Source organism: Gigantopelta aegis, chromosome 9 (genome assembly GCF_016097555.1).
Source record: "Gigantopelta aegis isolate Gae_Host chromosome 9, Gae_host_genome, whole genome shotgun sequence".
Lineage (NCBI taxonomy): Eukaryota > Metazoa > Mollusca > Gastropoda > Neomphalida > Peltospiridae > Gigantopelta > Gigantopelta aegis.
In genome coordinates, this window is record NC_054707.1 from 755,898 (window position 1) to 827,986 (window position 72,089).

Consider the following 72,089-nt stretch of genomic DNA (forward strand, 5'->3'; position numbering starts at 1 on the left):
CCACTAAAGGAAAGGAATGTATGTATTTGTACCACTAAAGGAAAGGAATGTATGTATTTGTACCACTCCACTGGCAGTACCACTAAAGGAAAGGAATACATGTATTTGTACCACTCCACTGGCAGTACCACTAGGAAAGGAAAGGAATGTATGTATTTGTACCACTCCACTGGCAGTACCACTAAAGGAAAGGAATGTATGTATTTGTACCACTAAAGGAAAGGAATGTATGTATTTGTACCACTCCACTGGCAGTACCACTAAAGGAAAGGAATACATGTATTTGTACCACTCCACTGGCAGTACCACTAGGAAAGGAAAGGAATGTATGTATTTGTACCACTCCACTGGCAGTACCACTAAAGGAAAGGAATACATGTATTTGTACCACTCCACTGGCAGTACCACTAAAGGAAAGGAATGTATGTATTTGTACCACTAAAGGAAAGGAATGTATGTATTTGTACCACTCCACTGGCGTACCACTAAAGGAAAGGAATGTATGTATTTGTACCACTCTACTGGCAGTACCACTAAAGGAAAGGAATACATGTATTTGTACCACTCCACTGGCAGTACCACTAGGAAAGGAAAGGAATGTATGTATTTGTACCACTCCACTGGCAGTACCACTAAAGGAAAGGAATGTATGTATTTGTACCACTCCACTGGCAGTACCACTAAAGGAAAGGAATACATGTATTTGTACCACTCCACTGGCAGTACCACTAAAGGAAAGGAATGTATGTATTTGTACCACTCCACTGGCAGTACCACTAAAGGAAAGGAATACATGTATTTGTACCACTCCACTGGCAGTACCACTAAAGGAAAGGAATACATGTATTTGTACCACTCCACTGGCAGTACCACTAAAGGAAAGGAATGTATGTATTTGTACCACTCCACTGGCAGTACCACTAAAGGAAAGGAATGTATGTATTTGTACCACTCCACTGGCAGTACCACTAAAGGAAAGGAATACATGTATTTGTACCACTCCACTGGCAGTACCACTAGGAAAGGAAAGGAATGTATGTATTTGTACCACTCCACTGGCAGTACCACTAAAGGAAAGGAATACATGTATTTGTACCACTCCACTGGCAGTACCACTAAAGGAAAGGAATGTATGTATTTGTACCACTAAAGGAAAGGAATGTATGTATTTGTACAACTCCACTGGCAGTACCACTAAAGGAAAGGAATACATGTATTTGTACCACTCCACTGGCAGTACCACTAGGAAAGGAAAGGAATGTATGTATTTGTACCACTCCACTGGCAGTACCACTAAAGGAAAGGAATGTATGTATTTGTACCACTAAAGGAAAGGAATGTATGTATTTGTACCACTCCACTGGCAGTACCACTAAAAGAAAGGAATACATGTATTTGTACCACTCCACTGGCAGTACCACTAAAGGAAAGGAATGTATGTATTTGTACCACTCCACTGGCAGTACCACTAAAGGAAAGGAATGTATGTATTTGTACCACTCCACTGGCAGTACCACTAAAGGAAAGGAATGTATGTATTTGTTTAATGGCATCTTGGGACATTTTAGGGGTGGGATGTAGCCCAGTGGTAAAGCGCTCGCTTGATGCGTGGTCGGTTTGGGATCGATGCCCGTCAGTGGGCCCATTGGGCTATTTCTCGCTCCAGCTAGTGCACCACAACTGGTATATCAAAGGCCGTGGTATGTGTTATCCTGTCTGTGGGATGGTGCATATAGAAGATCCCTTGCTGCCAATCGAAAAGAGTAGCCCATGAAATGGCGACAGCGGGTTTCCGCTATATCTGTGTGGTCCGTAACCATATGTCTGATGCCATATAACCGTAATTAAAATGTGTTGAGTGCGTCGTTGAAACATTTCCTTCCTCAGGACATTTTATCTGGTTATTTCGTATTTAACTGTCTCTCTCTGTCTCTCTCTCTGTCTGTCTCTCTCTGTCTGTCTCTCTGTCTCTCTCTGTCTGTCTCTCTGCCTATTTCAACATATTATCACCAAGAGAAATCCCACGGCTGTCACATGGACTAGTCCTACTGAATGAGCAGCAAGATTTCAACATGTTTGTCACAAAGAAAAATCCCATGGCTGTCACAAAGAGAAATCCCACGGCTGTCACAAAAGAGAAATCACACAGCTGTGACAAAGAGAAATCACACGGCTGTCGCAAAGAGAAATCACACGGCTGTGACAAAGAGAAATCACACGGCTGTGACAAAGAGAAATCACACGGCTGTCGCAAAGAGAAATCACACAGCTGTGACAAAGAGAAATCACACGGCTGTGACAAAGAGAAATCACACGGCTGTCACAAAGAGAAATCACACGGCTGTCACATGGTCTAGTCCTACTGAAAGAGTACACTGATCTTTCATGTACCAGTCATGAGGCACAGGTTAAGATGGTGTTTGTGTGTTTGCATGTGTGAGTGCGAGTTTGTGTATAGGCGTGTGTGTTTGTGTATAGGCGTGTGTGTTTGTGTATAGGTGTGTGTGTTCGTGTGTTTGTGTGTGCGAGTCTGTGTGTGTATGTGTGCACGTGTGTGTGTATATGTGGGTGTGTATGTGTATGTGCGTGTGTTGGACACAGCCCAGTGGTAAAGCACTCCTCAAGGGTGTATACTACCAAATCAAATCCCACAGACGACAATAGTAACATATGTGGCTAAAACTCCAACCTGCAGCATAATAATCAACATAAACGCCACGCATATAAATACTACCACCTCTCACTTAAAAGTGAATCAGAAAAAATTGCGGGTCAAGCTGCTCGTATCTGAGATAACAGGTAGCGTCTATGACTACCCTAGTTCCGCACAAAATTAGAGTACTTTTTTTTACAGGTACCCCATACATGTTTCAAGCAGAAGGCTACTTGACACATTGGTACTTGATGAAATAAAATTGTATATTTTTTTCACCCAAATTAAACTATTATTTTTTACAACCAACTCACTCACATTTATAACCAATCACAGGACTTGTGGTGTTCACTTCTCTATCAAAAGTTGGGGTGCACCTCGAACTTTGACCCAGCCGGAAGTTATTTAGTTTAGTACTACCTCAAAGACTGGAATCAATCCCCACAGGGTTATTTCTCGTTCCAGCCAGTGCACCACGACTGGTATATCAAAGACGGTGGTATGTGCTATCCTATTTGTAAAATGGTGCCTATAAAAAGATATTAATCGGAAAAATGTAGCAAGTTTTCTCTCTAGGGGGATCAGAGTCCATCAAGAGTGGTTGATCCTGCAACCTATCGTGCCTCAAACTTTCTACCATTGACCTGCATGTACATTCCATCCCTCCATGGGATTCTTCCTCCTACTGCATGGGGCGGTACATAATGGGATTCTTCCTCCTACTGCATGGGGCGGTACATAATGGGATTCTTCCTCCTACTGCATGGGGCGGTACATAATGGGATTCTTCCTCCTACTGCAAGGGGCGGTACATAATGGGATTCTTCCTCCTACTGCAAGGGGCGGTACATAATGGGATTCTTCCTCCTACTGCAAGGGGCGGTACATAATGGGATTCTTCCTCCTACTGCAAGGGGCGGTACATAATGGGATTCTTCCACCTACTGCAAGGGGCGGTACATAATGGGATTCTTCCTCCTACTGCAAGGGGCGGTACATAATGGGATTCTTCCTCCTACTGCATGGGGCGGTACATAATGGGATTCTTCCTCCTACTGCATGGGGCGGTACATAATGGGATTCTTCCTCCTACTGCATGGGGCGGTACATAGCCCAGCGGTAAAGCGCTTGCTTGATGCGTGGTTGGTTTGGGATCGATCCCCGTCAGTGGGCCCATTGGGCTATTTCTCGTTCCAGCTAGTGCACCACAATTGGCATATCAAAGGCTGTGGTATGTGTTATCCTGTCTGTGGGATGATGCATACAAAAGATCCCTTGATACTAATGAACAAATCTACAGGGTTTCCTCATTAAAACTACATGTCAAAATTATCAAATGTTTGACATCCAATAGCCGATGATTAATAAATCAATGTGCTCTAGTGGTGTCGTTAAACAAAACAAACTTCCTCCTATTGCACGATCTGCAGCTCTTACAGACTTCCTCCTATTGCACGATCTGCACCTCTTACAGACTTCCTCCTATTGCACGATCTGCACCTCTTACAGACTTCCTCCTATTGCACGATCTGCACCTCTTACAGACTTCCTCCTATTGCACGATCTGCAGCTCTTACAGATTTCCTCCTATTGCACGATCTGCACCTCTTACAGACTTCCTCCTATTGCACGATCTGCACCTCTTACAGACTTCCTCCTATTGCACGATCTGCACCTCTTACAGACTTCCTCCTATTGCACGATCTGCACCTCTTACAGACTTCCTCCTATTGCACGATCTGCAGCTCTTACAGACTTCCTCCTATTGCACGATCTGCACCTCTTACACTCTTACAGACTTCCACTGAATAACATTTAAACTACAGTTTGTTAAAATACAAATTTGCTTTAATCTGGTTAATATCTTTCGTGATGTATTTTGCCATAAGAATTAATATTTAATACCAAGGCAATCTAATTTGGATACACATATTGCCACATTGTTAATATTATTTTCAGCAAGATTAAAATACTGCAATGGACAGAAGACTAATGCATTAAGATCCAATTGTTTTGTAACAAACAATCCCCCCCATCCCAATTTTTTTTTTTTTTTAAACCCTAACAAAACCCCCCACAAAAACAAACAACACAAAAAAAAAAGAAATAATTTGAACAAAATGTTTTAATAAATACAAATTCTACAGCAGTATATTCACAACATACAATAATATAGAAATAAGAAATGCACCATTATCTGATAAATAGGCTACAAAATGTACTAGCTAAATGATAATATTTCATAGCTGTTGACAGCTCTTCTGTACAAGGCGTGCTTTTCAATGATGTGATTTCGTGCATGTTTCCTCACGTGAGTTTATCAATACAGTGAATATACATGGCTCCTTTTCCATATATGTGATTCTGCATGCACACATTAGCACCCTGAAAACAAAGTTGATTGATGAGACATTTTTCTGTATACAAGTTTTCAGGGCGATGACGTCACAGCATGAATGGGGCTGTGGTAAAGTGCCCGCCTGATGCGCGGATGGTCCAGGATCGATCCCCGTCAGTGGACCCATTGGGCTATTTCTCATTCCAGCCAGTGCACCACAACTGGTATATTGAAGGCCGTGGTATGTGCAATCCTGTCTGTAGGATGGTGCATATAAAAGATCCCTTGCTACTAATGAAAAAAATGTAGTGGGTTTCCTCTCTAAGACTGTCAAAATTACCAAATGTTTGACATCCAGCTGATGATTAACAAATTAATGTGCTCTAGTGGTGTTGTTAAACAAAACAAACTAAAAAAAAATTCATAACCTGAAGTATCTACTTATGGCTTTAAAGTACATTCCGACAACATTAAATTTTGTATAGAAATCCACTTGCGAAAATGCACATATGGAAAATGCACATATGGAATTCCGTTAATGGAAAGTGGACCTAAAGCTAGATTCATCGTCATCTTGTTACAAGTAGCATATCAGTTTTATATTTTAGTACCAAAATGTTGGACATATAAATATTATACAAAAGCTGTCTATTGAATCAAATTTGCACAAAACTGTAAAATATATGCTCTGTTAAAAAGTGTAAATTTAATAAGATTATATTAAAACAAATAACAAAAAATATTTTACTACATACATTTCATTAAAGGGAACAGAAAAGCAATATATGTATGTTTACTATATAGTATACATATATTTTGTTTTTCAAACCCAATTTAAAATAAAAAAAATTCTTTTTTACTTGTTCAAATTTGTTCGTTTTGTCAGTAGCTGCCTTCCAGTGAGGAATGTATTTTGTTAAGTTTTAATTTGATTTGTAATCTTTCTGTGTGATTTGTAGACTTTCTACACTGTTTATTTTATTTTCAGTAAAAGTTTAATACAAAATTTCGATTCAAAAGAAGACAGCCATTATATAAATGTTGGACAAAAATAAAAACAGTAAAAGGTCACCATGTTTTCAGTAACTTGTCCCTTTTTGAGAAATTTATACAGTATACTATAATGTAAAATAACAATAAAATATAAAAAAGAAAACCTCTCTCCCTTTAATGAATTTGTTCCAGCAAAATTTATACATTTTTGACAAAAATATTACTAAATAAATTGCTTATTTTTACTTAATGAAACAAACAAATATACATGTATATAAAAATTATAATATAAGTGTTTGATGTTAAACTACAGTACTCCTTTATAGGAGTTTGTCAACAGAAAACTGTTATTACTATTTAACCAATTCATGGGAAGAAATTTCACATAATACTTTGTTCAGTTTCCTTGGCAGTTATACAGCTTCCATTGTCTGAATGATAAATTAACATGTTCACCAGCAATAAATACTTTTTTAAAGGTCAAATTCCACTGAAACATATTCTGTATTACTGTCTGTTGTTTGTAAAACTTGTCATATATTCTGTATTATTGCTTGCTGTTTGTGAGCTGTCACATGTGTTATTGCTTGCTCTTTGTGAAACTAATGTGCTGTTTTATTGTCTGCTGTTCGTGAGCTGTCACGTGCTGTGTTGGTTGTAAACCAACAAATTCTACATTACCGGTATTGTCTGCTGTTCGTGAGCTGTCACGTGCTGTGTTGGTTGTAAACCAACAAATTCTACATTACCGGTATTGTCTACTGTTCGTGAGCTGTCACGTGCTGTGCTGGTTGTAAACCAACAAATTCTACACTACCGGTATTGTCTGCTGTTCGTGAGCTGTCACGTGCTGTGTTGGTTGTAAACCAACAAATTCTACATTACCGGTATTGTCTGCTGTTCGTGAGCTGTCACGTGCTGTGCTGGTTGTAAACCAAGAAATTCTACATTACCGGTATTGTCTGCTGTTCGTGAAAAAGTCATGTCTGTATTGCTGTAGAGTTGCTGTTTATAAACAGTCACATGTTTTGTTTTATTCTTTGCTGTTTATAGACAGACACATGTTCTATATATTATTGTCAACTGTAAGCTCAATTAAACATATTTTTTTATATAAATGAACAACTGGTTACCTGAATAAGAAACAACATGATGTTCAACACCCTGTCTTTGGCATACAAACTACAAGTGCTGATTAAGTCCAGTGCACCATTCTAGCCTAGTACAAACGTATCGGACAGCTGCATACACTTTATACAGCAAAATAAAAAGTATATAAAATTAATCCATGTATATACATATACATTATATCAGCTAGCAGTGGTGTGAATGTGTGGTGACTGGGCCAAGTGCCTAAATACGAGTAGCCGGTCAATTCCAAAAGCTTAATTTTAACTGTCTACCTGATAAATAAATATTTTACTCTACATATATAGCCACAAGGCACAATTTGTTTTTCAATGGACTAAACTGCCCGATCATCACTAGCACAGTCATAAATACTCATGTTGAAATTTTAAAAATACAAAAAAAATATAGTAAATCAATTTACCAAATTTAATTCTTAATTCTGTTCTTTGGATAACACATATTTTTGCATAATAAATAAATATTTTTGTGTATGATAAATAAATATTTTTGTATGATAAATAAATGAAATTGCATGATAAATAAATAGAAGACTTGAGTATCAAATGCTTGATGGAAGCGTTTGTTAATACTCTTGTCTGAAAAATGTAGAATGTAAAACTTATAATTTTTTATATGCAATAGTGTCAAGTAGTTCAGATATCTGGAGAAACTGGACCGGCCTCGATGGTGTCATAGTTAAGCCATCGGACTACAGGCTGGTAGGTACAGGGTTCGCAGCCCGGTACCGGCTCCAACCCAGAGCGAGTTCTTAAGGGCTCAGTGGGTAGGTGTAAGGCCACTACACCCTCTTCTCGCTCTCTAACCACTAACCAACTAATAACTAACCCACTGTCCTGGACAGACAGATCAGATAGCTGAGGTGTGTGCCCAGGACAGTGTGCTTGAACATTAATTGGATATAAGCACAGGGCTCGTAAATTCTGGACCCTAGTAAATATACTGAACACCAAAACAAATAAAAATCAGGACTATGGTTAGTGTGTAATTAGAATAGATTTAACTGATTAGAAATACTCCATTTTGTGACATGAAAAACATGTCATGCGATAATTCTGAATCTCAATGTCTGTTCATTCTTAAAACACACGGATCCAGATGCTTAAAACTATGGACACTATTGTAAATAGTTTAACCATTCTAACAAAAAGCAGAATAATATTTAATGTAAATGAATATGCCTGAATTAATGGCAGTATATACGGTAATAGAAAAATGTTAAAAATATATAATTGTGGGTTTTTTCAGTGAAATTAAAATGTAAAGTGTTATATCAATAAAATATCAGAAAAATACAAAACATACCAATGTTTAGCCCATTTTGCCAGTTGTTCAGTTCATCAGGCTTTGGTCCCAGTAACTGGAATGTTTGGTTTTAAAAGTAGCAAATTCATATTTTTACTACCACTGTTGTCATACTACATGTATATACATGTCTGTAGTTACCGGTAGTTACAAACGAACACCAAACCCTAAATACTGTGGTTTTAAATTATTTAAATGACTCAAAAGCACAAAAAAACCTGCAGCTTAAACAAAATTAACATTATATACACAATACAACAATTGTACATTAATTCATGGGGTTTTTATGGTTGCTACAGTAACTAAACAATTAAAAAGTACAAAAATTAACAAATAAACTAAAAATATGCTTCATCAATAAAATATTTAAAATTAAATGTACACAATCTACAACTTACATATACATTTTTGTACCTTCTATTTGATCTATTGATTAACTGTTTTCTAGAATTAAAGTTATTGTTACAACTGTAGGTAATTTGTCATATCATCAAACATAAATACCGGTACCTACATCACTGGTCCATAAATATTTTAGGCGTTGTGACTTTATATCAAATACTGAAAATGAGACCATTCATCTTTACATACGTCTTTGAGCAAATGATAAATTGTTTGTACAGAAGATAATGGTAACAAATATCACATAAAAATCACAGCCTGGACGGAGTAAAACACCTCGAACATAAACATTTCACCACCGTTAAATAACAGTGTGTTTCTCTTGGAAGTCTTCATACTACACACACACACGCCTGTGCTGTGCTGAGCAGATATCAGTGGCAGAAATGTGAAAATAAACCAACAACCAGTCTATTTCTTTGGTTGCTGTGTTAAATAACAATGGCAGAAATGTAAAAATAAACCAACAACCAGTCTATTTCTTTGGTTGCTGTGCCATCACCATTGGCCAATTCTTACAGTTAAATAAGTGGCAGAAATGTGAAAATAAACTGATAACCATCATATTTCATTGGTTGCTGTGTCATCACCATTGCACAGTGGCTACTTGTTATTGTAAAATCATCTGATTCGATTACAGATCAATGACAAACTTTGTGAGGCACTGCACACAGTAAACCCTGCCACCAACACAAACAGACTACATGTGAACATTCTGCATTTATGGAAATGGGGGTTTCTTCTTCAGAGACATAGGGCATAGTGGGCTGCTATGTCTTAAGTCCTTTGACGTTGCGTAAACTTGTTAAGTTCCGAAGTACAATGGTGTATCTAGAGAGAGGTGTGGATCTGCTCTGAAAGTCTCTATAAAATTCCATTTGAAAGCTTTAAGAAATGCATAACTAGGATTCTCTACATAATGCGTATGTTACTTGTGGAACATCAAAACACCACCTCCTTCAAACAGTACACAGATACAAACAAAGTCATTGATTTGGCATAATTTGGCAATGTGAAAAACCCCATTTGAATAAAGTTCCCAAAACACTATGCCAAAATGAGCTTAAAATACCTGATAAAAATACAAGATCACCAGACAGTCCAAACCAGCCATTTTCTCTCAGTTCAAATTACTGACTTTTATGTCTGTACAAAATGTTTGGTTAAAGTTAATATTTCTTAAGACAAACACATTCTTAACCTTTTGACATATGTTCCCCACATAAAATAAGCAACTTAAAACATACATTTACTACTCGGACAAAAGTAATTTTTTGGACAACATATTTATCATCAATGGAAGGATTGGTAGTATTAACTGCTGTATTAGATATTTAGGTCACTTTGAACTTTGACCCAGCTGGAAGTTATGTGGTGTAGCACTACCTATAATTTAAAAGAGATTGCAGCTGTAACTGTATATAAAAAGTTCTAATTATACCATGCCATCTTTTTTTTTCTTCTTAATTTTTCATAAATATTAAATAAATCACTGGCTAAATGCGAGACCCTGTTTCTCCATTTTTAGCTTTATTATATCACAAGGTATATCAGCTGTTGACAATTCTTCCTGAATCTGCGAGAGCGACATCCCTTTCTTCAACAATTTGTTTATCAGCGTATCTGCTTTTTTCTCCAACTGAGCATGGTTCTCGTGTGATTTTCTTTGTTTTTGAAGTTCCTGAAACTACAAAAATGAAATAAAAATGTAAAATAAAAGAAAGCAAAGCAAAGCATTTGGAGAAATTATTTTAAGAAATACATGTAAGTGAAGATATGTTTATTAATTTTCTTTAATTACCATACCATACCACAACACAATACTACACTACATTACACAATACTACACTACACAATACTACACAACATTACACAATACTACACAACATTACACAATATACACAATACTACACAACATTACACAATACTACACTACACTACACAATACTACATTACACAATACTTCGCTGCACAACACTACACAATACTACACTACACCACGCAATACTACACTACACAATACTACACTACACTACACAATACTTCGCTGCACAACACTACACCACGCAATACTACACTACACAATACTACATTACACAATAGTTCGCTGCACAACACTACACTACACCACGCAATACTACACTACACTACACAATACTACATTACACAATACTTCGCTGCACAACACTACACAATACTACACTACACCACGCAATACTACACTACACAATACTACACTACACTACACAATACTTCGATGCACTACACTACACCACGCAATACTACACTACACAATACTACACTACACTACACAATACTACATTACACAATACTTTGCTGCAAAACACTACACAATACTACACTACACAATACTACATTACACAATACTACACTACACAATACTACACTACACTACACAATACTACATTACACAATACTTCGCTGCACAACACTACACTACATACATGCGAAGACACACATGTCATACATACACACAGACAAACATACACACAGACACACGTCATACATACACACAGACACACATGTCAAAAATACACACAGACACACGTCATACATACACAGACACACATGTCATACATACACAGAGACACACATGTCATACATACACAGAGACACACAAACACACATACACACATGTCCTACATACACACAGAAATAATTATCAGAAATAAATCGATGACAGTTGATCAGTTTGTTCTGTAATTACCTTTTGTAATTTCTCGGCCCTCATGTTTCTTCCAAGTGGCACCTCAACCTGTAACAAGAAAACTATATCTTACAGCAATCTTACATTTCATCTTTCGATATCAGACACAATAATACTTCACCCTACTGCCTATTAAAGGTATAATATAACCTTTTAAACTTCATATTTCACTATATTTCATATAAAATAATGGTATATCCATCCAGTTAATAAAGCCAGGCCTTCTAGATTATGGTAGCCCCACTCCCATGGCTAGTGATATTCAATGTTGGGCTAGTAAATAACTACTATTGTCATGCCAGACAGGCCTTCTAGATTATGGTAGCCCCACTCCCATGGCTAGTGATATTCAATGTTGGGCTAGTAAATAACTACTATTGTCATGCCAGACAGGCCTTCTAGATTATGGTAGCCCCACTCCCATGGCTAGTGATATTCAATGTTGGGCTAGTAAATAACTACTATTGTCATGCCAGACAGGCCTTCTAGATTATGGTAGCCCCACTCCCATGGCTAGTGATATTCAATGTTGGGCTAGTAAATAACTACTACTGTCATGCCAGACAGGCCTTCTAGATTATGGTAGCCCCACTCCCATGGCTAGTGATATTCAATGTTGGGCTAGTAAATAACTACTATTGTCATGCCAGACAGGCCTTCTAGATTATGGTAGCCCCACTCCCATGGCTAGTGATATTCAATGTTGGGCTAGTAAATAACTACTACTGTCATGCCAGACAGGCCTTCTAGATTATGGTAGCCCCACTCCCATGGCTAGTGATATTCAATGTTGGGCTAATAAATAACTACTATTGTCATGCCAGACAGGCCTTCTAGATTATGGTAGCCCCACTCCCATGGCTAGTGATATTCAATGTTGGGCTAATAAATAACTACTATTGTCATGCCAGACAGGCCTTCTAGATTATGGTAGCCCCACTCCCATGGCTAGTGATATTCAATGTTGGGCTAGTAAATAACTACTATTGTCATGCCAGACAGGCCTTCTAGATTATGGTAGCCCCACTCCCATGGCTAGTGATATTCAATGTTGGGCTAGTAAATAACTACTATTGTCATGCCAGACAGGCCTTCTAGATTATGTTAGATCCACTCCCATGGCTAGTGATATTCAATGTTGGGCTAGTAAATAACTACTATTGTCATGCCAGACAGGCCTTCTAGATTATGTTAGATCCACTCCCATGGCTAGTGATATTCAATGTTGGGCTAGTAAATAACTACTATTGTCATGCCAGACAGGCCTTCTAGATTATGGTAGCCCCACTCCCATGGCTAGCGATATTCAATGTTGGGCTAGTAAATAACTACTATTGTCATGCCAGACAGGCCTTCTAGATTATGGTAGCCCCACTCCCATGGCTAGCGATATTCAATGTTGGGCTAGTAAATAACTACTATTGTCATGCCAGACAGGCCTTCTAGATTATGGTAGCCCCACTCCCATGGCTAGTGATATTCAATGTTGGGCTAGTAAATAACTACTATTGTCATGCCAGACAGGCCTTCTAGATTATGGTAGCCCCACTCCCATGGCTAGTGATATTCAATGTTGGGCTAGTAAATAACTACTATTGTCATGCCAGACAGGCCTTCTAGATTATGGTAGCCCCACTCCCATGGCTAGTGATATTCAATGTTGGGCTAATAAATAACTACTATTGTCATGCCAGACAGGCCTTCTAGATTATGGTAGCCCCACTCCCATGGCTAGTGATATTCAATGTTGGGCTAATAAATAACTACTATTGTCATGCCAGACAGGCCTTCTAGATTATGGTAGCCCCACTCCCATGGCTAGTGATATTCAATGTTGGGCTAATAAATAACTACTATTGTCATGCCAGACAGGCCTTCTAGATTATGGTAGCCCCACTCCCATGGCTAGTGATATTCAATGTTGGGCTAGTAAATAACTACTATTGTCATGCCAGACAGGCCTTCTAGATTATGGTAGATCCACTCCCATGGCTAGTGATATTCAATGTTGGGCTAGTAATAAAAATAACTACTATTGTCATGCCAGACAGGCCTTCTAGATTATGGTAGCCCCACTCCCATGGCTAGTGATATTCAATGTTGGGCTAGTAAATAACTACTATTGTCATGCCAGACAGGCCTTCTAGATTATGGTAGCCCCACTCCCATGGCTAGTGATATTCAATGTTGGGCTAATAAATAACTACTATTGTCATGCCAGACAGGCCTTCTAGATTATGGTAGCCCCACTCCCATGGCTAGTGATATTCAATGTTGGGCTAGTAAATAACTACTATTGTCATGCCAGACAGGCCTTCTAGATTATGGTAGATCCACTCCCATGGCTAGTGATATTCAATGTTGGGCTAGTAAATAACTACTATTGTCATGCCAGACAGGCCTTCTAGATTATGGTAGCCCCACTCCCATGGCTAGTGATATTCAATGTTGGGCTAATAAATAACTACTATTGTCATGCCAGACAGGCCTTCTAGATTATGGTAGCCCCACTCCCATGGCTAGTGATATTCAATGTTGGGCTAGTAAATAACTACTATTGTCATGCCAGACAGGCCTTCTAGATTATGGTAGATCCACTCCCATGGCTAGTGATATTCAATGTTGGGCTAGTAAATAACTACTATTGTCATGCCAGACAGGCCTTCTAGATTATGGTAGATCCACTCCCATGGCTAGTGATATTCAATGTTGGGCTAGTAAATAACTACTATTGTCATGCCAGACAGGCCTTCTAGATTATGGTAGCCCCACTCCCATGGCTAGTGATATTCAATGTTGGGCTAATAAATAACTACTATTGTCATGCCAGACAGGCCTTCTAGATTATGGTAGCCCCACTCCCATGGCTAGTGATATTCAATGTTGGGCTAGTAAATAACTACTATTGTCATGCCAGACAGGCCTTCTAGATTATGGTAGATCCACTCCCATGGCTAGTGATATTCAATGTTGGGCTAGTAAATAACTCTATTGTCATGCCAGACAGGCCTTCTAGATTATGGTAGCCCCACTCCCATGGCTAGTGATATTCAATGTTGGGCTAATAAATAACTACTATTGTCATGCCAGACAGGCCTTCTAGATTATGGTAGCCCCACTCCCATGGCTAGTGATATTCAATGTTGGGCTAGTAAATAACTACTATTGTCATGCCAGACAGGCCTTCTAGATTATGGTAGATCCACTCCCATGGCTAGTGATATTCAATGTTGGGCTAGTAAATAACTACTATTGTCATGCCAGACAGGCCTTCTAGATTATGGTAGCCCCACTCCCATGGCTAGTGATATTCAATGTTGGGCTAATAAATAACTATTATTGTCATGCCAGACAGGCCTTCTAGATTATGGTAGCCCCACTCCCATGGCTAGTGATATTCAATGTTGGGCTAGTAAATAACTATTATTGTCATGCCAGACAGGCCTTCTAGATTATGGTAGCCCCACTCCCATGGCTAGTGATATTCAATGTTAGGCTAGTAAATAACTACTATTGTCATGCCAGACAGGCCTTCTAGATTATGGTAGATCCACTCCCATGGCTAGTGATATTCAATGTTGGGCTAGTAAATAACTACTATTGTCATGCCAGACAGGCCTTCTAGATTATGGTAGATCCACTCCCATGGCTAGTGATATTCAATGTTGGGCTAGTAAATAACTACTATTGTCATGCCAGACAGGCCTTCTAGATTATGGTAGCCCCACTCCCATGGCTAGTGATATTCAATGTTAGGCTAGTAAATAACTACTATTGTCATGCCAGACAGGCCTTCTAGATTATGGTAGCCCTACTCCCATGGCTAGTGATATTCAGTGTTGGGCTAGCTAGTAAATACAGGGCTTCTAGGTTATGGTAGTCCCACTCCCATGGCTAGTGATATTCAATGTTGGGCTAGTAAATAACTACTATTACTATGCCCGACGGCTAGTGAAACAAAGTTGTCAAATGCTGCATTTAAGTATATTTGGTAACTTTGAATATCATATACACCCCTCACCCCCAAATGTTAGTGTTTTTAATCTCCATCTCCCTCTTTAAGTAACATATCGGATTATTACTATTAACAAATTGGATTAAGTAAATTAGGGCTAGTGAATTTTTAATTGTGGCTAGTGAATGAAAACAAATCACTGATCCCATGGCTAATGGATTTTGTAAAAATTCTACAAGCCCTGATAAAGGTTAAACTTCACCATATCAACTTCATATTTCACCACCATTGACATCAAACAAACTAATGGTGTGTCCATCCGGCTATTAAAGGTAAAATATCACATGTCCTACTTCATATTTCACTACACTTGATAACAGTAAGAATAATGACACAGCCATGTGGCTATTAAAGGAACTACTAGTATTTTCGTCTTTTTAGCACTTACAATGTAACATATTTTATTATGGTAATGCAAAAGACAAACCTAACTGCAGTCTTAATAATGGTTTATGTTTTGTTTTTTCACACTGTCAACATTTTCCACCAGCTGTTAACAGCTGATAACATATCAGCTGGCATTTTGAGGTATCATTTTAAAAATGAAGAAGAATGGGAATTGAAATTTGAAAAAAAAGAAAGATAATGCACAAAGTTAAATTAAGAAAAAAAGACCCCCTCTCCCAATAAATAAAATACCTGGTTGTTAAATTTAAAAAAAAGGAGAACAAAAGGAAAAGATACATTAAAATGTAATTTCATCCATACCATGACAAAATTATTGTTTGTGCACAGGAACGTTTGTCAGAATGATAAATTGTGCATTATATTTATAGAGGTTTTCATTTTTAAGACATTGTGAACATAGGTTAAAGGTTAACTTTATAATAAAGTAAAGTTAAAAGCAGACCTACAACATTTTGCCAAGATGTAGTCAAATATGTTATCATTTCCTAATTCAATTTTATAAAAAGTATTGAAAGTCCTGCATTAAAATTGCTTTTTGTTAAAAAAAAAAAAAAGGACCAAGAGTTAACTCTAATGAATGGAGATATAGTTCATATAATTTACTCTTGAATAGTGACATTTAATTTGCTGTACAGTCTATGTTCTGAAGACATTAGAATAATGTCACATGTACATAATGTAAGATGTCCATGTTTTTGGATTAACTTTGGAACGTTTAGCGAATGTTTCTGTAAGACTCGTTGCAGCGCTTACATGAAAACCAAAGTAGGGACTACAAAGTACACAGTAAACTAAATGTAAACCAGATAGCTTACAGTTCGAAACCATGTTATAAAGTTTAACCTTCAGTTATCATTCTGCAGTAAAAATCAATGAATCTCATACTGAGAATATCACCATCAGCATGCAACAAAAGCATTCATTTCAAACCTGACAAACATCAATAGCTGTTAGTGCACACTAAAGCAAACCAATCCTAAATAAATCTCTTACTTGGTGAATATATCATTATTGGTGTTCATTTTTATTTTTTAAAATATAAAAACTCCAACAATAGCCACATTCATAGCAACATCCATAGACCCTTCCACAATACATACATAAAGTACATGAAACAATTCTCTTTCATGCATAAATGAATTTGAATACATTCATGGGGACACATATCTTTTATCTACAAGGATAATTTCTCTGTTATCTCCACCTTAAGAACTCTTTGCTTTGTACGAATGTCAAGTCAGTCCAAGTGTTTAATTTTAGCACCGACTGTAGGCTGTGCCACCCCTTTTTATGTACGAGCCAAGTTTAAGAATCAAATTAAAAAACTTTGAGACCTTATTAACAAGTTTTTTGAAAGTTAAATTTTTATTTAAATCTTTTAAATTTAAAACTCTAGAAGACAGACTTAAAATTTAAAATTTCTATTTTTATTTGTTTAAATGCAATAAACTATTATTTTCCCAAACATTCCTCCATTAGTTTGTGATGTTTTGAGAGCTCGAGAAGTATTCTGTAATAATAACCCCCTGCAAACAGACTGAGTTAAACTATTTGAGTAAATAGCTAAATGTGATAATAAACAAAAGCTTTTAGCACTTGGTAACATTTTAATTACTTTTATTGTTTTGACCTTTTTGGTGCATTGATAAATGTTTTTTTGATAAAGGGACAGTAAATTTTGTGCCGTCCTAAAAATAGTAGTTTGGCTTGTCTGTCTGTCTGTCTGTTGGTAATGACCGCATGTACATGTAAGTATATTGATAATTTGATTTTTGATAACGTTATATTTTATGTTATATATAGAATACTAAACGAGCTTGCCTGTCATACCATTTTTATGAAATGAGTGAACAGTTTTGGTATCTGAGAAGCAAAAGCGAGTCAGATACCAACACTGTTCACAAGTTTCATAAAAATGGTATGTCAGACAAGTTAGTTTAGTATTTTATTTATTACAAACCAATTGCAAAGAAGCTGCTATGCAGAAGTAAGCACATGTCTATACCGATTACACGTTATTTTTCTACGAATTGGGTCAGCAAGTGATCTACCTCACGCTCACGTCACGCCAATATTACACTAGTTAAAAATTGAGTGATTGTTATAACATACACTGGAGTGTAATACATACATGTACCGTGCCACCCATTGTTATGGTCAATCTAGTTAGATATCGAGTGATTGTTATAACATACACTGGAGTGTAATACATACATGTACCGTGCCACCCATTGTTATGGTCAATCTAGTTAGATATCGAGTGATTGTTATAACATACAGTGGAGTGTAATACATACATGTACCGTGCCACTCATTGTTATGGTCAATCTAGTTAGATATCGAGTGATTGTTATAACATACACTGGAGTGTAATACATACATGTACCGTGCCACCCATTGTTATGGTCAATCTAGTTAGATATTGAGTGATTGTTATAACATGCACTGGAGTGTAATACATACATGTACCATGCCACCCATTGTTATGGTCAATCTAGTTAGATATCGAGTGATTGTTATAACATACAGTGGAGTGTAATAAATACATGTACCTTGCCACCCATTGTTATGGTCAATCTAGTTAGATATCGAGTGATTGTTATAACATACACTGGAGTGTAATAAATACATATACCGTGCCACCCATTGTTATGGTCAATCTAGTTAGATATTGAGTGATTGTTATAACATACACTGGAGTGTAATAAATACATGTACCTTGCCACCCATTGTTATGGTCAATCTAGTTAGATATTGAGTAATTGTTATAACATACAGTGGAGTGTAATAAATACATGTACCTTGCCACCCATTGTTATGGTCAATCTAGTTAGATATCGAGTAATTGTTATAACATACACTGGAGTATAATAAATACATGTACCTTGCCACCCATTGTTATGGTCAATCTAGTTAGATATCGAGTGATTGTTATAACATACACTGGAGTGTAATACATACATGTACCTTGCCACCCATTGTTATGGTCAATCTAGTTAGATATCGAGTGATTGTTATAACATGCACTGGAGTGTAATACATACATGTACCTTGCCACCCATTGTTATGGTCAATCTAGTTAGATATCGAGTGATTGTTATAACATACACTGGAGTGTAATACATACATGTACCTTGCCACCCATTGTTATGGTCAATCTAGTTAGATATCGAGTGATTGTTATAACATGCACTGGAGTGTAATACATACATGTACCTTGCCACCCATTGTTATGGTCAATCTAGTTAGATATCGAGTGATTGTTATAACATACACTGGAGTATAATAAATACATGTACCGTGCCACCCATTGTTATGGTCAATCTAGTTAGATATCGAGTGATTGTTATAACATACACTGGAGTGTAATAAATACATGTACCATGCCACCCATTGTTATGGTCAATCTAGTTAGATATCGAGTGATTGTTATAACATACACTGGAATTGTTATGGTCAATCTAGTTAGATATCGAGTGATTGTTATAACATGCACTGGAGTGTAATAAATACATGTACCATGCCACCCATTGTTATGGTCAATCTAGTTAGATATCGAGTGATTGTTATAACATACACTGGAGTGTAATAAATACATGTACCGTGCCACCCATTGTTATGGTCAATCTAGTTAGATATCGAGTGATTGTTATAACATACACTGGAATTGTTATGGTCAATCTAGTTAGATATTGAGTGATTGTTATAACATACACTGGAGTGTAATAAATACATGTACCGTGCCACCCATTGTTATGGTCAATCCTAGAACAATAAACTATTTTGATTTGATTGAGTTTGTGAACACGGCCCCTGAGAATTATTATACTGAATTTCAGAACTATCCAATCAAACCTCCGAGAGATCCTCACAAAATCAGAGTACCCAGCTTGAGAACTATCTAGAAGATAAAACTTTCATATTTGTTTTTAATAAAAAAAATTCTTATTTTAAATTTAATAAAACTTCAAAATTTCAAAACGTATCTATTAGTTTGTGGAAAGTATAATAAACAATTTGGTATAACTCTTTTATTAAAATCAATAATAAATATGTTTATTACAAGACATGGGCAAATAAAGGAATTTAGTTTTTACAAGATCTGTTTAATAATACCAGTTGGCTCACATATGATGAATTTTGTATGAAATATGACCTCATACCACCATTTACAGTCTACAACGGTTTGATTTTAGCAATCAAAAAATATTATAAATTGGTTATATATACAGAATTAGTAACATTACAAATGCCAATAATACCTAATTGTTTGAAAGAACTTCTTAAAACAAACGTTTGTAAAAAATTCTACAAAGAGTGCATAAATGAACACACATCTAAATACAAAATAAACGCACAATAAAATGGAATCATATTTTTTGATATTGACCTCTGTGACAAATGGTGGGAAAATGTATATCTTATCCCTATCAAGCTACCGGCCTCGGTGGCGTCGTGGCAGGCCATCGGTCTACAGGCTGGTAGGTACTGGGTTCGGATCCCAGTCGAGGCATGGAATTTTTAATCCAGATACCGACTCCAAACCCTGAGTGAGTGCTCCGCAAGGCTCAATGGGTAGGTGTAAACCACTTGCACCGACCAGTGATCCATAACTGGTTCAACAAAGGCCATGGTTTGTGTTATCCTGCCTGTGGGAAGCGCAAATAAAAGATCCCTTGCTGCCTGTCGTAAAAAGAGTAGCCTATGTGGCGACAGCAGGTTTTCTCTAAAAAAATCTGTGTGGTCCTTAACCATATGTCTGACGCCATATAACCGTAAATAAAATGTGTTGAGTGCGTCGTTAAATAAAACACTTCTTTCTTTCTTTTTCCCTATCAAGCTAACCACCGACACAGGGCTCCATTACTTTCAATACAAGATATTTTTATTTATTTTAACAACAAATAAGCATTTGGTTATATATGGTATTAAAAAATCAGATAAATGTGAATTTTGTCATACGTTTACTGAAGATTTAATGCACCTTTTTTGGTTATGTAAACATGTTCAAGCATTCTGGAATACTGTTATCAACTGGATATTCTTGAAAACTAAAATTAGACTCCAAATAAATGCACAAACAATTATTTTAGGCAATCCTAATTATTCTAAAAAAGATAATATTGTCAATTTAATACTTCTAATTGCGAAACAATACATATATAAGTCAAAATGCAAAAGTCAAAAACTAACGTTAACTGGATTCCAGAACAATCTGAACATGTATTATTATATAGATAAATATATTACTACAATAAATAACAGGACAACTAAATTTGAGGAAAAATGGAATATTTGGACAAAATTAATTGTATAAAATATATATTATTGTATATGTTTTTAGTTTATAACTAATTACAAGTTGATCATCGGTATATACCTTTTTTCTTTTCCACAGGAAATATATTGATATATACTAGTATATATAAATGGGAGACCATTATTATAACATGTTTTTTTTGGTTTTTGTTTTTGTTTTATTATTTATGTATGCTTCTCGTATATGTATGTTTATTATTTGCTTTATGTATATTTGGTGGTGAAATAAAAAAAGATAAAAAAAGACGAGTGTGCATTCAGCATGCGCAGAAAAAAAAAAGAAAAAAAGAAAAAAAAAGGCAATTCCAGTACAAAATATAATAAATCTATTTCAGTTATTAATAAAATGTCACTACCAGCACAAAGTATAATAAACCTATTTCAGTTATTAATAAAATGTCACTACCAGTACAAAGTATAATAAACCTATTTCAGTTATTAATAAAATGTCACTACTAGTACAAAGTATAATAAACCTATTTCAGTTATTAATAAAATGTCACTACCAGTACAAAGTATAATAAACCTATTTCAGTTATTAAAAAAATTCTTCTGTCTTAAAAATTTTCAGAAAGAGAGGTTTACCGATACTTAAACTTTACCCTGTACAGTTGGAATTAACCAAATGATGTGTTTTTGAAATCATTTCATTAAAATACTATCTAAAACAGTGTCAACAATATTTTTATGCCTGACAGCATGGTAAATTATAGCCTAACATTTTAATGTACATTAAAAATTACAGTAATCGAAGCATTACCAGTAATATAAATTTATTTATGAAAAGTAGATATAGGGAGATTACACAAGAGTACCGGTGAGGTACATGATGCGCCCGGTAGTTTGATGGAAAACCATGGATATTAATGAACGGGTATGATTCAATTCTAATTATGTGAAATGTTTGCAATGGGATGGATGAACAGTTTGTTTTGGACCAACCACTGATGATACTGTATCCATTGGAGAAGGTACTGTCTGATTAATGATGTTATTGTTCTTTATTAGAATGGTCCTGTATGCATCTGTATGCAAGATATGATCCGGACATGGATTTACTGTTATGTGCAGTAGATTGTGAAAAGTAGATCACAGTGACCTAGTAATAGTACGTGACAAACTGCCATCCCAAGTTGTTCCTACATGTGAGGCTTGATGGTCTAGTATGCATCTGTATGCAAGATATGATCCTAACAAGAAAAAGTTAACAGACGGACATACGGACGGACAACGCCATACCGTAATATGACCCATCATAGAATGGCGTATAAAAAGTTAGCCTATGGCACAAACTGTATTGCATCATGACTACTGGGTAACTAAAATAAATCTTAAAATTTCAAGGCGGTACTCTGATTAGTGTACTATCATACAATAATGCTGTGTTTTAAAAGTACAGTTCGATTAAAAAAAACCCAAGTTGATTTCTTTTTCAGCTAACAATAACATTTATGATATTCTTGACCTATTCGAGGATTGCCATAAACAAAGAGTTCAAAGATATATTTACAAAGATATATTTACAATATAAATACTAACTACAGTTCCTTTTAACATGCAACTCGTCATTGACATTTGATATGTTTGAAAGGAAACATTTTATTTAACGACACACTCAACACATTTTATTTACAATTATATGGCGTCACACATATGGTTTAGGACCACACAAATATTAGGCGAGGAAACCCACTGCCGCCACTTCATGGGCTACTCTTTTCGATTAGCAGCAAGGGATCTTTTATATGCACCATCCCACAGACAGGATAGTACATACCATGGCCTTTGTTACACCAGTTGTGGAGCACTAGCTGCAACGAGAAATAGCCCAATGGGTCCACCGGCGGGGATCGATCCCAGACCGAACGCTCATCAAGTGAACACTTTACAACTGGGCTATGTCCCGCCCCTTACATGTTTTGAGCAACTTGTAACGTGTATATATAGCCATGGGCGTACGACCCGGGGGGGCAGAGGGGGGGGGGGGGCAATTGCCGTCCCCATACGCCCATGTATATAGCAGAGAAAACTTGTAACTTGTATATATATAGCAGAGAAAACTTGTAACTTGTATATATATAGCAGAGAAAACTTGTAACTTGTATATATATAGCAGAGAAAACTTGTAACTTGTATATATATAGCAGAGAAAACTTGTAACTTGTATATATATAGCAGACAAAACTTGTAACTTGTATATATAGGACAGAAAATTATGAGAAAAAATAGATTTCACGTTTGTATGTGGACACGTTCCGGTGTATGCAGAGAATCCCAGCCTCAATAATAATTAAAATTTACTTGTGAAAAGTAGATAAATGAATGAAACAAGAGCCCAAGGCAGCGCTGCCATGTTATTTTCAATATAGTTTATCACTAGAAGATGATAATTCACAGACACTTTCAAATTTTCAATGTTAAAGTTTTAATTAAATTAAAAATAAAAAAACCCTTCATTAATTCGAAACTTCCAAAATATCTCAATGATAGCGGAGATTACACAATATAAAAAAAATCATAGTTCTGAATTTCAGAACTACTTGATGAAGACACTAGAAGATATTTTTAATTTTAATTTAATTAATTTTGTTTTTAAAATTCAAACATTTAAAAATATCTCTCTATTTGCTTGTGAAGACTGATCCTGAGAATACTTATACTAAGTTTCAGCACCATTCAATCAGAACACTAGAAGATAAACTTTCAAATTTACAATGTTAAATTTCTATTTAAACTATTTATATTTAATACAAAATTCACAAATTCAAAATTTCCAAAATAGCTCTATTAGTTTGTTTAAACTGCACCCAAGAAACATTGTACCATAATGTGGTTCTTAATTAGTCTGTAGGAGACCTGCCACTTTATAGCACTAAGTACAGGTAGATGTAGTAGAGGTACCAACACACCAACACACCACACACACCACAATACCAACACACTAACAAACCAACACACCACCACCCCACACACCACACACCAACTAACCAACACACCACACACCGGTAACAACTTCTTGCAACAAGGGGACATCTGAATGCACATACAGATCTATGTACACAGAGTAATATTTCAAGCAAGGAAATGCAAGCATTTTACACCAATATTGATCTAATTATTCTGACAGTGAAATAGCTTTAACGTTCACAGTGTATCAAGATACTATGTAGATCAATGGATGAGGATTTATCAATGATATTTCCTGATTAAATGAGTGATAGCTAGATTAACAGAAAACTGAGAAGAAAAAGAGGCATGCAAAATATATCACACAGAAAAGTATCAAACCTGTTTATCTGTTGTTAGTATGGAAACATCATCCTGCAAAACAAAACAATTTAAATAAAAGATCATTAAATAGTGTAACTGTTTTTGGTTTTAATTCATCATTCTGCAAAACAAAATAATTTAAATAAATAAAATTTAAATATGGAGAACAAAAAATCATTATTTCTAACAAAGATTACAATACTGAATCTAACATTTTCTCTGTTTGCTAGAATGAGGTATTAAACTGGCCCAATTCATTTCAGTGGTGCCTCTCACTATTTTCTTCCTTCTGTTTTCAGTATAATTTAAAACTTAAACAAGAACTCTGTGAAATTATGATGAACCTACCATAAACATATTCCATGCACTGTGATGAACATATACTCTTCAAAAAAAGAAACGCAAAAGGGTACAAATGGGTTATAACTCCGATTTTATGTTTCCTACCGGTTCATGCTTTGTGAATATAAGGTCATTGCATGTCCCAAACACATTCCCACGGTTACATTCGATAAAACGCAGCTACTGTACAATAAAGTTCCAAAATGTGAATATTCGCAAAAACGCAGCCACGTGCAAACCATGTCACCACTGCACGTGCGTTGTCTGCACGTGCAACATGAACACCGACAGTATAAAAGTGCAGGGTGTTCGCTTGCCTGGCCTCTGTATCTGGCCGACAGTTGACAATCCAGGACATGCCACGTCTCAGTGAACCGCAGAGAAACAATGCCATCGGCCGACTAGACGCAGGCGAATCCAGAACGGCCGTTGCCAGGGCATTCCATGTGTCCCCAAGCACCATCTCCAGACTGTGGGACCGTTACCAGCAACATGGATCAACACGTGACCTCCCTAGATCCGGTCGACCACGGGTCACTACCCCCGGGCAGGACCGCTACATCCGGGTACGCCACCTTCGGGAACGATTGACTACTGCCACCTCCACAGCCACAGCAATACCAGGTTTGCGCAGGATATCCGACCAGACCGTACGGAACCGCCTATGTGAGGTAGGAATTCGTGCCAGACGTCCAGTTCGAGGTGTCATCTTAACACCACAACACCGTCGACTCCGACTGCAGTGGTGCCAGATTCATCGACAATGGCCTCAACTGCGATGGAGACAGGTGTGGTTCAGTGACGAGTCCCGATTTCTGCTCCGACGTCATGATGGAAGATGTCGCGTGTATAGGCGTCGTGGTGAATGTTATGCGGCAAACTGCGTGCAGGAAGTGGACAGATTCGGCGGGGGTAGTGTCATGGTGTGGGCAGCCATCTCACACACTGGCAGAACTGACCTGGTCCACGTGCAGGGCAACCTGAATGCACAGGGCTACATTGACCAGATCCTCCGGCCACACATCGTTCCAGTTATGGCCAACGCCAACGCAGTGTTCCAACATGACAACGCCAGGCCTCACACAGCACGTCTCACAACGGCTTTCCTACAGAACAACATTAATGTCCTTCCTTGGCCATCGATATCACTGGATTTGAACCCAATTGAGCATCTATGGGACGAGTTGGACCGACGCCTCCGACAGCGACAACCACAGCCCCAGACCCTGCCCGAGCTGGCAGCAGCCTTGCAGGCCGAGTGGGCCACCATCCCCCGGGACGTCATCCGTACTCTGGTTGCTTCAATGGGCAGGCGGTGCCAGGCAGTTGTCAACACACGCGGAGGCCACACCCGGTATTGACTCCAGATGACCTTGACCTTGGTGGTGTGTCCTATCACTTACTCACAATGGACTAGAGTGAATTGTGAACAATCCTGCAACATTTGGTAATTATCGGACTCACCATTCAATAATTAAATCAATTCTCCAAATGTTACGACAATGTGGTTTTGCGTTTCTTCTTTTGAAGAGTATATATAGGTGCAACTATATAAACCTGGGCCCCGTTCCATGAAGCGAACTTAGCCCTAAGATTACCTTAGGCGCATAGCTACCCTATGCACTTAAGTTGATCTTAGGGCTAAGATCGCTTCATGGAACGGGGCCCAGGGCTGAATTTCACAAGACACTGTAAGCCTAGTTTTGCACGTAAACGTAAATCTACGATTAAACCACAATTTTTATTACTATTATAGTACAACAAATATAGTTAGAATACACATATTTCATTTTCTTTTGCCTTTACATTACTCTAGCTTCTGTAATGATGTCATTTTCTGCGTGAAATAGATGCCAAACTCGCGTAAACACACAACTACCGGTATAACTGCTAGTCACAGACATAAATTTATGATGTTTAGTGAAGAAGGGCCCAGGATTCACTGACCTATAACTTGTAGTTTTTAACAAACTGATGTAAATGTGAATCTTTCAAGCAAAAGTCGACGCCATCAACTCGGCCACTAGAGTCAGAAAAATAATACCTGTATCTCACTTTTTTACTTTGTAAAGGTGAGACGGAAAAATTTAAATTTAAACAAAATTAAAATCCTACGAATTGACCACGGGTCAAATGGTGAATCACAGTATGACCTATTTCAAAGACTAGTGGTCATTTCATTTCAACTTATTTTTTGAGCTTATATCCAATTACGGTGCAAGCACACTGTCCTGGGCACACACCTCAACTATCTGGGCTGTCTGTCCAGGACAATGGGTTAGTTGTTAGTGAGGGTAAAGAGGGTGTAGTGGTCTTACATCTACTCATCGAGTCGTTAAAACTTGCTCTGGGTGGGAGCTGGTACTGGGCTGTCTGTCCAGGACAATGGGTTGGTTGTTAGTTGTTAGTGAGGGTAAAGTGGGTGTAGTGGTCTTACACCTACTCACTGACTCGTTAAAACTTGCTCTGGGTGGGAGCTGGTACTGGGCTGTCTGTCCAGGACAATGGGTTAGTTGTTAGTGAGGGTAAAGAGGGTGTAGTGGTCTTACACCTACTCATTGAGTTGTTAAAACTTGCTCTGGGTGGGAGCTGGTACTGGGCTGTCTGTCCAGGACAATGGGTTGGTTGTTAGTGGTTAGTGAGGGTAAAGAGGGTGTAGTGGTCTTACACCTACACATTGCTCTGGGTGGGAGCTGGTACTGGGCTGTCTGTCCAAGACAATGGGCTAGTTGTTAGTTGTTAGTGAGGGTAAAGAGGGTGTAGTGGTCTTACACCTACTCATTGAGTCGTTAAAACTTGCTCTGGGTGGGAGCTGGTACTGGGCTGTCTGTCCAGGACAATGGGCTAGTTGTTAGTTGTTAGTGAGGGTAAAGAGGGTGTAGTGGTCTTACACCTACTCATTGAGTCGTTAAAACTTGCTCTGGGTGGGAGCTGGTACTGGGCTGTCTGTCCAGGACAATGGGCTAGTTGTTAGTTGTTAGTGAGGGTAAAGAGGGTGTAGTGGTCTTACACCTACTCATTGAGTCGTTAAAACTTGCTCTGGGTGGGAGCTGGTACTGGGCTGTCTGTCCAGGACAATGGGCTAGTTGTTAGTTGTTAGTGAGGGTAAAGAGGGTGTAGTGGTCTTACACCTACTCATTGAGTCGTTAAAACTTGCTCTGGGTGGGAGCTGGTACTGGGCTGTCTGTCCAGGACAATGGGCTAGTTGTTAGTTGTTAGTGAGGGTAAAGAGGGTGTAGTGGTCTTACACCTACTCATTGAGTCGTTAAAACTTGCTCTGGGTGGGAGCTGGTACTGGGCTGTCTGTCCAGGACAATGGGTTAGTTGTTAGTGAGGGTAAAGAGGATGTAGTGGTCTTACACCTACTCATTGAGTCGTTAAAACTTGCTCTGGGTGGGAGCTGGTACTGGGCTGTCTGTCCAGGACAATGGGTTAGTTGTTAGTTGTTAGTGAGGGTAAAGAGGGTGTAGTGGTCTTACACCTACTCATTGAGTTGTTAACACTTGCTCTGGGTGGGAGCTGGTACTGGGGTGGGAGCTGGTACTGGGCTGTGAACCCTGTACCTAGCAGCCTTATGTCCGATGGCTAAACCATGACACCACCGAGGCCGGCGACTAGTGATCACTGATTCAGCAGTTTTCCAAGTGTTGCAATAACTATGGGCCGAATTTAACCATGCCACCACCGAAGCCGGCGACTAGTGATCACTGATTCAGCAGTTTTCCAAGTGTTGCAATAACTATGGGCCGAATGTAACCATGCCACCACCGAAGCCGGCGACTAGTGATCACTGATTCAGCAGTTTTCCAAGTGTTGCAATAACTATGGGCCGAATGTAACCATGCCACCACCGAAGCCGGCGACTAGTGATCACTGATTCAGCAGTTTTCCAAGTGTTGCAATAACTATGGGCCGAATGTAACCATGCCACCACCGAAGCCGGCGACTAGTGATCACTGATTCAGCAGTTTTCCAAGTGTTGCAATAACTATGGGCCGAATGTAACCATGACACCATAAACAATCATGTTTCTTTCTCCAATTTCAGATGCAGATCAACAAGACTCAAAACTCCAAATACACAATATTGATTTTTGATAATCAATTTCTTGAAACTTGAAATACACAATATTGATTTCTGATAATCAATTTCACAAGCAGCATTTGCTTTCCAATTCCATCTTAAGCATAGTACAACAACATGTATTCAGATTAAGAAATTAGTGTCAGCTACGTTGACATTGGGATGAACAATATTAAATTAGAAATGTATATATGCTTAAAAAAGCAGCAATTAGTTTAAATGTATAAAAATGAGAGTAACGTTTATAACATACACATGGTCTACAACTGCATTTCAATTTCAAGCTTTCACTTCCACAAGAGGAATTTTGAGCTTTGCATCGAAAGAGAACCACATATAAAGGGCATCCAATGCAGATCAGGATAAATGCTTTCACTGTTGCCCTTGGTTACCAACTATAATTACATGTTTGAGGGTATCCAATGCAGATCAGGGTAAATGCTTTCACTGTTGCCCTTGGTTACCAACTATAATGACATATTTGAGGGTATCCAATGCAGATCAGGATAAATGCTTTCACTGTTGCCCTTGGTTACCAACTATAATTACATGTTTGAGGGTATCCAATGCAGATCAGGATAAATGCTTTCACTGTTGCCCTTGGTTACCAACTATAATTACATGTTTGAGGGTATCCAATGCAGATCAGGATAAATGCTTTCACTGTTGCCCTTGGTTACCAACTATAATTACATGTTTGAGGGTATCCAATGCAGATCAGGATAAATGCTTTCACTGTTGCCCTTGGTTACCAACTATAATTACATGTTTGAGGGTATCCAATGCAGATCAGGATAAATGCTTTCACTGTTGCCCTTGGTTACCATCTATACCTTCATGTATGAGGGTATACAATGCAGATCAGAAGAAATGCTTTCACTGTTGCCCTTGGTTACCATATATACTTACATAAACGAGGGCATCCAATGCAGATTAGGAGAAATCCTCTCACTGTTGCCCTTGGTTACCATCTATACTTACATATATAAAGGTAAGCCTATCCAATGCAGATCATCCTGTCCTGGACGGAGGAACTGGCTGAGGCCGGAACCTGCGCACATGACAGGCATGCGCTAAAACAGCTTGTTTTGAATGTGCACGTTAAGCCCTATGATCTGACCTAATGCTGAGCAGGAGAAATGCTCTCACTGTTGCCCTTGGTTACTTTCTATAATTACATGTTTGATGGTATTCAATGCAGAGCAGAAGAAATGCTCTCATTTGGAACTAGCTCCGAGTGAGCGGAAATTAAATTTCGCGAAATTATCTATTACACTTCCAAAATTGCAGAAACCCAGTTACTTTTCAACATAATATCAACTGATAATGACATGAATATTGTCCCAGCAAATTAAAATAAAATTTGCCAACTGTTTTTAAAATTTGCAATTGGTCAATTTGGCCACTATAAAGGGCCAACCCTTCGACTGTTGCCCTTGGTTACCTCTTCGTTCAACTGCTCCCAGTCAGCTATAGGATTAATCTGCCGGAACTTCACTGGAGGGAGGCTCACTTTCTTCACTGAAGTGGGGCTCACTTCCTTCGCTGAAGGGGGGCTCACTTCCATCTGGGACATTTTCCACAAACCTATAAAATGCCTCGGATTATCCTGCAATCACAAAGAGAGAACTACTTAAGCTTAGGACTTTATTCTGGCTGGTAGGTACTGGGTTCACATTACACCTGAGGCAATGAGGAAGTTTTCATGTCAGTACCGGCTCCAACCCAGAGTGAGTGCACTGCTAGGCTCAATGGGTAGGTGTAAGGCCACATACACCGAGTTTCACCCACTTCACGGGTGCGATTATGGGTGTGTCTCCCGAGTGTATGACCCCACATGGGGGATGATTACCCGGCATGCACTGCAGGTTCCGTGTACCCCGGGCTCAGGTGATACCGAGATAGCTCAACTGACAGCAAGCGTGGAGCACGGACCTGTCAAGTAGTCCCATACCGAAATGGAAATACTGCGGCTTCACCATTCATCTCATCATCAACCATGTTTGTAATGTCCAAAATACAAAAAAATTCTTTAGTCTCTGTCTTAAATGTCTGTGGCGTTTTAAAAAAAAAGCAAAAAAAAAAAAGCTTAGGACTTTAGATTGCGCCGACATTGAGGCAGTAAAGGCTGTGCCCCAAATAAGTATATGACCAAAATAAGTACATGACCAAAATATGTACATGACCAAAAAATAAGTACATAACCAAAAAATAAGTACATGACCAAAATAAGTATATGATCAAAATAAGCAAGCCTAAAATAAACAAGCCCAAAATAAGCAAGCCCAAATTAAGTACATACAGACCAACCTGAAAATAAGTATGCATGATCCCATGAATGTTAAAATAAGTACATGCCATGAATGTTAAAAATTAAGTACATGAAAATCCCATGAATGTTAAAATAAGTGAAATAACTTAAAACATATCTGAAAATCCCATGAATGTTAAAAAATAAGTGAAATTATGACCAGTGAATAATAATTTGAAATAAGCAATTTCTGAAAATCCCATGAATGTTAAGCTGTAATTAGAGTGAAATAACTTGAAATGCATTTCTGAAAATCCCATGAATGTTAAGCTGAAAATCCCATGAATGTTAAGCTGTAATTAGAGTGAAATAACTTGAAATGCATTTCTGAAAATCCCATGAATGTTAAGCTGTAATTAGAGTGAAATAACTTAAAATGCATATCTGAAAATCCCATGAATGTTAAGCTGTAATTAGAGTGAAATAACTTGAAATGCATTTCTGAAAATCCCATGAATGTTAAGCTGTAATTAGAGTGAAATAACTTGAAATGCATTTCTGAAAATCCCATGAATGTTAAGCTGTAATTAGAGTGAAATAACTTGAAATGCATTTCTGAAAATCCCATGAATGTTAAGCTGTAATTAGAGTGAAATAACTTGAAATGCATTTCTGAAAATCCCATGAATGTTAAGCTGTAATTAGAGTGAAATAACTTGAAATGCATTTCTGAAAATCCCATGAATGTTAAGCTGTAATTAGAGTGAAATAACTTGAAATGCATTTCTGAAAATGTACATTTCTTTACCATTACTGCACTAAAAAAAAAAGAAAAAAGATTTTATTTAATGATGCACTCAACACATTTTATTTATTGTTATATGGCATCAGACATATGGTTAAGGACCATACAGATATTGAGAGAGGAAACCCGCTGTCACCACTTCATGGGCTACTCTTTTCAATTAGCAGTAAGGAATCTTTTATATGCACCATCCCATAAACAGGGTAGTACATACCATGGCCTTTTTGATATGCCAGTCATGGTGCACTGGCTGGAACGAGAAATAGCCCAATGGTCCCATTAACAGAATATTAAAAGCTGTGGTATGTGCTATCCCATCTGTGGAATGGTGCATATAAAATATCCCTTGCTACTAATGGGGAAAAATGTAGCAGGTTTCCTTTCTAAGACTATGCTCCTGCGCACATACCACAGCTTTTGATATTCCAGTTGGAACGAGAAATAGCCCAGTGACGGGGATCGATTCTGAAACTCGTAGATAGGACAAGAGAATATATCACCCCTGTGCGGTATAGATAAGACAGTTCCAACATGCAGGAGTAGCCCAGTGGTAGATGGGACAAGAGAATATATCACCCCTGTGCGGTATAGATAAGACAGTTCCAACATGCAGGAGTAGCCCAGTGGTAGATGGGACAAGAGAATATATCACCCCTGTGCGGTATAGATAAGACAGTTCCAACATGCAGGAGTAGCCCAGTGGTAGATGGGACAAGAGAATATATCACCACTGTGCGGTATAGATAAGACAGTTCCAACATGCAGGAGTAGCCCAGTGGTAGATGGGACAAGAGAATATATCACCCCTGTGCGGTATAGATAAGACAGTTCCAACATGCAGGAGTAGCCCAGTGGTAGATGGGACAAGAGAATATATCACCCCTGTGCGGTATAGATAAGACAGTTCCAACATGCAGGAGTAGCCCAGTGGTAGATGGGACAAGAGAATATATCACCACTGTGCGGTATAGATAAGACAGTTCCAACATGCAGGAGTAGCCCAGTGGTAGATGGGACAAGAGAATATATCACCCCTGTGCGGTATAGATAAGACAGTTCCAACATGCAGGAGTAGCCCAGTGGTAGATGGGACAAGAGAATATATCACCCCTGTGCGGTATAGATAAGACAGTTCCAACATGCAGGAGTAGCCCAGTGGTAGATGGGACAAGAGAATATATCACCCCTGTGCGGTATAGATAAGACAGTTCCAACATGCAGGAGTAGCCCAGTGGTAGATGGGACAAGAGAATATATCACCACTGTGCGGTATAGATAAGACAGTTCCAACATGCAGGAGTAGCCCAGTGGTAGATGGGACAAGAGAATATATCACCCCTGTGCGGTATAGATAAGACAGTTCCAACATGCAGGAGTAGCCCAGTGGTAAAGCGTTTGCTCGATGTGCGGTCGGTCTGGGATCGATCCCCGTTGGTGTGCCCATTGGGCTATTTCTCGATCCAGCCAGTGCACCACAACTGGTATATCAAAAGCTGTGATATATGCTGTGGTAATGGCTGTGGTATGTGTTATCCTGTCTGTGGGATAGTGCATATAAAAAATCCCTTGCTGCTAATCGAAAAGAGTAGCTCATGAAGTGGCGACAGCGGGTTTCCTCTCTCAATATCTGTATGGTCCTTAACCATATGTTTGATACCATATAACCATAAATAAAATATGTTGAGTGCGTTGTTAAATAAAACATTTCCTTCAACAAGCAATAGTCCAATGGGTCCACTGACGGGGATCGATCCTAGACCAAGCATGCTTCAAGTGAACGCTTTGCCACTGGGCTAAGTCCGGACCCCAGTTATAGTATAATTATGCCTATACCGATACATGCACAGACATGCGTATACACACAGACATGCGTATACACACAGACATGCGTATACACACAGACATGCATGTACACAAACAAACCAACGTCACACTGGTACAACAACTTACCGAGTTAACATCTGGTGGGAAACCAGTTTTCTCTTTCCAAGTTATCTGAAAAAAATCAACTGAAGACTAAATAATGATATCAATAAAAATGGTACAGGCATCATGGCATACATATAAAAGTACATGTATATGACAAGCCAATTAAATCACTACATTTTTTACTTCAATGACGTGTTACAGACATAACTGCCATTCGAACATAATTATGAATCCAGTACATACACAAGATATAAAATTATATGAATTAATAACATGTTTATAATATACGTACATTCAGTGCATAAAATTTGGCATGCACGATTTTGTTGTCCGTTTGTCGGTTATGCAAAACCAATATCAACATAAACGATGGATTGTTTGTGCAAAAGATATAATCGCTCGTCAGAAAATCCGAACAAACGTGTATTAGCTGATAACATCAATGTTTTGGAAAACTGCGTGTAGTGGGAAATCCCTGAACTAGATGTACGCCATATGTACTTGATGTTAATATCATCAATGTTTTGGAAAACTGCGTGTAGTTGGAAATCCCTGAACTAGATGTAAGCCATATGTACTTGATGTTAATATCATCAATGTTTTGGAAAACTGCGTGTAGTTGGAAATCCCTGAACTAGATGTACGTCATATGTACTTGATGTTAATATCATCAATGTTTTGGAAAACTGCGTGTAGTTGGAAATCCCTGAACTAGATGTACGCCATATGTACTTGATGTTAATATCATCAATGTTTTGGAAAACTGCGTGTAGTTGGAAATCCCTGAACTAGATGTACGTCATATGTACTTGATGTTAATATCATCAATGTTTTAGAAAACTGCGTCCAGTTGGAGATCCTTGACCTAGATGTATGTCATATGTACTTGATGTTAATATCATTGATGTTTTGGAAAACTGCGTCCAGTTGGATATCCTTGACCTAGATGTACGCCATATGTACTTGATGTTAATATCATCAATGTTTTGAAAAACTGCGTGTAGTTGGAAATCCCTGAACTAGATGTACGCCATATGTACTTGATGTTAATATCATCAATGTTTTGGAAAACTGCGTGTAGTTGGAAATCCCTGAACTAGATGTACGTCATATGTACTTGATGTTAATATCATCAATGTTTTAGAAAACTGCGTCCAGTTGGAGATCCTTGACCTAGATGTATGTCATATGTACTTGATGTTAATATCATTGATGTTTTGGAAAACTGCGTCCAGTTGGATATCCTTGACCTAGATGTACGTCATATGTACTTGATGTTAATATCATTGATGTTTTGGAAAACTGCGTGTAGTGGGAAATCCCTGACCTAGATGTACCTCATATGTACTTGATGGCAATGTTCTAATCAGCTTGTTCTCCATCGTTATGAATAGCATTTACAAATTTTTAATTTTCAACAAATTGAAACTGACGTTAATAAATTTTTGTTAAATTGTATCAATGTTTTAAAATTTTTGAGAGATATTATCTACAGATCAATATTATACTAGTTTAAGCCTAAATGGTAATTGTTTAAATATTTAAAAACAAAAACATTATTCCTCAAAAGAGGTCAAAAAAGATTTTGATATGGGTTGATTTCCATGGGTCAGTTGGTTAGAACAAAGAAACCTAAATTTTATTTTCGCTTGCCAGCTTTCCAGTTGGTCCTAGCACACAAAAAGTATATTTTCGTATTTATGATAGGAAATTTGATGAAGAAAAGCTAAGAAAATCACTCATCTTAGATTACTGTTTCGTTATCGTTGCCCATTAACCTTTTCATTTGTATATCAACTATGGAAGAAACTTGTTTGTGTAAACACTAAAACTACACAAACAACATATTGGTTGTCTGAAAAATTCACAATATCCATGTCATAAACCCATTTGATATTTACCATTATAAACTCAGTTAATAATGTTTTGCTGTCAATGGGTTATTTGTCAACATGTAGCCAACAAAACGTGTTTACCTGAATGTTTTTATGAGATTTAGTTAAAAGTGTGTGACGTCATATTACCAATGAGACGACTTCAGAACTTTGATTTACTAAATATCAAATTAAAATGTTATTTTATAAGTGTTATAGGATAAATAGATTTTGCTATTTTGTTTTTTAGTATGTAAAATATCCACCTTGTATAGGTAACATACACTTGGTTGATATTATATTAAAAAACACTTGTGACAAATTCTCTATGTATTTTGAATAACAAATACTGGTGAGAGACTTTACTGATAGCCTCTGGATAAATAAATATTTGTTACAGAGGTTAGCATGGGTCCCTGGTGATTTGAGGTACTTAATAATTGTATTAGTAAATTTTAACCACAACTGGTATATCAAAAGCTGTGATATATGCTGTGGCAATGGCTGTGGTATGTGTTATCCTGTCTGTGGGATAGTGCATATCAAAAATCCCTTGCTGCTAATCGAAGAGAGTAGCTCATGAAGTGGCGACAGTGGGTTTTCTCTCTCAATATTTGTATGGTCCTTAACCATATGTTTGATGCCATATAACCATAAATAAAATATGTTGAGTGCGTTGTTAAATAAAACATTTCCTTCAACAAGCAATAGCCCAATGGGTCCACTGACGGGGATCGATCCTAGACCAAGCATGCTTCAAGTGAACGCTTTGCCACTGGGCTAGGTCCGGACCCCAGTTATAGTATAATTATGCCTATACCGATACATGCACAGACATGCGTGTACGCACAGACATGCGTATACGCACAGACATGCGTGTACGCACAGACACACAGACATGCGTGTACACACAGACATGCGTGTACACACACACACCAACGTCACACTGGCACAATAACTTACTGAGTTAACACCTGATGGGACACCATTTTTCCAAGTTACCTGAAAAAATTCAACTGAAGACTAAATAATGATATCAATCAAAATGGTACGGGCATCATGGCATACATATAAAAGTACATGCATATGACAAACCAATTAAATTACCTAGATGTACGTCGTATGTACTTAATGGTAATATTATTGATGTTTTGGAAAACTGTCCAGTTGGAGATCCTTGACCTAGATGTATGTCATATGTACTTGATGTTAATATCATTGATGTTTTGGAAAACTGTCCAGTTGGAGATCCTTGACCTAGATGTATGTCATATGTACTTGATGTTAATATTATTGATGTTTTGGAAAACTGCGTCCAGTTGGAGATCCTTGACCTAGATGTATGTCATATGTACTTGATGTTAATATTATTGATGTTTTGGAAAACTGTCCAGTTGGAGATCCTTGACCTAGATGTATGTCATATGTACTTGATGTTAATATCATTGATGTTTTGGAAAACTGTCCAGTTGGAGATCCTTGACCTAGATGTATGTCATATGTACTTGATGTTAATATTATTGATGTTTTGGAAAACTGCGTCCAGTTGGAGATCCTTGACCTAGATGTACGTCATATGTACTTAATGGTAATATCATTGATGTTTTGGAAAACTGCGTGTAGTTGGAGATCCTTGACCTAGATGTACGTCATATGTACTTAATGGTAATATCATTGATGTTTTGGAAAACTGCGTCCAGTTGGAGATCCTTGACCTAGATGTACGTCATATGTACTTGATGTTAATATCATCAATGTTTTGGAAAACTGCGTCCAGTTGGAGATCCTTGACCTAGATGTACGTCATATGTACTTAATGGTAATATCATTGATGTTTTGGAAAACTGCGTGTAGTTGGAGATCCTTGACCTAGATGTACGTCATATGTACTTAATGGTAATATCATTGATGTTTTGGAAAACTGCGTGTAGTTGGAGATCCTTGACCTAGATGTACGTCATATGTACTTAATGGTAATATCATTGATGTTTTGGAAAACTGCGTCCAGTTGGAGATCCTTGACCTAGATGTACGTCATATGTACTTAATGGTAATATCATTGATGTTTTGGAAAACTGTGTGTAGTTGGAAATCCTTGACCTAGATGTACCTCATATGTACTTGATGGCAATGTTCTAATCAGCTTGTTCTCCCATAGTTATGAATAGCATTTTACAAATTTCTAATTTTCAACAAATTGAAACTAACGTTAGTAAATTTTGGTTAAATTGTATCAAGGTTTTAAAATGTTTGAAAGATATTATCTACAGATCAATATTATACTAGTTTAAGCCTAAACTGAAATTGTTTAATATTTAGAAACAAAATCATTATTCCTCAAAAAAGATTTTGATATGGGTGGAATTCCGTGGGTCGGTTGGGTTAGAACAAACAAAACTAATTTTATTTTCGCCTGTTTGCTTTCCAGTTGGTCCTAGCACACAAAAAGTATATTTTCGTATTTATGATAGGAATTTGATGAAGAAAATATCCATGTCATAAACCCATTTGATATTTACCATTATAAACTCAGTTAATAATGTTTTGCTGTCAATGGGTTATTTGTCGACATGTAGCCAACAAAACGTGTATACCTGAATGTTTTTATGAGATTTAGTTAAAAGTGTGTCACGTCATATTACCAATGAGACGACTTCAGAACTTTGATTTACTAAATATCAAATTAAAATGTTATTTTATAAGTGTTATAGGATAAATAGATTTTGCTATTTTGTTTTTTAGTATGTAAAATATCCACCTTGTATAGGTAACATACACTTGGTTGATATTATATTAAAAAACACTTGTGACTAATTCTCTATGTATTTTGAATAACAAATACTGGTGAGAGACTTTACTGATAGCCTCTGGATAAATAAATATTTGTTACAGAGGTTAGCATGGGTCCCTGGTGATTTGAGGTACTTAATAATTGTATTAGTATATTTTAAAACTGCTTGGTAATTTTATTATAATTATTAATTGCCGAAACTTTTTACATTTTTTACTTGTATCAACAATGCAGAAAAATCTACATATTTGATGCAATCAAAAGTACATGCATGCTTATAATCGGACTATCCCCGCTCACTGAATGAAAAAAACGACGTAACTCTATTGAGCCATGTTATTTACTATTTTCAAGTATAAAAGAGCAAAATGTCATAAAAACATAAAATATAAAGTATATACCTGTAATCTGCATGGTTGAATTTATGTCTTGAAGCAATCAATAAAAAAGGAACTGTTTTAATCATTATTTTTATTGATTTAGTGATTGCTGCATGGTGTTTAAAATATTACTTGCAACATAAGGTGGAACCAACTTTTTCTTCTTTTTTTTTGGTTACTTATTTTCATTTTTTATCTGTCAAATGGATCCTTCAAGATAGTTCAATCCTGCACCGCAAACACCTCAAGCGAGCACTCAACCCACTGAGCTAAATCCCCCCCCCCCCCCCCACACACAGTAAAATATTTCAAAATTCTTAAGTTGGAGCCATGCATTATACAATAGTGACTTTGTTTACTGTCAGTATGGGTATAAGAATTTTTAGTGTGCTTTCATTAAACAATGTTCAAGCACACCTGTTATGGGCACACCCACGGACTTGGCCTACAACAGCAAATGGCTCAAATGTAAAGCTAGTGTACAATTTTAAACACTGGGATTACATGTAGCATACTAAAACACTACAGTTTTTACTTGAGTAATGTTACAGACATAACTGACATCCATTCAAACATAATTTTACCAATATAAACACAAATAAACACATTCTTTGAATTTGGGGGCGGGACGTAGCCCAGTGGTAAAGCGCTCGCTTGATGTGCGGTCGATTTGGGATCGATCTCCATTGGGCAATTTCTCGCTCCTGCCAGTGCACCACGACTGGTACATCAAAGGCTGTGGTATGTGCTATCATGTCTATGGGATGGTGCATATAAAAGATCCCTTGCCGCTAATCAAAAAGAGTAGCCCATGAAGTGGCGACAGCAGGTTTCCTCTCTCAATAGCTGTGTGGTAAGTAGCCATATGTCTGACACTGTATAACCCTAAATAAAACATTTCCTTCCTATTTTCTTTGAATTTCTAACATGTATGCAATACATATATTTTGCAGTTAAATAAGGCAAAAAAATTATCGGCTATTTATTAAGCATTATTCAACATTTACTAACATTTGCTTCACCTCACGCGCCCCTTTGCAGGGTTACTAACATTTGCTTCACCTCACGCGCCCCTTTGCAGGGTTACTAACATTTGCTTCACCTCACGCGCCCCTTTGCAGGGTTAGTAACATTTGCTCCGCCTCACGCGCCCATTTGCAGGGTTAGTAACATTTGCTCCGCCTCACGCGCCCCTTTGCAGGGTTAGTAACATTTGCTTCACCTCACGCGCCCCTTTGCAGGGTTACTAACATTTGCTTTACCTCACGCGCCCCTTTGCAGGGTTACTAACATTTGCTTCACCTCACGCGCCCCTTTGCAGGGTTACTAACATTTGCTTCACCTCACGCGCCCCTTTGCAGGGTTACTAACATTTGCTTTACCTCACGCACCCCCTCACGCGCCCCTTTACAGGGTTACTAACATTTGCTTCACCTCACGCGCCCCTTTGCAGGGTTACTAACATTTGCTTCACCTCACGCGCCCCTTTGCAGGGTTACTAACATTTGCTTCACCTCACGCGCCCCTTTGCAGGGTTACTAACATTTGCTTCACCTCACGCGCCCCTTTGCAGGGTTACTAACATTTGCTTCACCTCACGCGCCCCTTTGCAGGGTTACTAACATTTGCTTCACCTCACGCGCCCCTTTACAGGGTTAGTAACATTTGCTTCACCTCACGCGCCCCTTTGCAGGGTTACTAACATTTGCTTCACCTCACGCGCCCCTTTGCAGGGTTACTAACATTTGCTTTACCTCACGTGCCCCCTCACGCGCCCCTTTACAGGGTTACTAACATTTGCTTTCCTCACGCGCCCCTTTGCAGGGTTACTAACATTTGCTTCGCCTCACGCGCCCCTTTGCAGGGTTACTAACATTTGCTTTGCCTCACGCGCCCCTTTGCAGGGTTAGTAACATTTGCTTCGCCTCACGCGCCCCTTTGCAGGGTTAGTAACATTTGCTCCGCCTCACGCGCCCCTTTGCAGGGTTAGTAACATTTGCTCCGCCTCACGCGCCCCTTTGCAGGGTTACTAACATTTGCTTTACCTCACGTGCCCCCTCACGCGCCCCTTTACAGGGTTACTAACATTTGCTTTCCTCACGCGCCCCTTTGCAGGGTTACTAACATTTGCTTCGCCTCACGCGCCCCTTTGCAGGGTTACTAACATTTGCTTTGCCTCACGCGCCCCTTTGCAGGGTTAGTAACATTTGCTTCGCCTCACGCGCCCCTTTGCAGGGTTAGTAACATTTGCTCCGCCTCACGCGCCCCTTTGCAGGGTTAGTAACATTTGCTCCGCCTCACGCGCCCCTTTGCAGGGTTACTAACATTTGCTTCACCTCACGCGCCCCTTTGCAGGGTTACTAACATTTGCTTCACCTCACGCGCCCCTTTGCAGGGTTACTAACATTTGCTTCACCTCACGCAGGGTTACTAACACCTCACGTGCCCCCTCACGCGCCCCTTTACAGGGTTACTAACATTTGCTTTACCTCACGCGCCCCTTTACAGGGTTACTAACATTTGCTTCACCTCACGCGCCCCTTTGCAGGGTTACTAACATTTGCTTCACCTCACGCGCCCCTTTGCAGGGTTAGTAACATTTGCTTCACCTCACGCGCCCCTTTGCAGGGTTACTAACATTTGCTTCACCTCACGCGCCCCTTTGCAGGGTTACTAACATTTGCTTTACCTCACGCGCCCCCTCACAGGGTTACTAACATTTGCTTCACCTCACGCGCCCCTTTGCAGGGTTACTAACATTTGCTTCACCTCACGCGCCCCTTTGCAGGGTTAGTAACATTTGCTTCACCTCACGCGCCCCTTTGCAGGGTTACTAACATTTGCTTCACCTCACGCGCCCCTTTGCAGGGTTAGTAACATTTGCTCCGCCTCACGCGCCCCTTTGCAGGGTTAGTAACATTTGCTCCGCCTCACGCGCCCCTTTGCAGGGTTACTAACATTTGCTTCACCTCACGCGCCCCTTTGCAGGGTTACTAACATTTGCTTCACCTCACGCGCCCCTTTGCAGGATTACTAACATTTGCTTCGCCTCACACGCCCCTTTGCAGGGTTACTAACATTTGCTTCACCTCACGCGCCCCTTTGCAGGGTTACTAACATTTGCTTCACCTCACGCGCCCCTTTGCAGGGTTACTAACATTTGCTTCACCTCACGCAGGGTTACTAACACCTCACGTGCCCCCTCACGCGCCCCTTTACAGGGTTACTAACATTTGCTTTACCTCACGCGCCCCTTTACAGGGTTACTAACATTTGCTTTACCTCACGCGCCCCTTTGCAGGGTTACTAACATTTGCTTCACCTCACGCGCCCCTTTGCAGGGTTACTAACATTTGCTTCACCTCACGCGCCCCTTTGCAGGGTTACTAACATTTGCTTCACCTCACGCGCCCCTTTGCAGGGTTACTAACATTTGCTTCACCTCACGCGCCCCTTTGCAGGGTTACTAACATTTGCTTCACCTCAGGCGCCCCTTTGCAGGGTTAGTAACATTTGCTTCACCTCACGCGCCCCTTTGCAGGGTTACTAACATTTGCTTCACCTCACGCGCCCCTTTGCAGGGTTACTAACATTTGCTTTACCTCACGCGCCCCCTCACAGGGTTACTAACATTTGCTTCACCTCACGCGCCCCTTTGCAGGGTTACTAACATTTGCTTCACCTCACGCGCCCCTTTGCAGGGTTAGTAACATTTGCTTCACCTCACGCGCCCCTTTGCAGGGTTACTAACATTTGCTTCACCTCACGCGCCCCTTTGCAGGGTTACTAACATTTGCTTCACCTCACGCGCCCCTTTGCAGGGTTACTAACATTTGCTTCACCTCACGCGCCCCTTTGCAGGGTTACTAACATTTGCTTTACCTCACGCGCCCCTTTGCAGGGTTACTAACATTTGCTTTACCTCACGCGCCCCTTTGCAGGGTTACTAACATTTGCTTTACCTCACGCGCCCCTTTGCAGGGTTACTAACATTTGCTTCACCTCACGCGCCCCTTTGCAGGGTTAGTAACATTTGCTTCACCTCACGCGCCCCTTTGCAGGGTTACTAACATTTGCTTCACCTCACGCGCCCCTTTGCAGGGTTACTAACATTTGCTTCACCTCACGCGCCCCTTTGCAGGGTTACTAACATTTGCTTCACCTCACGCGCCCCTTTGCAGGGTTACTAACATTTGCTTCACCTCACGCGCCCCTTTGCAGGGTTAGTAACATTTGCTTCACCTCAAGCGCCCCTTCGCCCCTTTGCAGGGTTAGTAACATTTGCTTCACCTCACGCGCCCCTTTGCAGGGTTACTAACATTTGCTTCACCTCACGCGCCCCTTTGCAGGGTTACTAACATTTGCTTCACCTCACGCGCCCCTTTGCAGGGTTACTAACATTTGCTTCACCTCACGCGCCCCTTTGCAGGGTTACTAACATTTGCTTCACCTCACGCGCCCCTTTGCAGGGTTACTAACATTTGCTTCACCTCACGCGCCCCTTTGCAGGGTTACTAACATTTGCTTTACCTCACGCGCCCCTTTGCAGGGTTACTAACATTTGCTTCACCTCACGCGCCCCTTTGCAGGGTTACTAACATTTGCTTTACCTCACGCGCCCCTTTGCAGGGTTACTAACATTTGCTTTACCTCACGCGCCCCTTTGCAGGGTTACTAACATTTGCTTTACCTCACGCGCCCCTTTGCAGGGTTACTAACATTTGCTTTACCTCACGCGCCCCTTTGCAGGGTTACTAACATTTGCTTCACCTCACGCGCCCCTTTGCAGGGTTACTAACATTTGCTTTACCTCACGCGCCCCTTTGCAGGGTTACTAACATTTGCTTTACCTCACGCGCCCCTTTGCAGGGTTACTAACATTTGCTTTACCTCACGCGCCCCTTTGCAGGGTTACTAACATTTGCTTTACCTCACGCGCCCCTTTGCAGGGTTACTAACATTTGCTTCACCTCACGCGCCCCTTTGCAGGGTTACTAACATTTGCTTCACCTCACGCGCCCCTTTGCAGGGTTACTAACATTTGCTTTACCTCACGCGCCCCTTTGCAGGGTTACTAACATTTGCTTCACCTCACGCGCCCCTTTGCAGGGTTACTAACATTTGCTTCACCTCACGCGCCCCTTTGCAGGGTTACTAACATTTGCTTCACCTCACGCGCCCCTTTGCAGGGTTAGTAACATTTGCTTCACCTCACGCGCCCCTTTGCAGGGTTACTAACATTTGCTTCGCCTCACGCGCCCCTTTGCAGGGCTACTAACATTTGCTTCACCTCACGCGCCCCTTTGCAGGGTTACTAACATTTGCTTCACCTCACGCGCCCCTTTGCAGGGTTACTAACATTTGCTTCACCTCACGCAGGGTTACTAACATTTGCTTTACCTCACGCGCCCCCTCACGCGCCCCTTTACAGGGTGTTAAAATGCACAGGGTTACTGAAGGAGGACATGTACAGTTTTTGGGTTGAACTGAAATTTGGAATTCTAGAAAATCGGAAGACATTTTTGTCTGTGTTGGAGGAAAAAAACTGTTAAAAAACCCCTAATATTTGCTTTTGTAGTGTTAAGTTCTTACCATAGACGTAGTAGTCATTTTGTCTTCTGTTCTGCTCACAAACCTGCACTGTGAAGAACTAAAATCTGTCACAGAGTCACCGTCTGTTTGTCTTGCTGTATCACAGTATGTCAATGAATCGGTGCTCCCCGCACTGAAATCACAACAAACAGAAACAATCACAGAAGTATTCACTGATTTAATCATTCTTTTCATTTGCGACAATTGTAAACAATGTCATTAATGTGGGTTGAATGTCATTATATTTGGTAGCAGTAGACTCTAACTAGCAGAACGACCGTGGCGTGACATCTGAAACATACACAGTGACGTAACAAAACGAAATGATATCTCCAAGGAGAATATCGCAGGAGATATCACAAATTATAATGCCAGTGATATCTCCTAGAAAAGCCTTTAATGGATGATAATTACATATTATTTCACTCTCAATCATATTGATATACCTACCAATGTTTGACAACAGCCGTTGCATTTTCATACTGGGGTGTCATTAAACATCTATTCATCTGGCCAGTGAGAGACACGTCACTATAATAGCTGCTGTACACCTAGCCACTAATAATACAGTTCTGGTATCCTGTTCTGGGGCACAGACTGTTACTCCAGCTATCTGACCAGCACAGTGACAGAGACGTCACTATAGCTGCTGTACACCTAGCCACTAATAATACAGTTCTGGTATCCTGTTCTGGGGCACAGACTGTTACTCCGGCTGTCAGACCAGCACAGTGAGAGAGACGTCACTATAGCTGCTGTACACCTAGCCACTAATAATACAGTTCCGGTATCCTGTTCTGGGGCACAGACTGTTACTCCAGCTATCTGACCAGCACAGTGAGAGAGACGTCACTATAGCTGCTGTACACCTAGCCACTAATAATACAGTTCTGGTATCCTGTTCTGGGGCACAGACTGTTACTCCGGCTATCTGACCAGTACAGTGACAGAGACGTCACTATAGCTGCTGTACACCTAGCCACCAATAATACAGTTCTGGTATCCTGTTCTGGGGCACAGACTGTTACTCCGGCTATCTGACCAGTACAGTGACAGAGACGTCACTATAGCTGCTGTACACCTAGCCACTAATAATACAGTTCCGGTATCCTGTTCTGGGGCACAGACTGTTACTCCGGCTATCTGACCAGTACAGTGACAGAGACGTCACTATAGCTGCTGTACACCTAGCCACCAATAATACAGTTCTGGTATCCTGTTCTGGGGCACAGACTGTGTTACTCCGGCTGTCAGACCAGTACAGTGACAGAGACGTCACTATAGCTGCTGTACACCTAGCCACTAATAATACAGTTCTGGTATCCTGTTCTGGGGCACAGACTGTTACTCCGGCTATCTGACCAGCACAGTGAGAGAGACGTCACTATAGCTGCTGTACACCTAGCCACTAATAATACAGTTCTGGTATCCTGTGCTGGGGCACAGACTGACTACTCTGGCTGTCTGACCAGGACAGCGAGTCAATGGTTAGTCAGAAGTGGCTAATAATAGAACAATCAGAATAGTGGCATTACACCAACCCAAGGGGGTTGATGTGCAGTCGGTTTGGGGTCGATCCCCATCAGTGGGCTCATTGGGCTATTTCTCGTCACAGCCAGTGCACCACAACTGGTATATCAAAGGCTGAGGTATGTACTATCCTGTCTGTGGGATGGTGCATATAAAAGATCCCTTGCAGCGGGTTTCCTCTCTATGACTGTAAAAAATTACCATATGTTTGACATCCGAAGATTAATAAAATCAGTGTGCTCTAGTGGTGTTGTTAAACAAAACAAAAGTGGTTTTTTTACACCTACCCACTAAAAATGTGCTTCAAGCTCCAAGCCATTTTTGCTGTGTCCAGAACAGTGAATAAATATTTAATAGTTGAAAGTGGCTAACGATAGAGAAGTCCGTACAGTGGTATTATACCTACCAACAGAACTGTTAAATTTCACTCTGGGTCATAGGATCATACCCAATCGGCAGATCCAGTTACCCCCCTCCCCCCATCCCAAAGAGTACCCCATGACGTCAAAGTCTAAAGATGTTGTTAGAGACTTGGGTGTAGATTTTAACACTTCTATAAGGATGGAGCCTGGATTAAATATCCATGGACACCAAAAATATGGAACCACATGGAAGCATGGCTTCTTAAAAATCAACCAAATCACAATTATAATCCATTCCAACATTCTTAAGAATGAAATCAGCTTGGGCACTGGGTCGTATAAGCATGGGTTATGTATCATTGTATTTGTGTTATATCCATATGGCCAAGATGTGGGACCTTCATGGGAGTGGGGTGTGGGGGTGGGGGTGGGTGGGGTGAGCAGATCAACTGGACCTAAAACCAGATGATTCCAATGGTTGGTAAACTCGCCCCAGTCTGTGCAGTCAACTTGCCCCAGTCAACTTGCCCCAGTACTTGATCATGTCGCCCCAGCCTCTAATATTTTTGTCATGCCCTAAAATAATTACTAATTTGCCCCAGTGCTTGGAAAACTCGCTTGGCCCAATCTCCCCAATCCCTTTTACTGTATTCAAATATAATTAACACCTATGGACCTTACTGATGATATTTTAAAGTTAGTTCAGTGTCAGGATTTTTTAATTTTATAACTTACTGTTAACAAAATAAATATGCATCATGCAAGGTCATCAATGACAGGTAAAGGTCAATTCATACTTTGATTGCCGACCTCATGCACAACTGAAATTTAATTCTTTATTTAGTAAACGAACATGTACTAAAATTTAATAAGAACTGTGTTAAAACCGCACTAAACTGACTAAAAAATTAAGATTAGGTTTGAACAGAAGCAGGACTGGGCGAGTCAACTACTCGCCAACAAGAGTTGGCGGTGAGGTATGAATCTAGCTTTAGAATGACAGATATAATCAAGATAAAGTTATCCAGAACTCAAATCATTTATGTTTGATATACAAAAATTCATACACTAAGTGATGGCAGAACATGTCCTTTTTTAATGATCTCAAATTTCGGGGGCAGAACTTTAGCCCAGTGGTAAAGCGCTCGTTTGATGCGTGGTTGGTCTGGGTTCAATCCCCATCGGTGGGTCATTGGGATATTTCTTGTTCCAGCCAGTGCACCATGATTGGTATATAAAAGGCCGTGGGGTTTACTACTCTGTGGGATGGTGCATATGAACGATTCCTTGCTGCTAATCGAAAAAAAAAGAAGAGTAGCCCATAAAGTGGCGACAGTGGGTTTCCTATCTCAATATATGTGTGCACCGTAACCATATGTCTGACACCATATAACCATAAATAAAATGTGTCGAGTGCGTTAAATAAAACATCTCTTTCTTTCATAAACATTTTTGGATAGTGGCAAGTTGATCAACTAATGAAGTGAGCTGATCAACAACCATGTTAAATAATGTACACAATCAACTCAACAGAATACCGGTACTGTTTATATATACTAAAACGCAAAAGAAACGCAGGTCCTGAAAATGCGAAAGAATTGCACTTTGTAAAGCAGTATCTTTGGTGGAATTGAACCTCAACTGTGTTAAAGGACATGGCACACACCCACACCGCAGTCCCACCTGCGTGTCAATTTCATTACCTGTGTGACGTCACGAATTCTCAAAACACGTTGTTTGCACGTGCTGGATCATCCGTATCATGAATCCAGTGCAAACACACTCATTGAAATGCTTATAAAGCCTACACACCTGGATTTAATCGCATAAATTCAATTTGAGTAGTGACAGACAACAGAATCACATTTTAAAAATGCCGCGACTGACGCAACTCCAGCGAGGGATGGCCATCGGGATGTTGCAAGCCGGACAGACCCGTACTGCTGTAGCCAGACAATTGGGATGTCATGTTTCAACAATCGCACGCCTTTCTCAACGTCACCAAATCACTGGATCTGTGAACGATCGACCACGCACCGGCCGCCCGAGGGTGACAACCGCAGCCCTAGACCGGTACATCCGGGTGACCCACCTTAGGAATCGGATGCTGCCAGCAGCTAACACCGCTCACCAGGTGCGTGGTCCACGTGGTCCAGTGTCCGCCGATACCGTCCGACGCCGTCTGAGGGCAGCAGGACTCCGTAACCGCCGTCCTTATGTGGGACCAATATTGACCCCTCGGCACCGCCAACAACGTCAACAGTGGGCGCAACAACATCAAAGATGGCGACGTGGCCAGTGGCAACAAGTTCTGTTTACTGATGAGAGCCGTTACAATCTTTCCAACGCTGATGGCCGAATCCGAGTATGGCGACGTCGACATGAACGTTACTCCGACTGCTGCGTTCTGCAGGCCGACCGATGGGGCGGGGGTAGTGTGATGGTGTGGGGTGGGTTCTCATTCAACCACAGAACACAACTTCATGTGTTCAGACAACGCGTTAATGCCGCCGTGTACCAAAATGACGTCATCAACAATCACGTCGTTCCCTTCTTTGCCGCTCACCCACGTGTGCGCTTGCTGCAGCAAGACAATGCCAGGCCGCACACTGCCAGGGCAACACAGGCGTTGCTGGCTCAGCACAACATCCCAACGTTGCCGTGGCCAGCCTTATCACCGGACATGGCGCCTATCGAACACGTCTGGGATGAAATCGGACGTCGCCTTCAGGCTCGCGGACAACCTCAGAATATGCAGGCGCTGGAGGCAGCATTGGTCCATGAATGGAACTCACTCCCTCAGGCATTCTTTCAACGGCTTGTCAACTCAATGAGGAGACGTTGCACTGCCTGTTTGAATGCCCAGGGTGGTCACACGCGATACTGACTTTGACAATGCTACAGGTCGTCTCTTTCACATTTTTAACATGGACCCCCACCCTACTTTATGACATGAAACAATAGCCAAAAAGGAATTCAATCAAAAATTTCCAACACCAATGTGTGCCGAATTGGTGTAGCTCCAAAATAAATGTTGAAATCTTCATTTCGTTTTGTTTTTTTAATATTTTATATCCAATTTAATGAGAACCTGCGTTTCTTTTGCGTTTTAGTATACATCAGCTCGTCCGAGTGAAAATAAGCAGGGCAGTGCTAAACGAGATCAATGTATCAAAAAAAAATTTGAGGGTAGTAATCCATGCACTCCTGTCAGGCTTCAGGCATTTGGCGCTCACCTTTCTGACTGGAAGGAAGGAAGGAAATGTTTTACTTAATGATGCACTCAACACATTTTATTTACGGTTATATGGTGTCAGACATATGGTTAAGGACCACACAGATATTGAAGGAGGAAACCTGCTGTCACCAGTTCTCCGATTAGCAGCAATGTGGCCACTTAATACAGGTATTTTAGCGATTTGACATCCGATTTAGGTGGTTGCTGACCGCGTAAAACAGGTGACCTCTTATTACAGGTGCATTTACATTAAAAATCATTTGGGAGGAAAAAAAGTGGCTGCTTAAGGCAGGTGACTGCTGATTACAGGTGACTGCTATGATAATATTAGTTGTAATCCATGTAAAAATGTGTGATGATTCATTTGCAACCCTATATAGCTGTTTGGCAGTAATACTTAATATGAATAAACATTGTAATCCAGATTCAGACACTTTTGGCCTATGCCGTGACAAGACCGCGTGCACCCAGCACCCCACTATTAGTTTGACATCATGAAAAGGCTGTCCATTATGTTGTTGCAGCACACACGAAAAGGCTATAAATATTTACCAAACACCCCTCCCCCCCAAAAAAAAAAGAAGAAAAAAAAAGAATAATTTAAAGAGCACTTTCTAAATGATTGTTTGTCCCACAGCGAACACCTTTTTTCATACTATGGAATTTACTATACATTTATGAGCCGATTGTTTTGTAACTTGCACACAAAAATTATATTTATTTGTTATTTAAACCAAACTGAAATTATTAACAAACAAAAAAACATTTTTGTAGTGAACTTATACAACATGGTGACATTTTGTCCTTGCGTGATTGCAACATCTAACCTTGATCTAACACAACTGGGAAATATTTCCGTGTCTTTATTAAACCGAAAGTAGTGGGAAAAAAAATAACAAAGAAAATACCGGTACCCTGTTCAGGCTGTTGCACACGCGATTGTAATCAATACAGATTTTACGATTTTTAGAATTAGGAATATAAATAAATTAATTAAATAATAAAAAAAAGACTGCACTTGATTTTTGTCATCCACTAAAGATCGAGCGCACGTGACAATAATGGTAAGCGACACGGACTGCCTAGCCAAATAGAACCGTGGATTTTACGACAACGACAGTCCGCGGGCTAAACAACCACAGTATGATAACCGTGTTATTTATTACAGAACAAACCTTTCATCTTGTTGGAACGTGCGCCGCTGTGTTTACGCTGGGAAGACAAAGATCACGTAAACAATAAACGGCATATCAGTACCAGTCGTGACGAAATATGCCTACATCCAGATTATAACACGGTTGTAACTCGTAACCCGTAAACATCTCTAGATCTAAAAACAATAATACCGCAAACCGGTTCGGAAAACCTGAATACGAAAAGGGCGGGAAATTTGACTAACATTTATTACTCACTTAGTTTGCTGTAAACGGACCTTTACATAAATATCGCATTTGTCAACGCTATCATTGTGGGATAAATTACTGACCGAATACTACATGAGTGGCCGTTGAATACCATTTATATTTTACAACGAGTTGGCTTTTTTTTTTAAATCGTATGCGCGGCGCCCCCTCACCGATTTCGGCATCCAGACCATAGTTAACCGATCTTTGTTGCTACAGTTTCTTTCATAAAAATAGGTTTAAATTAATATGCCAAGTACTTTGCTATAAGACAAGCAAAACGCACGGGGAAAAACGAAAAAACCCAAAACAAAACAAAATAAAACGAAAATCAAATTATCCACTGTTTAAAAAAGCTAAAATTATCCACACATCCTACCGATTCTGTGGCATATATATCTGACACATCTAAAATATATTTGTTGATCTAGAAATGGTAAAACAAATTAATAACCATAGGCGTACGGGCTCCCATTTTTGTACGCGGGGAGGGGGGGGGGGGGGGGGGGGGTGCTGGCTTTTGCCCGACGGAAGGAAATGTTTTATCATGGGCGTAGGCCTACATAGGATTTTGAAAAGGGGGATTCCAATACATAGGATTTTGAAAAGAGGTTACAAAATAGATTGCAGAGATATTGGGCATATATTTCTATGTTGAGTAAATATAATAATGTCAGATATCAATGTCAGATATATTAAATTATAAAAAAGCGATTTCAGGGGGGGTTCGGTCGAACCCATCGACCCCCCCCCCTATGTACGCCCATGTTTATGTAACGACGCACTCAACACATTTTATTCACTGTTATATGGCGTCAGACATATGGTTAAGGACCACACATATATAGACAGAGGAAATCCGCTGTGGCCATGCTTTTGCATAACATTTATTCATATTAGCATTATTACCAAACAGCTAAATAGGGCTGCAAACGATTGACTACGCATTTTACATGGATTACAACTAATTTTGAGGGTAAAATGATGGAAATACATTGTAAAAAGGTCTCAGATTTGTACATTTTACCCGAATATCTGTATCATATTTACCCAAATTTGAGGTTTTGCCACACACACACACACACACCGGCCCCTGTCTCGTACGATTATGTGAAACACGATCGGGAATGTGGTCTACTCTGCAGTCATTAGTTATGGAGAAATACACATAAACAGAGAACGCGACCAAATATTTTTTTTCCCCAAGTTTGTGTAAAAAATGTTAAAGATTTTAATACCAATTTTTTTCTTCTTCCAAATTTGTTCTACATTTTAATCATCTGCTATTGGATGTCAAACATTTGGTAATTTCTCCATATATTCTTAGAAAGGAAACCCACTACATTTTTCCCCCATTAGTAACAAGGGATCGTTTATATGCACATCCCACAGACAGGATAGCACATACCACGGCCTCCGATATACCAGTCGTGGCCAATCGAGAAATACCCGCCATATTTGTAGGCGTAATTTTCTTATTTATTATTTTGGCACCTTCCTACGCCCATGATTTTAGTCATCAAAAAGTCTATGTCGTAAACAGTATCTATAGTCAGGATAATTATGAGCTACGTTCTTCTGAACTTTGCAGATAATTCATCAAAGTCAAAAAAATAAAAATAAAATAATAATAATTAAAATAAATAGATATTCATTGAAATCCATATTTTGATCGCCTCTGAACGGGCTAGATAGTCTAGCACTTCGATAGTAGTCCGTATAATATAATATTATTACGGACGTTGCCAGGAACAACTATGACGTCAACAATACGATTACGTTTCAATATGATTATGGACGCCAAAGTTGCTCTACGTACATTCATTTGAATCTAGCTTAAATCCAGCAAGTATGTGAACAGTATTGCCGTTTGACGTCCATGAACATATTTAACGTGTACAAGAAAATATTACATTACTTGCTTTAAAGAAAGCGACGTTGTCACAACAGTTAGTTGTATTTCAACAGTGTTCTACGGTGTGGATATCACCAAGACAGGTCAGTGACTGGATTTATTATAATATTGTTGCCAATGAGACACAGAGACACACACAGAGACACACACAGAGACACACACACAGAGACACACACAGAGACACACACACAGACACACACACACGCACACAGACACACACACACACACAGACACACACACACACACAGACACACACACACACACAGACACACACACACACACAGACACACACACACACACAGAGACACACACACACACAGAGACACAGACACACACAGAGACACAGACACAGACACAGACACAGACACAGACACAGACACAGACACACACACACACACACACACACACACACACACACACACACACACACACACACACACACACACAACCTGAAGATAAAATCAGTTGAAGGTGCTGGTTTATGCAGGTAAAGGTTGTGTTTTCACCCACCATAAAAAGTAATAAAACAAAACAAAAATTTACCCCCCAAACCAACCATCACCCCCTCCCCTTTATCGGAGTTCAAATTAATAGCTTTCACAGTAATGGATTGAATTAAATTAAACAAGCAAGAAGCGAACAATTGAACATTGAAAATCAACACATTTACTACAAGAGATGTTACCAGTAAACCCCCCCCCCCCCCCCCCCCCCCCCCGTGACGGAACATCATGCATACATTTTGCCCTAGTTACGCGACCAAGGCAACATATTGCCTCTATTGTATTTCTCGGAGCATTTCGAAATTCACGAGAAGAGTCGCACCCCCAGCTTCCTCACTTGGATCCACCCCTGCTCGGTAGTATTTTTCATAACATTTAAAAATACTGTGAGCCCAGACAGTAAAACATTCAGTCAGACCGAGCGTGAAAACGTAAACCAAATGGCCACGTTGGGAACTAAATACTTCGCGAACGTTAGCGAAACGTTTGCTGGCTGAACTTGGGGACTGGTTCACCGTTTAGTCTGTTGCGCCTGAACGGAAATGAAACGGAATTTACAAAAACATGAAACGGAAAATAGTTTTTTTGAAACGGAAAACCACTGGGTCTACATCCACTACACCCTCTTCTCTTTCACTAACCACTAACCCACTGTCCTGGACAGACAACCCAGATAGCGGAGGTGTGTGTACCCAGGACAGCGTGCTTGAACCATAATTGGATATACGCACGAAAAAACGTTGAAATGAAATGGTGAGACATCATAAAAACTATCAGCTCGTGTGAGCCAACCCAACTCTGGTATACGTATCAAGGGTCATTTTGTGTCTTCCGACATTTCAGTAGTGGTAATAATTCAATCCTCAACATGAAAGTCAGGGTATTAGAATGATATACAATACAACCAATAATCCTAGACTTAGAATGACAAGAGACGACCATTGGATCAGAGAATTGTGCACAGTTATGCTATACACTGAAAGGGATTGACAACCTTTCTGAATAAATGAATGAAATGCACACCGGCTATCTCCACAGACCTTAAATGTTACTGGTTTAATCGATTCAATCAGTAGTCTAGGTAATATACTTAAAAATAAATCAGTCCTAAAATCTTGCACCATATTTCAAATTCAAAGAACCACCAACTTTCTTTTTCATACACTAAAACTATGGTCTAAAATTTTAATTACAGACGTGTTCTGCAGGACACTGACTTGAGTAGTCACAACATTTGATTCACTGCCTGTGGCAGTAAAAGTTTAAGATTCTGCTATCAACCAACTGGACATAACAGGTGATCTTTCAACCACTGAAAATCGTAACCTTCGGACATTATTCCAATATGGTCCCAAATATCACCAACAGCGAAACATTAATAACGTCAATACGCGATATAAGAATCAATACAACGATAGCAGGGCCGTAGCTAGGATTTTTTGTTTGGGGGGTGGGGTGGGGTGGGGGTGGGGGTGGGGGGCAACTGAGTAGTTAATGGTCTAAAACTCCTTAAACAGTCAAGAAGAGAATTTTTTTAAAGTTTCTATAATGCTTTTTAAAGAAAATGTATAACGCCTTCCCAGGTGTTATGACAGACTCTTAAACGCTGTGGAAATCGACCACATTAATGACCGTGACTGTACAAAACGAGAATTATTTGATACAGTACACAGCTCTTGATTACTGCTGTGATATCGCTTTCGGGTTTAAGTCTGGAAGGTATTGAGTTCGTGTCTCAGCAGCGCCTTCTGTAACAGAGAAATCACAATCCATTGAGAGGAATCGAACCAGCAAATGGAGCATCAAACCCTTATTTTAATTACTGACCACTATCCTGACCACTATGAAGGATGGCCTTTCTATGTAGTCAAAAAGTCTTCGAGACTAAGATGCATTAGTCACATGTGGTTCTCAAAAATTAAAACAAATTACCTGAAAACATTCACTCGCAATCCAGAACAACGTTCACTAATATTAAAATAGTTGATTTCTTTTTAAACATTATACAAAACAATTACCCACGACAAACTTAAGGAAAAACTCTATTCCCTAATCAATGAGACATTTGTTACAAAGAAAGGTGAACGAAGCTATAAATACATAACTATCTTCCACGCATCTGGACAATTCGTAAAGACCGAGAACGAATCCAGACTAAAAGTATTATACTATACTGACAACATGTGTAACCGTCCTAAATCTAGAACAATAATAAGACCATCAACGAGGACGGAACGGCCACGAGTGAACGTCAATCTCCCCTCAACCCTCAACAAGGGAATGCGTAATTACTGCATGTAATAAAACACAAAACACCAATTGAAATAATAATATTTAGTACATAATTATCAAAACACAAAACATAACATATAATCGCAGTGTTCACTGTCGAATGTATTAAATAACAACTACAGTAAATTACGACCACCCCCAGCCCCAATTAACCTAACATTTACTCATACGGTTTTACCTACCGACCCAATCACATTCCCAGCGGAAGACCCCGAACACTCGTCGTTAACCACTTTTATTTGTCTCACTGCAGTGCAGCCGTCTCCCATTGGCTGGAGATCACTGCCCTCGCAATGCACGTGCGACTGTATAATGCACATAATGAAATGCATTGCAGCCAGTAAAAATAACCCAGACTTTCCACTAGTCTATTTCATTACAGACAATAATAGACTTTTCACTGGTCTGTTACACATGTATGTCAAATTTGGGTATAGGACATACAGACAGGAAACAGGACCCCATCATGGGCACCTACTGTGCTCCACTACTCGCAGTTTTGTTTATCTATGCGTATGAATAAGAATTTCTGACTAATCTGGTTAAATAGAAGGGGGAAAAAAAGTAATCTGACCAAACCTTTTAAAGGGACATTCCTGAATTTGCTGCACTTTTTAAGACGTTATCGACTAACAAAGACTTTTTAACGATTGTAATTACATATTAAATATATTTTTCTGCATAAAATATTAGTGGCTTTATATTAAATGTGTTTCTGCTTGTTCTAATATTTGTACTAGGTTAAATTTCATTTTATTTCCAAAAACACTTTTTTTTTTGTACGTACGAAATTATTTGAAGACAAAATCCAGTTTGGACTTCTTACAAATATTAAGACGACCAGAAAGACATTGAATACACCGACACTGATATTCTAAACCAGAAAATATATTTAATATGCAAGTTTAATCGTAGAAATATTTTATTAGTCGGAAACATCATACAGTGCAGCAAACTCAGGAATGCCCCTTTAACTTTACTTTCTGCTATATTGATGATCTTATATCATTAAATAATAACATGATTTTAGTTTACCTTCCATTGCTTTACCCACAAGTCCCAAGAGTTAGAAATGAAAGAAACATCTGAAGGTATTAAATCAGTTTCATACCTCGATATATGCACAGAGATTCAAAGCGATAATGGTCCCCAAACTAAGCTGTATGACAAACGGGATGACTTCAACTTTCCAATAGTCAATTTGTCCTTTATGTCGAGCAATATACATTCTGCTCCAGCTTTTAGGGTCTACGTATCACAACGTCTAAGATCTCTTAGGGCAACCTCAACATTTAATTATGACACAGAAAGTGTTAAATTAGGGTTATGAGTACAGGAACTTCAAGGTATTCAGAAAGTATTATGGTAGACATTCGGATGCTATATCTACTAAATACGATTCATCACTGACCAGAATGATGGCTGATTCTATTCTATATTTTAAACTTGTGCATACTTTTTGTTTTCATCTCTTTAGGGTGTACACTACCAAATCAAACCCCATAGACAACAATAGTAACATATGTGGCTAAAACTCCTGCCTGCAGCGTATCAATCGACATAAACGCCACGGATATAAATACTACCACCCCTCATCCTTAAAGTGAATCAGAAAAAAAAAATGGGAGTCGGAATCACAGTAATTATTTTCAGCTGCATAGGATAATTTTGAGAAATGTTTCAGGAGCAGGTGGTTGGTCTGTCTTTACTAGTACCAATTTAGTTTGGAACCCAACCCATCCCCATTCTTGAGAAGCCCAAGTCATCAGCTATGGTGATCCATTGTTGTATTTGGTTATTACACCTGGAAATGTGCAGCTGCAGAAGTTGATTACAATGAGTTCTTTTTGAAGTGCTTGATCTTGATGATACCTTTGCATAAAACCTGTTGAGGAAAGCATCAAGAGATTCATGCTCTCTGCAACCTTGCTTTCTCACCAGTCTGAACAATTTCTTGCTTTGAGGTTTTCCCCACAAAACACTTGTACCTGGCTAATGAAATGTGTGTTACTCATTACCTGTGTATTGCCATATCTTTACCTATTCCAAACAAGCGTGAGGTGGTGTCACATCCTGTTATAGCGTGCTCAAAAGGTAGTAGTTGACATGCATGTTCACCTAGCTTCTTTTTAAGGAAGGTGATGTGCCATACCCCGGTTGACTTTTTCAATTCTGAATTAATGATAAAATCATGATCATTGATAGTAGCAGAATGTCTGTTTTTTCAACCAGAACCGTTATATAATCTACTGAATAAGCTATAGCTGTTTTCACAATGAGGGTGTCTGCATCTTCATTGACATGCAGTATTTTGCAGCCATTATCCTTAAGCACTGAGTTAAAAAGGTCAATAAACATTTGTTTATTCCTTGTGTTTGAAAGGAACTGATCCTTATTAAACTTAAGAACCATCTATTTTGTGAAAATAACAGTTGGCACACACATTCCATTATTCCAGTGTACGTGAGCTGCGTCTTTTGTGGATAGTCCAGATCGGTAGCCATCAAATATAATGGTTGCCTTACTGTACTTCTTCATGATGCATTCAACATATGCATATACTTGACAAATCAATGCAAAGCTACACCATTCTGCCATAGAATGCTCTGTAGCAGAGATTCTCTATCAGTGACACATTTGTACTCCACTGACTCGAGAGCCATGTGAGGCATGTCGTTACCCAACATTTTCCACAATGCGTCAGCTAGTGAAGGTTTTACAAGTTTCCCTCATTAATTCTGAAGAACCTAATCATTATGATAGCTACAAGGCTAGTTGGGTGACGGGAGTTCAACAGATGCTGGAAGAGACACCGGGGTCCACGTGTACTGCTTCTTCATTCAGTTTGACTGCTACTTCTTTACATAATCGAATTGGCACAAAATATGGAATAGCGTCAGCCATCATTTTAGTCAGTGATGCATCATATATAGTAGATCAATGTCTATCATGAAACGTTTCAAATACCCTCATGAGTCACTGGACATCATAACCTTGATGGAACAACTTCCGTGACAGAAAGATATGGCGCTGTTTGAAATCTGCATACAATGAACATGTCTTAAGGTATCTTAGACGTTGTGGTATGTAGACCCCAAAACCTAGAGCAGAAGGTTATGCTCGACATAACGGAAAATTTACCATTGGAAAGTTGAAGTCATCCCTTTTGTCATACAGCTTAGTTTGAAGACCAGTGTCACTTTCAATCTCTATGCATTTATTGAGGTATGAAACTGATTTAATATCTTCAGTTGTTTGTTTTATTTTTAATTATTGTCAGTAAATCAATGGAAAGTAATATGTAATCCTGCTATTATTGAATTATATATATATATATATATATATATATATATATATATATATATATATATATATATATATATACACACACACAGAGAGAGAGAGAGAGAGAGAGAGAGAGAGAGAGAGAGAGAGAGAGAGAGAGAGAGAGAGAGAGAGAGAGAGAGAGAGAGAGGATTCGTCACGAGTATTTTTTAATATGGAAAATATCAACCGAGTCTATGTTAATCGGTATTTGTCGAGGCTCTGCCGAGACAAATACCGATTAACTAGACGAGGTTGATATTTTACATATTAAAAAACACGAGTAGCGAATTCTATTTATCCCATAACACTTCTAAAATAATATTCTAATTAATTTTTGAGTAAATCACAGTACTAAAGTCGCCGCCATCGATAATATGACGTCATCACGATTAGCACAGATTAGTTTAACGTCACGCATTTTAAACAAATCTTTGAAAACGTAACGCTCAGGTACACGGGTCTTGTTGGCTTGTAAGCAAATGACCCACCCACAGCAACACATTGCCTAGAGACCTTGTAAATTTGCATACCATTATTAACCGGGTTAATAAAGTAAATTATCATAAGTAAATTATCATATGGGTTTATGACATGGATATCATGGGTAAGTTATAGGATATATATATATATATATATTTGTGACGGAACATGCTCTTATTTTTTCGCCTGTGGCGATGTTAATTGTTTTAGAGGGCCGTGTGCACTTGGTTACGTAATACCTCCGCGCAACCGTACCCCCTAATACACACTTAGACCAGGTGTGGAGGCCATGTGGCCAGTAGTTACGTAATACCTTCGGTAGTTCGGTTTACGGTCGGGGTATTGGTAGCGGAATGGCGACAGTAAGTCTGACCATCTAAGAAAATATACCGTCTCTGGGAGTTGTGGCAATATCACATGATAGGTGAGGTACCGCGTTGTGCCCCCAGGCGGTATTCGCTGTCTCTGAGATGTTTGAATAAATAGATAGGATTTTAGATATATCGAGGAGAATCATTGTAAGGCTCCCGGGGAACGTTAGTCCGTTTGGACTGGTAAATATATATTTCTGCTCTGTTGTATAACCTTGATGTGATTGATGTAACTTTAAATATGTTAATACTGTATTATACCAATATTATTTAGACAGGGTCTCCGGTAATCTGACGAAGTAAATTGTAGGCTTCACTGTTTTAAATATTAAAGCTTAGCCGGTCATCCTAGAGGACCTAGGTAAACTGTAGGTTATTGTCTTTATTGTGATAGGTACCAGTATTAATTCTGTATTACAAGGTTACTGAATGAGTAGTTAAAGGTTAATTAAAAATTAACCAAGTATGAATAGAGTTATAATTCCTTTATTAATTAAGTTCCCCTGGCAACGTTTCTCAATTATCACACGTGTGTGTGTTGTATCACGGTGAAGTGATTAGAATATTGTGTAAACTAGACACCTAGTGATTAACTAATTAAGTGATTAGCTCTGGGTTGTTATCATATTGTTGTTGTTAATTAACTACTGCGGCAAGTACATTTGTCAGCATAGTGTTAATACAGATTCCAAAGTGTATTGTGTTTTGTTGTGTTTTCTAGTGAACTAAACGTGCTATATATATATATATATATATATATATATATATATATATATATATATATATATATATTTATATAAGATCTTATCTCTGATATACCCAGAGCCGAGCTACTCGGGTATTGGACTGCCCGATACAGAGAGATCTAATAGATATACAGTTAGGAGAGATATTTGGATAATCGTGTTTTATTCAGTTACGGGTATTATAGGATCCCCGTGACAATATATATATATATATATCAAAAGTAAAGTTAAAAGTTAAAGCCAGATTCCTTTGTTTTAATTTAACCATATTAGTCAGAAATTCATATTCATATGCATAGAGAAACAAATTGGTGAGTAGTGGAGCGCAGTTGGTGCCCATGGGGATTTCTATTTTCTGTCTATTTGTCCTATCCCCAAATTTAACATAGTAATTTATATGTTGTTATTCAGGAAGTCCAGCATATCACAAATGTCTGAGTATAATTTAGTCTGGATTCACTATCGGTCTTTACAAATAGTCCAGATCCGTGGAAGATAATTATGTATTTATATCTTAATTGACCATTCTTTGTAAGAAGTTTGCTATAGGTGATTATCGTGTTTAATGTTGAACAATCAAATGCGTGACTTTGATCTGGTATGAGTGTGAATGATTTCAAATAAATCTTTGGAATATTTGAGAATCCACATGTGATTAATACCAAGTCCAGCATGATGGATGGTTAAGAACTGTTTAAACAGAAGCTGTTCAGTAGTTACAGTACCAACACGTTTGATACCTACATATCTAATGAAAGAAAGAAAGAAATGTTTTATTAAACGACACACTCATAGATCACAGATATTGAGAGAGGAAACCCGCTGTCGCCACTTCATTGGCTATTCTTTTCGATTAGCAGCAAGGGATCTTTTATATGCACCATCCCACAGACAGGGTAGTACATACCACGGCCTTTGATATACCAGTCGTGGTGCACTGGCTGGAACGAGAAATAGCCCAATGGGCCCAGCGACAGGGATCGACCCCAGACCGACGGCGCATCAAGTGAGCGGTTTACCATTGGGCTAAGTCCCGCCCCTACATGTCTAATGAGTACAATACAACTGTCAACGAATTACTGGAAGTTATGCAAAGACGTGTTAAACATTGCATGTCTAATGAGTACAATACAACTGTCAACGAATTACTGGAAGTTATGCAAAGACGTGTTAAACATTGCGTGTCTAATGAGTACAATACAACTGTCAACGAATTACTGGAAGTTATGCAAAGAGTTGTTAAACATTGCATGTCTAATGAGTACAATACAACTGTCAACGAATTACTGGAAGTTATGCAAAGACGTGTTAAACATTACATGTCTAATGAGTACAATACAACTGTCAACGAATTACTGGAAGTTATGCAAAGACGTGTTAAACATTGCATGTCTAATGAGTACAATACAACTGTCAACGAATTACTGGAAGTTATGCAAAGAGGTGTTAAACATTGCATGTCTAATGAGTACAATACAACTGTCAACGAATTACTGGAAGTTATGCAAAGAGGTGTTAAACATTGCATGTCTAATGAGTACAATACAACTGTGTACTGGAAGTTATGCAAAGAGGTGTTAAAATTGCATGTCTAAATTACTGTCAATTACTGAAGTTATGCAAAGAGGTGTTAAACATTGCATGTCTAATGAGTACAATACAAATGTCAACGAATTACTGGAAGTTATGCAAAGAGGTGTTAAACATTGCATGTCAAATGAGTACAATACAACTGTCAACGAATTACTGGAAGTTATGCAAAGAGGTGTTAAACATTGCATGTCTAATGGGTACAATACAACTGTCAACGAATTACTGGAAGTTATGCAAAGACGTGTTAAACATTGCATGTCTAATGGGTACAATACAACTGTCAACGAATTACTGGAAGTTATGCAAAGACGTGTTAAACATTGCATGTCTAATGAGTACAATACAACTGTCAACGAATGACTGGAAGTTATGCAAAGAGGTGTTAAACATTGCATGTCTAATGAGTACAATACAACTGTCAACGAATGACTGGAAGTTATGCAAAGAGGTGTTAAACATTGCATGTCTAATGAGTACAATACAACTGTCAACGAATGACTGGAAGTTATGCAAAGAGGTGTTAAACATTGCATGTCTAATGAGTACAATACAACTGTCAACGAATGACTGGAAGTTATGCAAAGAGGTGTTAAACATTGCATGTCTAATGAGTACAATACAACTGTCAACGAATGACTGGAAGTTATGCAAAGACGTGTTAAACATTACATGTCTTAAGGCACGAGTCTCAATACCAACACAGGAAGTGTTGTTGAATATTATAATATAATAACTATAATAATTCTAATTCTAATAATAATAATAATAATAATAATAATAATAATAATAGTTTTGGAGTAAACCTACAGGCCTTTGAGAATTCAAAACATACATTAAAATTAATGATTAAACCAGCTGGCACTCATAACCGGGGAAATAAAAAATATTATGCATTGGTGTAACATACAATACCCGGTATTATTGAACGCGTCTCAATGTTTATTGTTAATTTGTAGTAAACTGTTATTTTAAAACAATTCATTACAGATTATTGGAACAATGAACAGAACTTTGGTTTTTGTTTTAAACATTATCTATGAACTTGAATAAAATAATACTCAGAACAGAATGTAAAATGATTTACATCGTTTCTATATACATAAATACATTGCTGGCTATCGAAAACTGGAATTTTATAGAAAACAAAAATAGCTGAGGTAATAAATAGAATAACATGCAAGGTAACAGTTATTATTAAATTTATGTCACTCATGAAATAATTTTCATTTGCCACTCACTAAAGCTCGTGAAAACTGAAAATCATTTCACTCGTGACATGAAGTTGATAATAACTGGTAACTTGTTTATTATCCTCTATATAACATACAGTGATATATGAGCAGCAGTAGCAACAACAACAACAACAACAACAACATAAACCATATATACTAATAATTTTGTTTGACTAGATTTTAAAAATATAAGCACCCAAAAATATAACAGCAGCAACAAACATACAAAGCTTACAAATCGTAAACAATATTTACTAATAATTTAGTTTGAGTACATATTCGTAAACACCCAAACATAGACGGCTTAACTGGGAGTGGGAACTATTTTCTCGTGCCCCTATCCACAGAGGTTCAGGCACGCCCACTACGGATTTAGCCTCTGACTTCGCCAGTGACTAACTCCGGAGCAGGAGGGGGGGGGGGGGGGTAAGTTTGAGGTGGGCGGAATTTGGAAGAAAGCCATTTAGTAAGGTCAACGCGAGCGCGGACCAAATAGCAGACACTTCGTAAACTTGAAGTACACCGAGTGGGAGCCGTGCTCTGATTGGCTGAATTTCGATTCCTCGGTGAAGCCTGTTTTTCACCTAACTGGGACTCGGAACTCTTGTTACCGTACCTTTATAACACAGAGGTTGCAATCACGTCTGTCACAGGTCTAATCTCTGGCACGATATCCCTGATACGTACACCTGTTTCGAGGCAGGCGTAGCGGAGCGTACACGTAACTCCGACTTTCGGCTCTTATTGTTCGTTGACATTCGTCGATATAGGTATTTATTTACATGAAACGTGGCTCTTTATGTCTACTTACATAACATTCTAAAGGACGTGAATTTCGTTAACCATTGGAACCATTAGATTACGTGACAACCGACCTCGGTGGTGTCGTGGTTAAGCCATCGAACATAAGGCTGGTAGGTACAGGGTTCCCAGCCCGGTACCGGCTCCCACCCAGAGTGAGGTTTAACGACTCAATGGGTAGGTGTAAGACCACTACACCCTCTTCTCTCTCACTAACCACAAACAACTAACGACTAACCCACTGTCCTGGACAGACAGCCCAGATAGCCGAGGTGTGTGCCCAGGACATCGTGCTTGAACCATAATTGGATATAAGTACGAAAATAACTTGAAATGAAATGAAAATTAGGCGAGAGACACAGAGCTGGTTGTAAATTAAGTAAATACCAACGGGATCGACCAACAATATTGGAGCTATACACCTGAAAATTAATTAAGCAACACTTCAACTTTTGACCATATGACTTATCCTTCGCAAGTAACTGACACCATTTCGTGAAATCAAAACAATGAAATTAATTATCCTGTATACAGATGGTAAGTGAAAAGACCGACAGCGAGTAACACTGACATTGACATTATATCAATGTTTAATATATTCTAGGGAAAAAGACACAAACCGTACATATGCATGAATATGTATGGTAATTAACTATGAAGCTGGAATCACACAGATGTGCTTCTCATGAGTAATTTATTCACGCCAACTCGGTGAATACCCAGCAGATACACAATATCCAAAACCTCTTCAGGTGGTGCTTAATTCATGTCCAGATATATATGCCTTATAGTACAAACAATACTTAAAAGGTACATACTTTACCTGTATCACTACACATTTCTCAAAGTATATCACCCGGCCATCAGTTAAAAAAAGTATGTTTTTTTAAATTGTCGATTGAAAATCGTATTTATATTACCGTAGAGTATTTTACTATAGCCAGCAAACGTATTCAGCTAACTCAATGATTTTTTAAACTGCTAAACTATTTTACTCAAAAACACCCGCTACATTTAGGAAAACATTTATTAATCTCATTGAATAAAACTCATGGTTTCTGTTAAAATGTGTTTCCACTAGTTATTTGCACGTGCTTGTTACATGTCATTAGTTATGAATGATAATGGTTCAAATTCTGTTATAGGTATAATTCTATTATATGGATGTAACTGCTTCTCCTGTTTCAAATACTGATTTCTTTATCTTGATGTTATGGGTACATAACAGGACATATACTGTGATTCATAAGTGCATGTCATCACAACTGTATTTATTCCAATGACCTCTGTCCTGTGCAAGTTTTGATTTGGTAAGTTAGTCTGGTAGTGGCAGTCCTCTTTGTGGCGGCGAAAGGAGGATGAAATCTCCAGTAGAGTATCTCCTCGGGAGTGGCTGTCCTCCTATAGACGAAGCACTAAATGGAGATTCGTGGAATCAACCACTATTTTGCCAAATGCCCTTTCGACTCTGCATTGTGCTGAGATCACGCATTACGATTTTGTCGATCTGATCGTATACTTGTGAACACGTTGTGAAGTTAGTACTGGAGATCTATATGAACTCGTCACGTTTCTCCTGTATTTATTTACCTCGTACAATGGCTCGAAAACCGCAGTGACCGCAGAGTGCTTTAATCAACGGCACACGCTTTATTTGTATGGTCAGTGTGATTTAAAGGGACATTCCTGAGTTTGCTGCAATTTTTAAGATGTTATCGACTAACAGAGACTTTTTAACGATTGTAATTACATATGTCAAATATATTTTTCTGCGTAATATATTAGTGGCTGTATATTAAACGTGTTTCTGATCGTTCTAATATTTGTACTCTAAAATAAAAAATTTCGTACGTACGAAATTATTTGAAAACAAAATCCAGTTTGTTCTTCTTACAAATATTAAGACGACCAGAAACACATTGAATATACAGATAATGATATTCTAAACAAGAAAATATATTTAATATGTAAGTTTAATCGTAGAAATATTTTATTAGTCGGAAACATCTTACAATGTAGCAAACTCAGGAATGTCCCTTTAAGATACGCCATATTGTCATTGATGTTGCTCTAATATGACTAATGTGATTTTAAATGGTATCATACAGGCCCGTACGCAGAAATTTATTTGGGAGGGGGGGGGGGGGGGTGTGCGTAATCGACGGCCCAATCTAGAATGCAGGAGATACATTTTCCTGCATTCTGGGAAGTAAATTTGAAATATTTCTTCGCCTCAAAATATTTTTTACACATCTACCCTCGCCCCCCCCCCCCCTCCACCGCACCCCGCGTACGGGCCTGATCATATCAAACGTAATTGACAAAAAGAAAAGCACTGTACCCGCCCTTGACTAATGGAATAAACTAAGTTTACACGCATGTCTTTTATTAAACTCTAGTTTTGTGACGTAGTCCATGTAGCTACGCTATGCCATCTAGCGGTTTTCCTCCAACGTGCTGACTTATTCAAACAAGTTAATCGTATGCATAGAGGTATATCATGTTAATATAATATCCTGTCAAAAAAACAAACAAACAAAAAACAAAAAACAACAACAACAAACAAACACAAAAAAACAACAAATCGGTGGGGGGCGGGGGGAGGGGAGGGAGCAGGGCACGGTAATATAGTCTTCACTAGCTAGGCAAAAGAGCATACATAAATTAAAAAAGGTAGTTTCTATTATTATTCTTTTTGGAGGCGTGCGCGCACGCTCGCGTGTGTAGGTGTGTGTGTGTGTGTGTGTAGGTGTGTGTGTAGGTGTGTGTGTGTGTAGGTGTGTGTAGGTGTGTGTGTGTGTGTGTGTAGGTGTGTGTGTGTGTAGGTGTGTGTGTGTGTGTAGGTGTGTGTGTGTGTAGGTGTGTGTGTGTGTAGGTGTGTGTAGGGTGTGTGTGTGTGTGTGTGTGTGTGTGTTCAAATGCCACATATATATTGTTTATGATATTATTTTCCCCAAATCAAGCCTCGGTGGCGTAGTGGTTAGGCCATCGGTCTACAGGCTGGTAGGTACTGGGTTCGGATCCCAGTCCAGGCATGGGATTTTTAATCCAGATACCGACTCCAAACCCTGAGTGAGTGCTCCGCAAGGCTCAATTGGTAGGTGTAAACCACTTGCACCGACCAGTGATCCATAACGGGTTCAACAAAGGTCATGGTTTGTGCTATCCTGCCTGTGGGAAGCGCAAATAAAAGATCCTTTGCTGCTAATCGGAAAGAGTAGCCCATGTAGTGGCGACAGCGGGTTTCCTCTCAAAATCTGTGTATTCCTTAACTATATGTCTGACGCCATATAACTGTAAATAAAATGTATTGAGTGCGTCGTTAAATAAAACATTCCCCCCCCCCCCCCAAATCAAACACAGACATTGATTATGATCTAACTCAGTTGGTACAGCTTACACCTGGCAATCGACCCCCCCCCCCCCCCCCCCCCCAACAAGCATCCGCTACTGGACGCGTTTTTAAAAAACCCTATCTTAACTATTGAATGGTCTCCATTTCACGAAAAGATTTTAGCGCTAAGGTCACATTAAGTGCATAAGGTAGCTATGCACTTAAGGTCATCTTTGCGCTAAGATCGCTTCGTAAAACAGGGCCCAGATCCTTTGTTGCTAATGGAAAAATGTAGCGGGTTTCTTCTCAAGACTACGAGTCAAAATTATGAAATATTTGACATGCAATAGCCGATTATGAATATTTAACATGAAGCAGTAAAGTGCAACTTACGATTGTTCGCAACGTCGTCGTGAGAGGCCAGTTTACCTTACTAGGACATAATTATTTCCTTGTCCATTATTCAACCGAAACTAGAGTTTAACAAAAGACATAATTTGTTCAAATAGTCAAGGGCGGGTACAGGGCTTTTCTAGGGAGGGGTGCCACTTTAAGAAAGAACACCTACAATATTTCAAATTACACGAATGAATGAATGAATGAATGAATAAATGAATTAATGAATCAATCAATCAATGAACGTTTAACGACACTGCAATACAAAAACACACATCAGCTATTTTTACACACACACACACACACACACACACACACACACACACACACACATACTTCATGGGCGGATCCAAGGGGGGGACCAGGGGGACGCGTCCCCCCAAAAATTTGTTTAAGTGCCCTCAAAATGTCCAAGTGCCCTTTTTGTTTGTAGAATTTTTTTTTTTTTAAGTAAACAATAATTATATTGTAGATAAATGAAATCAAGATTTTCGTGTACATGCGCAAGCTTGCAGATATGTGTCTGTGTTATTGAGTCTCAATGGGGCCCCATTGAGGTTCTAACGCGAGTGACGCCAATTTACTTCATTATTGCTAGTATATTATGACGTAGAACTGTAGGAATTCATATTAATTGTAAATATCAAAACTTGTAGTAAGGTGCCCTTTTGACGAGTCAATGTGCCCTTCTTTTTTGGTCCCCCCTAAAAATATTTCCTGGATCCGCCCATGTACTTCACACATAATCACTGGTCTATAGATTTACAAAAGGCAAGTTTCGACAGGTTTCTACCAAACTGTCACTGTAGAAAGCTGATAATTATTAGCTTCTTGTTAAATTATGTGTATATTATAAATGTAATATGTACAGTGTGCAAATGCCACCACAAGGCGTCTAAGCTATGCGTCTAAGGTAATCTTAGGGCGAATATCGCTTCGTGGAACGGTGCCCAGGCCCGTACCTAGCCTGAATAACAGGGGGTGGGCGACACGGCAGTATTCCTTCCCTTTAGCCAAATTCTGAGCACACAAAGCGTGGCGGGGAAAGTAAAAGTTTGTTTTGTTTGACGACACCACTAGAGCACATTTATATATTAATCATAGGCTATTGGATGTCAAACATTTGGTAATTCTGACTCGTCAATAGAGGAAAGAAAAAAAGAAATGTTTTAGTTAACGACGCACTCAACACATTTTATTTATGGTTATATGGCGTCAGACATATGGTTAAGGACCACACAGATATTGAGAGAGGAAACCCACTGTCGCCACTTTATGGGGTCTTTTATATGCACCATCCCACAGACAGGATAGAACATACCAGTTGTGGAGCACTGGCTGTGACGAGAAATAGCCCAATGGGTCCACTGACGGGGATCGATCCTGAACCGACCGCGCATCAAGCGAACGCTTTACCACTGAGCTACGTCCCGCCCCTTCAATAGAGGAAACCCGCTACATTTTCTTAATGCAGCAAGGGATCTTTCATATGCACTTTCCCATAGACAGGAAAGTACGTACCACGGCCTTTGACCAGTTGTAGTGTTGTGGCGGGGAAATTCCAAAATAGTAGAGCGTCGCCTAACTTGCGGTGGGTAGTCAGTGGGGAGGGGAGTGTGTGTGTGTGTGTGTGTGTGTGTGTGTGTGTGTGTGTGTGTATGAGTGAGTGTGTGTGTGTGGTATCCTCCCTATTGGTGCAGTCAAGCATATTTTAACACACGAGTCTGGGATCACCAAAATCGCAACAGCGTTGTAATGCATACTGAATACAAAAGAAACGCGAATATTAATTCAGTTTCCTTTAATTTATTTAAAATTCGTTTTTATTTCTCTTAAAATTATCAGTTTAGGTAATTTTGACAGTCTTTGTATTGAATTAATTTAACATGAAAAAAAAATATATATGTTAAAATATTTACGTATATTTTGTTGTTTGGTATACCGATACCCCCCCCCCCCCCTCCCCTCCCCCGAGATAGGAGCATTTCCCCGTTTCAACATCAGAGGCTCTTGTTTCACTCTTTTGTTACTGTATCCAAATTTGTTACAGGTTTGTAGACAGGCTGGAGACCGGACGTAGTCTAGTGGTAAATCGCTCGGTCGGTCTGGGATCGATCCCCGTCAGTGGCCCATTCGGCTATTTCTCGTTCCTGCCAGTGTCTGTGGGATGATACATATAAAAGATCCCTTGGAAAAATGTAGCGGGTTTCCTCTCTGAGATTATATGTCAAAATAACCAAATGTTTGACATCCAGTAGCTGATGATTAATGAATCAATGTGCTCTAGTGGTGTCGTTATACAAAAGGAACTTTTGACAGGTTTTAAGGGGTTGGGCCACTGTCACGCCTTTAGGGGTTGGGCCACTGTCACGCCTTTAGGGGTTGGGCCACTGTCACGCCTTTAAGGGGTTGGGCCACTGTCACGCCTTTAAGGGGTTGGGCCACTGTCACGCCTTTAAAGGGTTGGGCCACTGTCACGCCTTTAAGGGGTTGGGCCACTGTCACGCCTGTCCCACCTCATCCAGTTACGGCCGTGTTATGATAAGAGCTTAAGTGCAACGATGCATGATTTGTGTACACGTGTATTGACAAACATCAAGGTGAATATAGAAGTTGTGATATGTTGACACCATAAGCTTGAGTAGAAAGAATATTGCTCGACATAAAGGTGACAAACCACCATTAATTACTCCAAACAGTTCAATTTCTATGTCAGAATACATTCTGTGAAAAATATAATACTGTCGAGAAGGTCAGGTGACTACTAATTATAGGGAGTGCTCTCAGCTGACAAGTACAGTGTCAAAAATCAACATAGGTCGACCACAAATTTCTATTGTTAACAGCCCTCATGCCTGAGCACCGCCTTGTGTTGGTGTTATATAAGTGATACTATACCACTTGCATACTTAGTACTACATATAAGTAACTTCAAACCAATGTTTTATTTAAATACTACAGAGGTAAACCTATGTGTAATCATAAAAGAAAGATTTTAAAAAGCATATCAGAATGTAGTATTTGTTTTTATGAGGAACTATTTCCTAAACCAGACTATATTAAGCTGCTACAAGTAACGACACGACAAATGGTGGTGTCTGCGTGCACAGCGTCACAATGCGGGATGGCCATGGAATCTGTCTCACCGTACGCCGGAGTGGGAGCTACAATCAAGCACTGCTACTCCCAGAAATGGACAACCCGACCCTCCATCGAATCATCAAAATCGTAGCCGGGAAAGAATATCGAGCATTAGCCAAGTCGATAGCAGGATCCACTTACCGGCCAGGCATCCCGCATTTTGACGCCTCCAACTTCATCGGCTCACCGTGACGTCCTCCCCTTTGCCAACCTCCTTCACCTCCGTGAGTACCAACCTCTTTTTTGGGCTAGTTAGACTTTAAACGTTTTGGAAGCAGTTCAAAATTCTTATGTTTATTTTTTTATAAGCAGTCTAACGCATTTTACTTTGGCGCCCGTTCAATTGCTCAAAAGCACCTTAAAACCTTTTGGCTGAGCAGTCTTAACTATTTTGGGTTAAATTTTAGAGTCCGGACATGTTTTTGGATGCAGTTACTCTTTGTAGACTTAGGTAAAATACAGGCTTCACCGAGGAATCGAAATTCAGCCAATCAGAGCACGGCTCCCACTCGGTGTACTTCAAGTTTACGAAGTGTCTGCTATTTGGTCCGCGCTCGCGTTGACCTTACTAAATGGCTTTCTTCCAAATTCCGCCCACCTCAAACTTACCCCCCCCCCTCCTGCTCCGGAGTTAGTCACTGGCGAAGTCAGAGGCTAAATCCGTAGTGGGCGTGCATGAACCTTTTTGGATAGGGGCACGAGAAAATAGTTCCCACTCCCACAATGGTGGTGTGTTGTCAGAAGATGAAACTGTCTGTTAGAAAATTAAAGTCACCCTTCTGTCATAGAGCTTAGTTT

General features: G+C 39.3%; 1 protein-coding gene across 1 annotated transcript; it reads right to left on the minus strand.

The window, feature by feature from the left end:
* Positions 1-7,922: 7,922 nt before the first annotated feature.
* Positions 7,923-51,079, minus strand: LOC121381362. The gene is made up of 8 exons (XM_041510647.1): positions 50,933-51,079; positions 44,628-44,760; positions 36,828-36,866; positions 34,012-34,056; positions 30,450-30,614; positions 24,599-24,631; positions 11,569-11,616; positions 7,923-10,527 (listed from the first exon to the last, which is right to left on the minus strand). Exons 2-8 carry the CDS (start codon positions 44,643-44,645, stop codon positions 10,330-10,332), a joined length of 546 nt encoding a protein of 181 aa, XP_041366581.1. The 5' UTR covers positions 44,646-44,760; positions 50,933-51,079; the 3' UTR covers positions 7,923-10,329.
* Between the last annotated feature and the right edge of the window lie 21,010 nt (positions 51,080-72,089).

What these genes read in the sequence shown, in the direction of transcription:
- LOC121381362 (XM_041510647.1), bottom strand. An exon ending in GGGAGCAGTTGAACGAAGAG is followed by an intron (nt 24,632 to 30,449) that starts GTAACCAAGGGC and finishes TTTGTTTTGCAG; the next exon opens with GATGATGTTTCCATACTAAC. An exon ending in GGGCCGAGAAATTACAAAAG is followed by an intron (nt 10,528 to 11,568) that starts GTAATTACAGAA and finishes TCATTTTTGTAG; the next exon opens with TTTCAGGAACTTCAAAAACA.